Source organism: Nicotiana sylvestris, chromosome 2 (assembly GCF_000393655.2).
Source record: "Nicotiana sylvestris chromosome 2, ASM39365v2, whole genome shotgun sequence".
NCBI lineage: Eukaryota > Viridiplantae > Streptophyta > Magnoliopsida > Solanales > Solanaceae > Nicotiana > Nicotiana sylvestris.
In genome coordinates, this window is record NC_091058.1 from 100,394,405 (window position 1) to 100,466,493 (window position 72,089).

Genomic DNA, 72,089 nt, shown 5'->3' on the forward strand with positions numbered 1-72,089 from the left:
GGTCTGCTGGAAATAAACCAGCCTGAGTCATAGAATCTATGAACTGCAGCCCATGACCTCTTGAAATCCCGGTGCTGTCATAAAATCTAGGCAGGCTCTACTGCGGGCACCTCGCCCTACTCCTAAATAATGGGATCATCTAAGGGATCCGCTGGTGGTGCAACTAGGGCAGCTCTGGGATGCCCTCATCCCTTACCTCGAGCATGTGCCCTCCCCCAGCCTCTGCCTCGGCCTCTAGCAATGGGAGGAGCAACCCCTCCTAGGTCTGGAACGTCCTCCGTAGGCGTCCTCGCAATCTGTAAGAGAATAGAAGAAGAAAATTTAGTATACCATTAGTTGCATGATAGGAGATGAATAAAGAGTAGTTTCCTAACACCATATAGCCTCTCCAAGATAAGTGCAGATGTCTCTGTACTGATCCGCAAGACTCTACTAGGTCTACCCATAACTTATGAGACCTACGTTAACCTAGTTCTCTGATACCATGTTGTCACGACCCAAATTCTATCATAGGTCATGATGGTGCCCAACACCGTTGTTAGGCAAGCCAACACTGATCAACGAGTGAATTTCCATTTTAAATAAATTAGCAAGTGGTGACTTTTCCTATTTGTTAGGAAAATCTAGAAGGTTGCAATTTTTAACATAAATAAGTGGAAGCAACGAATACAAATTGAATTCATGTAAGCAAAACCAAAGTCATAAGCCTACTAGTGTGTACACCAAGACCTGGTGCCACAAGTATGTGGTCAATCTAGTAAATATACAAAATAAATGCTAGCCTACTGCCTGAAAGGAAATAGACAGAAAATAAAGCATAAGAGAGACTTCAGCTGCTGTAGAACAGCTCAAAAGGGAAGCTCACCGGGAAGTCTCGAGCTAGGGAATCGATCTACGCTTCGGACTGATGGCCAGATGCACCTGCCTCATATCCTGTACAATCAAGTACACTGCATGGGGCACCGCAAGGCGCGGCGCAGCAGTGTAAAATGCTGCCTGATGTGAAAAGTTAAGGCTGCTGATAAAATGCACTAACGCGCCACATGGTGCGGCGCAGCCTGCGGCGCGACTGTTCAACTTTTACAAAGCGAAGTCCTAGTTCGCGCAGGAAAGAGTTTTTTCGTCTTTGCCCGACCCTACTTGGTATAAATACATGTAAAAACGTTGTTTTGAGAGGTTGGACAGATTTGAGACACAGATTCGGCCTAAGGAGGCAGAGACACAATAGGAGCAAGGCGGGGAATTCTTCTACTAGTTTTTCCTTCCTCTTCCTATTTTTCATTGTTGGTTATGACTTTTAGTATTGTAGTTTTACATACTATTATGAATAGCTAATTTGTTATCTAGAGTTTTGATGAAACCTTTTGTAGGATAAATTCTTGTTATGTTTTTATATAATTGAGCCGTAGTATAATCTCTATTTGTTCAACTACGTTCTTGTTGTAGTTAATTGATAGGATCCTCAATTAGCTGTGCCTATTTAGTATATATTACTCGTGAGAGAGTGCATATTTAGGTAGTTGTTGAACAACATCACTCTCGACATATGTGAGGAATCAATAACCAAGGGTTTAAAGGTGGGATTAGGGATAACGTAACATTGGGTGCGATCTAAGTGAGCTGTAATTAAAGCCAGCTAGCGTAACTCGGGAGAGTATGTCTAGTAAATTGTCGTAGTTACTCTAGAGAGAATTACAACAAGTAGGGCGCTCATGATCGGTAGAGAATACTTAGGCAAAATTATAGAAGACATAGCGGGAAGGATTCCGACAATTGGGGAAATCATAACTCTAGACCTCCTTAATCTTTTCTCTAACCTGTAGTATCTTTAGTGTTAATTTATTATTTTAATTTGTTAGTTAATTAGTTAAACACAAGAATCTTAATATCTATAAGTTAGGAATTGTTCAAGCTTGTCTTCTAGGTAATAGTGAACAGCTGTAGCTAAACCTTAGTTGTGGGATTCGACTCCGGACTTGTAAACCGAATTATATTTGCAACGACCGCTTAGTCCTTTTTATAAGGCATAGTTGGGCATGACCAAAATTTGGCGCCTTTGTCGGGGAACTAATGGTGTAGTTGTAGGTGAACATATTGCTAGGTTTCAAGTTTGAACTTTTATTTTATTTTTTAGTATTTGATTTTTTTTTATTTTTTTATTTTAGTTTTATTTGAGAAATATGGCATCATGGAATTATAGGAATTTTGATGTTGGTAATTCTACTTTTAATCCTTCTTATGCATATTGTGAAGGAAACCTCCCAGGGCAAAATTATCAAAATATTCATGAGAACGAGTTTTGTGCACCAACTCAATTTTATGTGTGGAATGTGTGTGATATGTGTGGTGGTCAAGATGGTCACTTTCACGGTTGTGCTTATATTTCTTACCTTCCCCCAACCCCTTACTTTGATAGTTCTTCTTTTTCTGGGGAAGTTAATAGGAATAAAGAACCTAGGGAAGCTAACCTAAAGAAGATCGAAGATATGTTAAAGTGCATTTTGGAACAACATAGTAAATTACAACTGCAGATAGGAAGGCAGGAGGAAACTATTCACAACTTGAACGTTCACATGAGTCAACTGGTTGAAGATTTTAATGCTCAACAAGCCAATATTGTGAATAGTATCCAAGAAGAGCGTGAATTAGATACAAGGATTGAGGAGCTAGAGCAGAAGGCCAGAGTAAAACACCAACAATCAATCAAACTAGATTTTGAGGATGTCGATGTCGTAGAAGAGATACTAGAGTCAATCAAGGATATTGAGGATACATACTTAGTTGACTCTATTGTCATTAGTGTTGAGAATGTAGACAGTCTCAATGTTCATGTAGTTGAGCGCATTGGTTCACACTCCAAGCATTTTTTCACATTGTGTTTGGATGATGATATGGAAATAGAGTCGTCCAAGCCACTTGAGGAGTCAAGGAATGAGGAACAAGGTGCCTACATTCTGGAATGCTTCTTGTCAGAAAGTCAGGAATACACATCTCATCTAAACGCCAAGAAGTGCAGAATACTACATTGTTTTATTGGGCCAGTCAGATTCGTTCCACCACCCCAGGAGCATGATCATAGAGTAGAATCAAAACTTGGGGTACAATTCATAAGTTCAAAGTGGAGGTAGAAAATGATTCACGTCATGCCGCGACGTTAAATCAAGTGCTTGTTGGGAGGCAACCCAGCTTTACTGCTTTGTTTTATTTTTATTTTTAATTTTTTATTGTATTATTTTTGTTGTGTCGATTTTGAGTTTCTAGGAGCATGGAAAATAAAGCTATTGGAAAGATGCAACAGCAAACCAGATGGTTGGAACAAAGTGTGAGGTACCAGTACAAAGGACCAGGCCAGGGAGAAGTCTGAGTACCCCATGAGATGCTAGTACTTCGGCCTTTGGTCTACCAGGGATTTTCTCTTACCCTCTTATGGTTATGCTGTGGAATGGAGACAATGCACAATTTTAAGTGTGGGGTGAGGAGATTGTCTGGGTGACTTTCTGTGCTATTTTAGTTATGTTAGTTTAATTGAATATTTTTTTTAAATAGTAAAAATTGGACTTTTCCCGACGATGGATGTCCTAGACAATTGTCTTGGGGGATTTAAGTCTAAAAAAGACAAAATAATTTTCTTTTGTTAGGTAGTGTAGCAATTACCCCTTGGTTTTTCTTTAAACCACGGTTCTTTTCCAAGGGTTTTGTTTGAACCGGGTGTAGTTAGTTTTATTTTTGTAGTAGTAGGAGCCAGTGTGTGATGAATTGAATTGAAGCAATATCTCTTGACTTTGTTATGCCTTGAGAATAGTGAGTACTTTGGCTGTGACGCTTAGGCTCAGTTTTTGACTCTTGTAGAAGTACCTTAAATTGTATGATCTTAACTTTGCTTAACTGCTTTGACTAGAGTGTCTTGATGATCCAATCTTGAGTGAGTTATGTGCCATGTCTGTGTGAGGTTTGTATGTATATTCAGTGCATTGCATTTGATGTCTAGAACTTTCCCCGTGTGTTTGCAAAGCGAAATAGTAGTTTTGTTCAGTCTTGGAAGTGATATAGGCATTTCTTTGTTGAGCCAGATATGTATATTTTACTCGCCTAATTATTATGTATCGTAGTTAACCCCTTTGAGCCTGTAATCCTGTTTCTTTGGCAACCACATTACAAGTCTTACCCATTTGTTTGAATTAACCATCTTTTTGAACCTTTTCACCTCTCATGAGCACTTATGACCTTTGTAAAAGTTAAAGTGTGGTGTGGTTGGTTTGGCTTTTGAGTGAAATTAATGAAATAAGGAGAAAGTTGCACTATTTTAAAAAAGTAAGAGCCACTTGAATTGAAAAAGAAAGAAAAGGAAAAAAAAATAGTTGTATTGTTGTGAAGAATATTCCTTGTAGTGGTGGCTTTTGATGTAATTGTGCTTAAAGAAGTATGGAGTTAATATACATTGATTTGAAGGTGGAGTTTGTTTGACATAAGTGGGGTTTTAAATGTTAAATATATGTATTAAAGTGCTTAAGGAGGTGTAGTCACTCTTATATCTAAATGTATCATACCCGTCCCTCAGCCTACATTACAACTAAATAAAGTCCTACTAGATCCTAGACTGAATAAGCTCGATTAGTAGAGTAGTACACTACGGGCAAGCCTATGGTGCATCTTTTGTGTCATGTGAATGTTATTTCTGAGAGTGAGTGAATTCTTTTTATCTTGAGTTCCTAAGTGCTCTTAGATTTTATTATGTGGAACTACTCTCTTCTGTTGTGTGAGGGCACTTGATTCATGAAGGAAAGGTAATGTCAGTGATCTCTACATTAGAGTAAGTGAGTGAGTTACGAATAATGTGTGGTACTTTTGAGTCAAATATTGAGGTGAAGATGTTATGCTTTTGTGCTTAGTCTATTTTAAATATTCTTGGTGTGATAAGTTAGGACAATTGTTTAAAAAGGTCGTGTCTATATAAAGTGTAGTTTGATTGCTCGAGGACGAGCAATGGTTTAAGTGTGGGGTGTTGATGTTAGGTTAGAAACCCGTGTTTTAGCCGTAGTATTACATGCCAATGACTGCATTTTTTACGTGCGTTTGAGTTCAAATGATAGTGAATTGCACTTAATACGTGTTTTATGCCTTGCAGGAAATGATCTTGAGCTCAAAAGTTAATTTGGAGCTAAATGGATCAATTTGAGGCTTTAAAGTCTGAGTGAAAGCCCAATACATTAAGCCGGGATCATGTTCGGAGGTCGTGTACCAAGTTCGGATATTAAAAGAGGACGAAATAAGTTCACTCTGAGAAAATTACACTGACGCGCCGCATGGGGCGCCGCAAGGCACGGCGCAGCAGTGTAAAATGCTGCCTGATGCGAAAAGTTGAGGCTGCTGATAAAATGCACTAACGCGCCGCATGGTGAGGCGCAGCCTGCGGCGCGGCTGTTCAACTTGTATAGAGCGAAGTCCTAGTTCGCGCAGGAAAGAGTTTTTTCATCTTTGCCTGACCCTACTTGGTATAAATACATGTAAAAACGTTGTTTTGAGAGGTTGGACAGATTTGAGTCACATATTTGACCTAAGGAGGCAGAGACACAATAGGAGCAAGGCGGAGAATTCTTCTACGAGTTTTTCCTTCCTCTTCCTATTTTTCATTGTTGGTTATGACTTTTAGTATTGTAGTTTTACATACTATTATGAATAGTTAATTTGTTATCTAGGGTTTTGATGGAACCTTTTGTAGGGTAAATTCTTGTTATGTTTTAATATAATTGAGCCGTAGTATAATCTCTATTTGTTCAACTACGTTCTTGTTGTAGATAGTTGATAGGATCCTCAATTAGTTGTGCCTATTTAGTATGTATTACTCGGGAGAGAGTGCATATTTAGGTAGTTGTTTAACAATATCACTCCCGACGTATGTGAGGAATCAATAACCAAGGGTTTAAAGGTGAGATTAGGGATAACGAAACCTTGGGTGTGATATAAGGGAGCTGTAATTAAAGCTAGCTAGCATAACTCGGGAGAGTATGTGTAGTAAATTGTCGTAATTACTCGGGAGAGAATTACAACAAACAGAGCACTCATGATTGGTAGAGAATACTTAAGCGAAATTATAGAAGACATAGCGGAAATGATTCCGACAATTGGGGAAATCATAACTCTAGACCTCCTTAATCTTTTCTCTAACCTGTAGTATCTTTAGTGTTAATTTATTATTTTAATTTGTTAGTTAATTAGTTAAACACAATAATCTTAATATCTATAAGTTAGGAATTGTTCGAGCTTGTCTTCTTGGTAATAGTGAACAGTTGTAGCTAAACCTTAGTTCTCTGTGGGATTCGACTCCGGACTTGTAAACCAGATTATATTTTCAACGACTACTTAGTCCTTTTTATAAGGCATAGTTGGGGGTGACCAAGATCCATGGTTCTTCGCAATTGAGAAAAGAGTATTTTACCAGATCAACTTCCTACGTTTGTCTTCTACTTCACCTACTCTTTGATCTTTTCTTCTCTTAGGTTTTAATTTTTCTCAGATTTGTTTCTTTCTGCCAATTATTTGTCAAAATGATGCTTGATTCACCTCAAATTACACCTGGATCTTCACATGCAAGCAATTAACAGATCGATTGTAACGATCCTCTATATGTTCATCCCTCAGATACACCGGCTATGTCACTTGTTCCTCAATTGTTAATTGGAACTGAAAATTACTCGAAATGGAGGCGATCTATGGAGATGTCACTCCTTGTGAAAAATAAACTTGGATTTACTGATGGAATTTGTACTAGAGAGCAGTACAAGAAGAATGTCTTTCAATTAAGGCAGTGGGATCGTTGCAATGCCATAGTGCAGTCATGGATTCAAAGTTCTGTGGCTAAGGAACTCAGGAAGGGAATTGTGTACTCTTCAAATGCACAGAAGGTTTGGAAAGCACTTAAGGATCATTTTGACAAAATTAATGCTACTAAGGTATATCATATGAATAGGGAAATCAGCTGCCTAACAAAGGAAATTTCTAGTGTATCTGTCTATTTCTCTAACCTCTATGATCTCTGGGATACATTTAAGTCAATAATACATGAACCATGTGACTGTGAGAAATCTAAAACAATTATTGATTTTCTTCACCAATAGAAGCTTATGAAGTTCTTAATGGGATTAAATGATACTTGTGCACTTCAGAGGAGTCAAATACTAATGATGCAACCACCACATTCACTTGATAAAGCATATTCAATGATTGTTTAGGAAAAAGGTTAAAGGCTGAGTAGTGGATATGGTGTACAGAGTGGAATTCTGAGAAGTGGACCTATGAATACTGAAAGCAGCTCTTATGTATCGGCAAACAACTCAAATGTGAAGTTTAAAAGGAACACAAATCTATTTTGTGATTATTGTAAAATGAAAGGACACACAAGAGAAACTTGCTATAAGTTGGTAGGGTATCCACAAGGTTTTAAGTTCAATAACAAAAGAAGAGGACCTAATGACAACTACATACGTGTAGCACATAATGTAAGTGTAATGGAGGATAATAAACAAACATGAACTAATGGAATTGGTATGATAAATGGCACGATCAATGCAGCAACTCCAATATTTACACCTGAGTAGTACCGACAGATACTCAGAATGTTGAGCAAGGAAAAAGGAGTAGCATAAGAACAAATACCAGTAGATGTAGCCAATATGGCAGGTAATTCAATCACTGACCAAATTAAGTGGATCATTGACACTTGTGCTTCAAATCACATAGTTTCTTCCTTAGATCTGTTGTCTTGTCCTAAGCCTTTTTATCATTCCAAGTCTACTTCAGTCCATTTACCAAATGGACAAAGTACTCATATCAGTCATACAGGGTCATACGCTTTGTGTAACAATCAAACTCTGCATGATGTGTGTTATGTGCCTAAGTTCAAGTACAATCTATTATCTATGTCCAGATATACCAAGGAGCTAAATTATATAGTCTCTTTTTATCCTGGTTTTTGTCTCTTTTAGGTACTCTTTAGTTTCAAGGTGGGGGGGGGGTTGGTAGCCTCAAAGATGGACTCTACATCCTCAATCCTTCAAAGCCTGCTGCACCTCTCATTTCCACCTGTATGATCACTGGCCAGTCTGATTCCTCAACTATGTTGTGGCATCAAAGGCTTGGTCATGCTCCTTATTCAGTTCTTAAGAAGATACCTACAATAAAGACATTATTGTCTAATTCTAATTCTTGTAACTGTCATGTTTGTCCATTAGCTAAACAAACTAGATTGCCATTTCCTACTAGTGTTTCAATATCAAAATGTTCCTTTGAACTTGTTCATATGGATGTATGGGGTTCTTATAGAGTAAACACTTACAATGGTTATAGATATTTCCTACCTATTGTTGATGACTTTTCAAGAATGACTTGGACCTTTCTCTTAAGACTAAAGAGTGATGACTATGAGATTCTATCAAATTTTCTTTGTTTGGTGGAAAACCAATTTTCTTCTACTGACAAGACCTTCAGGTTTGATAATGGATATGAGTTCTTCAATTCTATTTGTTCTAATCTATTCCAAACCAAAGAAATTTTTCATCAAAGTAGTTGTGTCTATACTCCCCAACAAAATGGAGTTGTAGAAAGGAAGCGCAAACACCTACTTGAACTAAGAAGAGCCTTGAGATTTCAAGCTGCATTGCCTTTAAAACTATGGGGTGAATGTATTCTAGCAGCCACTTATCTCATTAATAGGGCTGCCTAGCACTGTTTTGCATGGAAAGACTCCTTATGAAATCTTTCATGGTTGCTCCCCTAAATTGGAACACCTAAGAACAATAAGATGCCTTTGTTTTGCTACCAGACTTGACTCTCATGATAATTCCATACAAAATCCATTCTTGTTGTTCTTCTGGGATATGCTTCTACACAGAAAGGCTACAAACTATATGATCTTAACTTTGGAAGGACCGTTGTCAGTCGAGATGTTGTCTTTAAAGAAAATATATTTCCTTTCAAACGTCCAACAGAGAAATATATGTCATCTCACCATGATTCCTCAATAGTCATACTTGAAACAAGTTTTGAGATTTTTTCTCCTTCTCCATCACTAGACCATGAGCTAGACTCATCTACTCATACATCATCCACTTCACTACCTTCATCTCCAATCACCAACTTGCCAGTTTCGCCTTCAGAACCTCACAGCCCTCTATTGATAGAAACTTCATTCCCTGATGCAGAGTCAATTCCATAAGACACCTTACTTTTTTCCTCTCCCACTGATCCTGCTACCTCTGCTGAACCTAGCACTTCTTCCTCATATGACTTACCTCCTCCTAGGAAGTCTGGGAGAACTAACAAGCCTCCAATTTGGTTGACTGAGAATGTTCATCCACCCTTACTATCTACTTCTTCTACTTCTCATCCTATTCAACATTTTGTTTCATATACGCACCTTTCTCCTTCTTTTAAAACCGTCCTTACTTGTTTTTTTTGTTGATGTTGAACTCTCATCTTTTCATCAAGCTAGTAAAGATGACAGATGGGTTGAAGCTATGAAACTTGAAATTGAAGCACTAGAGCATAATAACACTTGGTCTATAATTGACTTGTTGGTAAAATAAATATCGGATGCAAATGGGTGTATAAAATTAAGTATAATGCAGATGGTACTATAGAAAGATTCAAGGCTAGATTAGTTGCTAAAGGCTTTACACAACAGGAGGGGTTAGATTTCCATGATACTTTCTCTCCAGTTGCTAAGATGACTACTGTGAAGGTTGTCATTGCCACTGATGCTCTCAAGCACTGGCCTATCTTTCAAATGGATGTTCAGAATGCTTTTTTGAATAGAGATCTTGAAGAGGCAGTCTACATGACTTTGCCCCAAGGATTTAGTAGCCAGGGAGAGCATAAGGTTTGTAGGCTACTTAAATCCCTATATGGGCTTAAGCAAGCTTCTAGACAATGGAATGTGAAGCTGTCTCAAGTCTTGTCTTCATCTGGTTTTAAACAAAGCAAGCATGACTATTCTTTGTTTACTAGAAATGTGGATAACAAGTTTGTTTTGATTTTGGTCTATGTAGATGATCTACTTGTTACAGAAAATGATCTACAGGAAGTTAAAAATGCACTGGAGTCTCTACATCAATACGTCAAGATGAAAGAACTTGGAGAAGTCAGATACTTCTTAGGCATAGAATTTGCTAAAGCAAAGGAGGGCATTCATATGACTCAAAGAAAATATGCCTTAGAGATTATTTCTGATGCAGGCTTGGCAGGTTCTAAGCCCAAAGAGATACCAATGGAGCAGAACTTGAAGCTGACAAGCACTGAGTTTGACACTTGCACAAACACAAGCAAGGGAGATGAACTGCTGGAAGACAGGGGGAGCTATCAAAGGCTCATAGGAAAGCTTTTGTATCTTACAATAACAAGGCTAGATATCTCATATGCAGTGCAGTCACTAGCCAGTTTATGCATGCACCTAAGAAGTCTCACTATGAAGAAACACTTCATGTGGTAAGGTACATTAAGAAGCAACCAGGGTTGGGGCAGTTAATGTCAAGTGACAGCAATGAAGAAATAGAAGCATTCTGTGATTCAGATTGGGCATCATGTCCTATGTTAAGAAAATCTGTTACTAGATACTATGTTAAACTTGGGATCTCAACCATATCCTAGAAAGCTCAGAAGCAGCATACTATGTCTAGAAGCTCAACTGAAGTTGAGTATAGGAGCATGGCAAACACTGTAGCTGAACTTGTGTGGTTAAAAGGTCTATTGGAAGAGCTGAGTGTGAACCTAAAGCTGCCTATAAATATGTTCTGTGATAATAAGGCAGCATTGCAAATTGCTACAAATCCTATGTATCATGAAAGAACAAAACACATAGAAATAGACTGCATTTCATCCGAGAGAAAATTCAAGAAGGGCTGATCAAGACTTCTTACATTCCCAGTCAGGAATAACCAGCTGATGTGCTAACCAAGGCACTAGGACATCAGTAACATGCAGCATTAATCTCAAAGTTAGGAATTAAAGACATTTTTTCATTCTCAACTTGAGGGGGAGTGTTGAAAATAGAAGTTGTAAATAGTTGTACACTTCTGTATTTATATAGTACCATTTTAGAAGGTGATTAGTTAAGGAAGTTAGTAGGTGATTAGTTATATTAGTTAGTATAATAAAGGGTGTACAATTTATTTATAGCGAAGCAATTAACAGAAAAAATATGGCGAGATTACTCTACCACTCTATAAATGGAGGCTCGATAAGTGTCTTCACTTCATCAAATTCTTTTCAAAGAAATTGAGTAAGGAAGTGCGATGTATCTGGAAACTCGAGATCGTAAATGAATTCGAGTACCATTCTGACCACAAATGGTTTGAATAAGCATTCCTTAGAGAGGGAATGTCGGATGAGACACTATTTGGCCTTCTTTCAGGAGTTGTAGATAGTACCACCTTTAACTGGTAGCTAGCATACAAGAAGGAGGAGGAGCAGGAGCTAGCTTTAGGGGCGGAATCGAAGCGAATAAATTAGTTCATGCCACGACGATCTATATGGAAGGGAAGTTTTGGAAGATATGACACTTTAACTTTAGGTCAAATGCTTTTTTGGTTTTCTCATTTTTCTAGTTTCTTTCCTTCTCTCTAACGATCTCTCTGTTCATTCTCTTGCTCGAGCTCATTAATGGCGGAGCCTAGGGCTAGATTTCAACAGTTTCGAATGATAATTCTGCATATATTATTTAGTACAACTATGAATTTCTTGAAAGTCCGATCTTATTGTAATAATTATTACAGTAATATTTAATTGCATGCCTAAACCTACTTATACATGCTGTTGAAATGGTGGATAGCCTGCCACTTCTTCAGCAATTATCTTTACACCATTATTGCTTATTAGAGATAAGGGCATGCGCTTTTAGGCAACATACATGGCAAAGCAATATTGTCTATTAGCTAACAGAAAAATAAAAAAGAATCAAACGTATAATCAAACTAGTGAGTCTAGTGACAAGGTTTCCATAATTAGTACAATTAAAGTAAGATATATCCTAATAATGCTGCTTTGCATTGCGTAATTAGATGTTGATTAAGGGAATTAATGGGAGAGTTTCAACTTTCATGTCATTAAGCTTGCAACCAACTAATCAGTTGCTTTCACCCTGATTGATCAAACTATATATTTTAATACTAGTAACCAAAGCCAGCAATATTGGTTTATTAACAATTTAACATTACGTTACAAGGACTGGACAGGCCGACAATTTTGCCTACGTTTGACATCTGTCGACCTATTTTGTTTGTTTCTCTAATTTGTTTTCTTTTTTGTACAGTTGCGTGTGCCTATCTAGAAATACGAAATCTCTTATGTGTCTCAAAGTGGATATTATTAAACATAACTGCACACATGTTTAACCACTCCAAAAGAAACGATCATATGCTATTTTCACCCATCGCATTATATTGTTTCTTCTTCCTGTAAACATATTCATAACAATTCCAAAAGAAACTTTTCATGTGCTACTTCACACGTCGTTCTGTTTCATGTGACCTAAATTGGGGAGTGAAGTGATACTTAATTTCCCCGTTTGTATTTCTTTAATTGCTCAAATACATTAGCTACTCTCATCTTAATCTTTTCAGAATTTTGAACTTTTGAATATTAGAATTTATTTCATCACACTTTTCATGTATTTCGAATGTGAATGACAGTGTTAGATTGTGAAATTTTAAATACTCCTACGTTTTATAACATAGCATTTAGAAAATTATAATTTGGAACACATAAAGGGGACTGTGAGACTGTATAAAATAAATATGATCTCATGCAAAACTATTTTCATGGAGTAGTTCCCTGCATATTTGTTGTCACTTGAAAAAAATTATTTTCATGGATATAAATAAAATAAATTGGATATAAGAAAGTCAACTTTAACCAAATGCTAAAATATTGTGCATGGATTAATCAAATATAAGAAATATTACATGAAAAAACTGTGATATATCTTTTTCAAAGTCTAAAAGAGACAAAGAAAATTGACTATATCTAAACTCTTTGATATTTGTCATACATTTTACACTTGTAAATTCTATTTCAATCCGGCGCTGGTTGGCTGAGTTGATTGGTTTAGTGGTTTTTCATGTGGAAGATCTGAAATCGATTTCCCTCACCAACAATCTCCTCGGCCAGAGTTTGTTGCACCGGTTTATTTAGTGCGGTTTATATTTCTGGTGCAATTTTCGAGCTATTATACAATGAGCAAATTATCTGGTATGCAGTCGAAGGGTAACTGCTTCGGGTTTCCTATGGGAATTAACCCAAAAAAAGAAAATCTATTTCAAAATATAAAATGCGAAACACTTAAATTTGTGTTGTATTTTAATATTTAGACCTTCGAATTTAAAGGAGGAGTAAGCGACTCTAATATAATGGTGATTACGTTCATGATGAATGATTTAACCAACACCCTATTAAATATTAAGACCTTCTTAACTCTTTTTTTTTTCTTCCGTTAAATACGTTTTTCTCAAATAATGCACAAATTACCAACATGGACATTTCTAGACAGACCAATAATGAAATTCAAAGGTGGACCACAAAATAAGACCTATGATACATCCTCCCAATGATTCACCTTAGGACTTTGTCCATGACCAATCATGATTACGTGTCTCCTAATTTATACTTCCTCCACATGTTTTTGCTCCCTTGACCTTTCCCCAATAAAAACCTTGACCATCCCTCTCTATTTTTTCAATTTTCAACTTTTCTTTTTGGAAAAATCAACCCAATTTTCTTAAAGGCAAACGTTTTAACTTTAACCACTCCAATTTATCAGTTCTGTACAATTAGTTGCCGTTTGGTTTCTAGACACTTTTGAAAATTAAACTAAAAGAACGGTGAGTATCAAAACCAACCTAGCTAATTGATCTTGGAATTGAAATTGGTTTTGGTTTCTATTTTTTGAAAATTAATTTTGGTCTCCACAGTTCCGAACGAAATTTGTTTTCGCTCACCAATTGCCTGGAATTTATATTCGTACAATCACTCTCCCTCATAAATACTACTCCCTCCGTTTCAATTTATGTGAACCTGTTTGACTGGGTACGGAGTTTAAAAAAAAATAAAAAATTTTGGAATTTGTGGTCCTAAACAAGTCCAAATGGGCCCCAGAGTATTTGTGTGGTTATAAAAGTTTCTCATTAAGGGTAGAGTTGTAAGTTTAAGCTAAATTGTTACCAAATTTAGAAAGGGTTCATTCTTTTTGAAACGGACCAAAAAGGAAATAGGTTCACATAAATTACAACATAGGGGAGTATTTAAGTTTAGTAAACAATAAAAATGTGTAGCTAATAGTTCGTAATCTTTGACCATTGAAAGTATTTATGATGTTTTAAGGCTTCAGTGGTTTTTCTTTTTTTAAAATAAAGCTTACAACAACATCCAAGTTTAAAACAATTCTTTTCAAAAATAATTCAAAATAAAGTCTTAACGAATCCCACCAACAAACACACACACATAAATCAAACACGCGTACTTATTAAAAAAAAAGAGTCAAAACTAACATTAATTTTTCCCAAATCAATCCCTGAGACCGATCCTCCAAAATGGGGTAATTTACTTATGTACTATAAGTTGCAGTTTTACTTGTACTTCACGTTGTCATCAAAAGAGCATGTCTCATTTTATTACTAAGAATGGTGATTCTCTTATTAATTCCTGGAAATAGAGAAATACAATTTCATATATTCAACAAGAAAATATAACTATTTCATATGCACCAGGTAGGTTTTTTCTGGTTTCCTAGAATTTACGGCTGCAACATATTGGGGGTCGAACAATAAATAATTTAAGGAACGACTTCTGATTTTGTGAGTAGGGTAGTAGGTACAAAAAGAAAATAAATACTGTACTCCGTAGGAGGCAGCAAGTGATGGTTGGAAAAGACACATCAAAGAGGTTGGGGGGAGTAAGTCCACCTGAATGCTACATGGAAGTCTCGTTGTTCATAATTGTTAGAAACTTGGGCCAATGGGCGTGGATATCACATGATGTGTGACTCACTGGTCCCCTTAAAGTTAGGGCACCTCAGCTTCCATCACTTTTGCCTCCCTTCACTTCACACACACACGTTATCACAAAAGTGAATTAGGTCGAAATGACAGTCCAATAAGAAAGAGATCACACATCAAACATATCATCACAAATTTTAATTTTTTAGGTGCAGAAAATTCATTCCTCTGACCCAATTAAACTTAATGGGTTTAACTTTTAAAAAAATTACATTAAATTTATTATGCTTTTCAAATTTAATATTTATTAAAAAAAATTATAAATTCATACATCATGTCAAAAGTTATAAGTTCAATTAAACTCATAATCAAAAGGCTACAACCGCCCGTATCTAACCTGCCCTATTTTGACCAAAATTTCAAGATTACGTTTGGACTTGAGTTGGTTGAATGTTAAAAAAGCTATAATGAAAATTAAATTAAAAAGCGTATTTCTGTAGCATCTTTTCTTTTCTTGATTTATGTTAAATTATGCGAAAGATGAAGAATTGGAGTTTCTTTAATGTTTTAATTTTCCTTTATTTATCGCCATTCCTTTCTTTATCTACACGGCTGTAGCAGGCAGGCAGGCAGTGTCCCCTCTCCCCTTTATTCATGTTGACACTTTCTCTATCATTAACTAACAAAACTAGAGACAGATACACGTGAGCTGACCCCCACCTAGATACCAACCTTTTTTCTCTCTTTCCCCACCTTACACATCATCTCATCATCATTAAACACCTCCAACTGAATTATCATTATCTTTCTCTTTTTGTTTGCTAAAAAGATTTTAAAAGATTTGGTATGCTATCCTTTTCTAACTATTCCCTTCTTTCTTTTTAATTTTCTCTCTATACATGATGGATAATGCTTCAAGCATGCATCTGTCTAATCATTTATTATCAAGTGGTGCACAACATCATAATATATTCAAAGAATACATTATCATCTTCATCTTCTATGTCCAGAATTTTTCGGTCCGTCCAGATTTAATTCCTTTCTGATAATTATACGAATATGTAATTCACACAAATATCGTTTGCGATAACACCCGAATCATCTTCTCGTCACATTTTTTTTTCCTTTTCTTTTTTGGCCTTTTTGCCTTTTGGGAGCTCCTTTGCCCGAATCATGAGACACCAATAATTGAGAAGATTGTAGAGACACGAGAAAAAGAAGAAATGTACACGAGTTAAAATTAAAAATGTAGAAAGAAATAAAACGAAGAAAAGTTCAACAGATCTAATATAAATAATAATCCATCCATATGTATTATATTCCTTAACTATTTACAGACTTATAATATGATCATAAGAAACAAATTAAAATGATTGATTAGTGACCTTAATTCTAACTCTACACATACAACTGCACTAGTCAGTTGATTTCATACAAGCCCTTAACCAAAAAAAGTGGCGGCTTTGGGAGATATTCTAAAGATGATATTGTTTATATCATATACTAATAGAGAGTATATTATATTATTTATAAATGCCCTCTACTTAACAAGCTGCTGATGGATTGGTGAAGGAATTGTAGAAGTGAGGCTTCTGAGCCAAAGTGAAAGGATTCTTCGATGGATTTTCTCCGACGCCGCCGATCCTCTCGCAAGAAGGACACATGGTTAACGTGGCCGCCGGCAGCTGCATGTACAAAGGTTGCGCTATTTTTACAGCCTTCAGTTCTTGCAATTCCTTGTGAAGCCTCCTGTTTTCCTCTGTTAGCGTCGCGCAACATTTTTTCAGGAACTCACAGTCTACCTCTGTTTGCTTCAGCTTTGTTCTGTAAAAAAGAAACGATTCCATCAATTTTATGTTTCCTTATTTTCTAATAGAAAAATGTTTTTTCTTAAAAAATCGTTAGTCCTACCTGGCTCTTCTGTTCTGGAACCAGACTTCAACCTGACGAGGCCTTAGATTCAGATCCCTGGCCAAGTCCTGTTTTTGCTTCTGCATAATTAGAAATTAGTTGTGAGCTAGCGTACCAGTGTGTACAGAAATGGATCTATATTATATATTACGTGTGCGTATACCCATCAAAAGAAAGAAAATATATAGGGGTTTAATCAAGAAAAGTAGCAGGAGAGCTTACAGGATTGAGAGTGCTGTGTTGCTTGAAGCTTTCCTCTAAAAGAGCAGATTGTGCTTTAGTGAGCCTAAGTTTCTTCCTAGCGTTAGAACCATCATCATCTTCATCGCTAACTCTGGAGGAAACTCTCTCTACCTCAGTCGTCTCTTCACTACCAGCGTCTCTCTCCCTTTTCACGCTAGCATTAGAGTAGGAGGAAGCTGCACTGTCTTGTCGATACAAATCAGCCGATTGATGATCATTCTTAACCTTCTTAGCTGCCTGCTGCTGTTCATTATAGGTACGATCACCGGAAAGGCTTAACGTTAGTGACGGTTCAAAGCCAAGAGACGGCCCTTTGCCGGCCAGTAGTATTTTTGTTGATTTCTGATCAACCGTTGTGGAAAAGCCTAATCCTAAAACCAGGCCTGTGTTAGAAATATCATCAAAACTACCCATCTATGTGTGAAAAGAAGACCAGTGAGGAGGAATGTTGAATTGAAAAGAAAAAGAAACAAGTGTTAACTTTAGTTTTTCTTGTGAGGAATGGTGGAAAAGAGAGGAGGAGTTGTGGGATATATATTGTAAGAGACTTGGGGCTACCGAATTAGGCGTAGCGCTTGGGTTTGTTGAAAGGGAAACTGAGGAATAAGACTTTTGTGTCTGTGTTCTGGGTATGTGGTAAGTGCGTGGGTGGGTGGTCTATATATCTATCTATCTATGATTAATAATCAAAGGAGTGAAAGTAGAGTGTAGGAATTATTAAAAGTCCATTTTTTTCTCTCTTCATAGGTTGACCATTTAAAACCCCACTACGGTTAAGTGCTATCTCTCTCCACTATAATACTGACCAAAAAGCGAGGGAACTAACCCACCCTCCCCAACAATTTAACCAAACAAGGATACGCTCTCTCTCATTACTTGAACTTTTGGAATACCAAAAGAATAAATGCATAGAATGAATTACGTGGATTCACATGGAAATGGAGAATCATACGTCTTCCCTTTTGCCACCCATCACCGTACCAATATTTCACTGCTGTTTATCACAAACATTGGCTTTATTCTCTTTCTTACGATTCATTGGCGTTTTTATCATATTTATTTACTTTTTTGATAGGTTATATGTGTATTCCTATTATGTTTTGATGATCTAATAAATTTACTGTTAAGAACTAGATAAGGAACATGATATGCATTCTTAAGAACTTAAAGATCAGCAAGTCTCCAGTTGGGGATACAATTGAACTCTTCAGAGTCAAAGAAACAGCAGAGGGAATAGATAGCTACCGATTCCCGAGGAGACTGTACAAGTTAACTGCCTCAGCTGTAAAGTTGTTGTCTGCATACGCTACAGTACAGAAACAGTGCAGCAGTCAACTTTATGGAGGACGCCCTTTACCTAACTTGCTTACATCAATTAAAGTGATGACAAAAATGAATTATTAACATCAAGAAAGGTAAAAACATAGCACTTGCACATTCAAGAATTGATCAAGTATTCTCTCAAGTCATCTATCAATCTTGCAGGTGACTCTCAAGGGCATCAAGAACAAAGAAAAGCATAACAACGGACCAGTTCTATGTATCGTGTTATCATATGTCCTTACTTGTGTTGTACCTTTGTTAAAGCACCTTACTTGTAATTCCTATTTAGCTTAGTTAGAAGCATTGTGTAGGAAATCTTTGTAAATCATAAACCCTTGTGTTTGTGTCTTGGCTAGAGTTAGTCGAGTTGTAAAGTCTTTGTAATAGAGTTATTACAAAGTGGCTTGTAATAGTGTTGTTACAAGTTAGTGAAGGATTAATAGGTTAATTCCTAAGTTACAATAGTTTGTAATCTAAAGTTTGCTTAGTAGTGAAGTTGAAATCCTACAAGGGTAGGTCGTGATTTTTGATCCGGTGAGCTGGGAGTTTTCCATGTAAAACTCCATTGTGTCATTTACTTACTGCAGCGTGCGTGTGTTCAGTGTGAACTAATAGAGAACCTGGTTCTCTATATAGTTTGGTGGACCCTTAATTTCAATCAATTGGTATTAGAGTAGGTTCTTTATATTAGGCTAAAACCTAGAAAGGATCCTCATGGTTACTCCGCCAAACTTCAAAGAAGGCCAGTCTACCTACAGACTACCAAGGTTCAACAACCAATATTATGGATGATGAAAAATAAGGATGCACGACTTCATCATGGCTAAAGACTCAGAGCTTTGGGATATCCTCTGTGATGAACCCTTTGTACCTACTAAGACCGTTGGAGACCCCGCAGTGACTATTCCTAAAACTAAAAAGGAATATAATGATGCTAACCACAAGGCCATTGAGAAAAACTTTTGGGCTAAGAAAATTCTTGTATGCGGGATTGGTCTTGATGAATACAACAGGATTTCAACATGCCAATCTGCTAAGAAAATCTGGGAAGCTCTCCAAACAGCTCATGAAGGGACGACCCAAGTTAAGCAATCACAGATTGACATGCTGACCACATAATACGTGCTCTTTAAGATGAAGGATGATGAATCCATCTAGGATATGCATACTCGCTCCACCTCCATCATCAATGAGCTTCATTCTCTAAGAGAAATCTTTCCAAGAAGCAAACTTGTAAGGAAAACACTTAGTGTTTTGCCCAGTTCCTAGGAAAGCAAAGTGAATGCTATCATAGAGGCAAAGGACCTGCAGAAGCTAAATTTCAGATTGAAAGAAGAAGAAGAAGAAGAAGAAGAAGAAGAAGAAGAAGAAGAAGAAGAAGAAGAAGAAGAAGAAGAAGAAGAAGAAGAAGAAGAAGAAGAAGAAGAAGAAGAAGAAGAAAAAGAAGAAGAAGGAGGATAATGAGAGAAGAGAGCCCAAAAGGGAGAAAAACCTGGTCATCAAGACGGACAACAATGATTCAAGTGGTGAGGATACTGATATGGCTTACCTGACAAAACGTTCCCAGAAGATGGTTCGTAGGAAAGGAGGCATTCCAAAAAAGGGGAGCTCCAACAAGCCAAAAGGTTAAGAAGAAGAAGAAGAAGAAGAAGAAGAAGAAGAAGAAGAAGAAAGATAATGAGAGAAGAGAGCCCAAAAGGGAGAAAAACCCGGTCCTCAAGACGGACAACAATGATTCAAGTGGTGAGGATATTGATATGGCTTACCTGACAAAACGTTCCTAGAAGATGGTTTGTAGGAAGGGAGGCATTCCAAAAAAGGGGAGCTCCAACAAGCCAAAAGGTTATGGCCTATGTCATAAGTGCGGTAAGACAAGACACTTCATCAAGGATTGCCCTCTCCTAAAGCAAAATCAATACAAAAATAACATTGACAAAGCAATCAAGAGGAACTCGGTTCCTGATAAACGCTTCAAGAGGAAAAATATCGCTTACAATGTTGTGAAACAAGCTCTTGCTGTATGGGGAAACTCTTCAAGCGAGTCTGAAGAAGATGATGATCAATGTGACAACTCCATGATGGTAGTGGAAAGTGAAGCAGCTGAGTATGACTCCATTTTTGCCTTGATGGCGCAGTCTGATAATGATGGAGATGACGACAATAATGATGAAGTAAAACTTTCTTGATGTTCAAAGAAATCTAAAGTCTTATTCTCCGAAAAAACTTATGTCTTCGGCAAATATTTTAATTGATGCTTATCACAGTCTTATAAATGATAAAGATGCATTAACTATGGAACTAGGAGAAGCAGAACAGTCTAGAGATAATCTAGTAATCATTGTGGTTGATTTAAAGGAAATAATTGAGAGTCTAGAGAAAGAAAAAGATGCTCTAACTGAAAAAATGCAAACATAGAACATGATAGAGATGATCTAGTGATTGTTGTGGTCGATCTAAAAGAGACCATTGAGTGTGTTAAAAGGGAGAAAGAAGTTTTAACTGAAAGAGTTTCTAACATTGAGCATGAGAGAGATGACCTATTAGTAGTGGTGGTATACCTAAAGGAAACAATTGAGGAACTTAAAATGGAGAATAGGCCTGGGAACACTCAGAGTGGAAAGGAAGTTGCAAGTGAGGCACATCTTAAGCTTGAAAATGAGCTAAAGTCAGTGAAATCTAGTTTGTGTGCTGAGCTTGAGAAAAACAAACAACTTTAGGAAGAACTAGGAAAAGTCAAGAGTGATCTTGAAAAATCACTCAAGTGGACTTGGTCATCTGATGCTATCACTGCCATGTACACAAACAATGGGGAAAACAGGCAGAGAATCGGGTTTCAAAGGGAAAAGACTCCCTACAACCCTCATAGCAAGTATATCACTGTACCTGACAATTAGCTATGCACTCACTGTGGTAACACTAGGCACTTTAAGGAAACCTGTAAGGCCAGATTTCAATCTCAACAAAAAAACAAAGTTTTTGCTGAAAAAGTAACTACTGCTAGGGAACCTGGTCCTTCACTTAAAAAATGTATAATACCTGCTTGGACTAAAAGAGCCCTCATTCACCCCTTTCCTCATTACAACAAACCCAAACTTGTTTGGGTTCCTAAATCTAACCCTTGATTTCCTTGTGCAGGGAATAGTAAAAGGGAGCAACCAACAATAGTACATGGATATCAGCTACTCGAAGCACATGACTAGAAGTACAAATGATTTACTTTCACTAAAGGCCCTATAGGGAGGGTGTGTATCCTTTGGAAATGCAAGGAGGAATATATTCTAGGTGTTGGAAGGATCATGAAGTCTCTTTCTCACTCTATTGAAAATGTATACTACGTGAAGGGGTTGAAGTATAGCTTGCTGAGTGTTTCCTAAATCATTGACAAGGGAAACAAAGTGGAATTTGTATAAAAAAATATGCATAGTCACAAATCTTGTGACTGGTGAAATGGTGTTAGAGGTCAAAAGATACAAAAACATTTATGTTGCTAACTTTGAATCCTTGAAAATGGGGATCTTAGTTGTCAGAGTGATGTTGATGATAATGCTGAGCTATGGCACAAAAAGCTGGGTCATGCAAGTTTCACCTTGCTGAACAATTTGGTCAAAAAGGACCTGGTTTGTGGTATGCCCAAGTCAAACTTCAAGGATCACAGGGTGTGTGATGCATATGTAAAAGAAAAGCAAGTTAGATCCTCTTTCAAGCCCAAAAAGGAAGTTAGCACCTCAAGGCCACTTGATCTTCTCCATATGGATCTATGTGGACCTATGAGGGTGCCAAGTAGAGGAGGAAAGAGGTACATATTTGTCATAGTGGATGACTATTCCAGATTCACTTAGACTCTATTTCTCAGAACCAAGGATGAAACCTTTCAAGTGTTTGTGGTATTTGTGAAGAAGATCCAGGTGAAGATGAGCCTTAATGTAGTTTGTATTAGGTTTACCCATGGAACAGAATTTGACAATGCAAAATTCGAAAAATTCTGTGCTGAAAATGGTATCACTCACAATTTCTCAGCTCCAAGAACACCTCAACAAAATGGTGTTGTGGAAAGGAAGAACAAAATGCTTGAAGACATGGCAAGAACAATGTTGATTAACAGTGGCATTGTAAAAGGGTTCTGGGAAAACTACTTGGTGAACATGTGCATGATCAGGTCCCTTCTGAACAAGACGCCATATGAACTGTTGAATGGAAGGAAGCCTAAGCTAACACATTTGAGAACATTTGGATGCAAATATTTTGTCCTCAACAATGGCAAGGAAGCACTTGGAAAATTCGATGCCAAAAGCAATGAGGGAATCTTTCTAGGCTATTCATCACAAATCAAAGCCTACAAACTATATAACAAAAGAACTCAATGTGTTGAGGAAAGCATACATGTGATCTTCAATGAATCTCATGACCCATGTGGAAAGGATTTGAATGATAAAAATGATCAAGACGGAGAACAGTCAATTATTCCTGGTGAAGTCATTGACACGGTAAATGGAAAGGCTGATATGATGAGCCACGTTGAAGAATCAAATGAGGATGGTGCAACCATATCTCCAACTGATGGAGAGGAACCTGGTCCCTCAATCACAACAACTGAAGCTGAAAATAGAGTTATCGATGTTGTTCAAGGGACCCCATACGCTGAGATGAGAAGCAATCAACGTTCATAGTTAGAAATACCTGGACCTTCTCTCAACGAGGCTCAGGTGTCTAACTGGAAGCACAAAAGTTCACACCCCCTTGATAACATAATCACTCCTCTTGATTCAGGAATTCAAACCAGATCAAAGACCAGAAACTCATTTGCCTTCTCAGCCTTTCTCTCTTAAATATAGCCCAAAAATATTAAAGAAGCTTTGAAAGATGCAAACTGGATTACAGCCATACAGGAGGAACTCCATCAATTTGAGAGGAACAAGGTATGGCACCTGGTTCCTCGACCTGCTGATCGAGCTGTTCTAGGAACCAATTGGGTATCCAGGAACAAACTTGATGAGTTTGTAAACACAACAAGAAACAAGGCAAGACTTGTAGTTCAAGGCTATAATCAAGAAGAAGGGTTTGACTATGATGAAAATTTTGATACAGTCGCTCAAATAGAGGCTATCAGAATTCTTATTGCCTTTGCATCACATATGGAATTCACATTGTTCCAAATGGATGTCAAAAGTGCATTTCTAAATGGCTTTCTAAAAGAAGAAGTCTTCACCAAACATCCTCCTGGATTTGAGAATCATGACTATCCCGAGCACGTTTTTAAACTCGACAAGGCTTTGTATGGGTTAAAGCAGGCTCCTCGTGCTTTGTATGAAAGATTATCAAAATTCCTTCTAGAAAATGGCTTTACAAGAGGGAAAATCGACAATACTCTTTTTCTGAAGAAACGAGGAAGGAACCTGCTCATTGTGGAAGTCTATGTTGATGATATCATTTTTGGAGCAACAGTTGACTCCCTATGTGAAGAATTTGCAAAACTCATGGGAAGTGAGCTTGAAATGAGTATGATGGGGGAACTAAATTTCTTCCTGGGTCTACAAGTGAAGCAATCTCAAAAGGGGACAATGATAAGTCAGCAGAAGTACATCAAAGAGCTGCTGAAGAGATTTTACATGGAAACATCAAAAATCATTGACACTCCCATCGCCATAGCTACTCGTCTAGACATGGATGAACCTGGTTCCCCTGTAAATCAGACCATATATAGAGGCATCATAGGGTCACTTTTGTACCTCACAACAAGCAGACTAGATATTATTTTTAGTGTGGGTTTTTGTGCCAGGTTTCTATCCAATCCAAAGAAATCTCATCTGAAAGCTGCCAAGAGAATCTTAAGATATCTCAAATGAACACAGGACATGGTTCTCTACTATCCCTTAGGGGACAATTTTGATTTAATTGGGTATATGGATGCTGACTATGCTGGCTATCTGGTGGACAGGAAAAACACTTCTGCATGGAACATATTCTGGGTTCATGTCTGCTATCATGGGGTACAAGAAAATAAAACTCAGTGGCCCTCTCTACTGCAAAAGCTGAATATGTGGCTACATCATCTTGCTATGCTCAACTATTATGGATTAAGCAGTAGCTGGAAGATATTGGTATGTTCTCTGAGTGCGTTCCCTTACTATATGACAATACCAGTGCACTCAATATGACCAAGAATCCAGTTCAACATAAGATAACTAAGCGCATTGATGTGCGTCACCACTTCCTCAGAGACAATGTGGAAAAAGAGATCATCTGTATGAAATTTTGCAGCACGGAAGATCGGATTGCAGACATATTCACCAAAGCCTTGAGCAGAGAGCATTTTGAAAGAAATCACCTGGCACTGGGGTTGATAAAACCCAACTGAGAACCCGATCCCTCAATGATTGGCTATGAAAGAAATGTATAGGTAAAATTAGCTAAAAAGTATTTTTTGGCGACGTCTAAGTCATCTCTATACCGTTATAGGTAGACACACATGATGATTACAGAGCAAATAAGCAGCTAATGCATTGCATGTTGGTCAAAAGGGTGAAGCTTACACTTGTAAATTTCGTCAGGGAACCTAGTTCTCTTGACATAGGTTAGTAGTTTCTCTGTTCTCTCATGCACAATTTTGAAAGGTTGATATAGTGCCACATCATCATAGTGTTAGTTTTTTTCTTTTCGTCCTTTGAACGTAAGAGTCTCACCCATTAGGAAGCGATCCGACTCCCAAAACTGCCGTCTTTTCTTAACCGGTCCCCCATCCCTCTTAAATACATCCTTTCACCATCACTTTCACTACTATTCACATCAAAACTTCAAAATCTCCATTTTTTCTCTTTTCAAACCAATATTCTCTCTTCTCCAACTCACTGCTTCCTACCATGTCCAAATACCAGGAAACCCCAAATGTTCCAAGTATCACCCCCACTGAGTCTTCACCTGTTAAAACGCCAATCATAGAATCCTCACTCACCACCACAACCAGCCCAAACCCTAAGACAGAGTCACCACCTCCCTCTATCTTCTCTCCTACCCAATCGAGTACTGGTTCTCATCAGAGTCATAAAACTTTAACTCCAAAGAAGTTTGTGGCTACGAACTCTTCTCCTGCCTCGCCGAAAAAATGAGTGAAAAGGATATAGTTGAAGAAGAGGAAAATCAAGATATCTCTTGTCTTCCTATGGAAGAAGGCTCTAATGCAGAACAAGCTGTTCCTACTATCAATTCTGACTCAACAATGTCAGTCCCTAGTCTTGAATCGACAGGTAACACTCCTCCTTCTCCTGCGTTTTCCCTAGAGTTACAAGAAAAAGAAGCAATAGAAAATATGTTGTCTATAGCTGCTGAAGGGGTTGTTATCGAGGAAGGTGAGTATATGTCTGAGTCTCAAGTGGAAGAAACTAAGACCTTAGTGGAGAATAGGGAGCTTGTGACTGTTGAACCATCGGCACCAGACAGTGCTACCGGGGAACCTAATGAAGGACTTGATCCCTCCTCCTCGGATCCAACTCATGGGTCCTCTCAAGAACCCCAGGTTAGTACTGATCATGCTCTATCTCCTCATTTTTATGCTGAGCCTCTATTTCTAGTTGTGCCTGAGATGAGATCTGTATATGGAGAAGAAAATAGGGATAGTGAAGAGGATTCCGATGATATGCCGATTGCTAGCTTGGCTAGGCGTATACCAGTTGTTACTCAAGATCCAACTCCTAAAAGACCTGCTATAAGGTTGCAAAAGAAGTAGGCTATTGAGTCTGCTCTTAAGAAAATCCAAGACAATCAAAGGAGGAGGAAATTGGTGAAATATGGGACGGTTGTGAATGAGAAAGTAGTACATGTTGTCAATGTGGATGATGAAGTAGACAAGGAACCTGGTTCCTTGACTCGCAAGCGCTCACAGAAGCACTCTATCTCCAAGTCTAAAAGGGGGATCCTCTGTAATTGCTGAGAATCTGAACAAGTTTGAAGGTGATATCTCTAGTGAAAAGTTAGTGGAAGAATCTGGAGAAAAGGTGATGGGAGAAATAGTTGAAAAGTTATCTGAGAAGACAATGTCTGTGAAGTCTACTGAGAAGGGAAACAGTGCTCGCAATCAGTAAAAAGGAAGGTTGATACCGACAAGGAACCTGGTTCCTCCAAGAAGGCCAAAATTGATGATCCCCAAAGTGCTGGGAAAGAGCAATTGAAAAATCAGAAGGTTTTATGGGGCCGTACATTTTCCCATGACACTTTGGAGATGGCTAGAATGAGGCAATTGGTTGAAATTTGTGTATTTCAATAGTGGACACACTTGTTCACAGGTGATGCTCCCAAAGTGTTATGAGGAGGAAATGCATAGTTTCTATGCTGACTTCTTCACAATCGAGGATGATCATATCTACATGATGGTGAATGGGGTCGACTCTATGATGGACTCTGCTATGCTGGGATCTATTCTGAGTGTGCCTGCTGAGGGATTATCTTCGATTCAAGGCTCCTGCTCTTCAAACTTTAGAAATGTTATCATGAAAGATCAGGCAGCCAGCAGGGGGAACGGGTATACAAGAATGCCCTCCTTCCAGTGTACCAATTGCTCTTTGAGATGGTGAACAAAGTTTTGCTCCCTCGTGCTGAGAGAAGGCCAATTACATCTCGAGTCGACCCGGTTCTCATGGAAGCGCTGGATGGCTTCACAACCGTCAACCTGCCTAGCACTATGATAGAACACATGCAGAAGGTGGCAGAGTTTAAAGATGATAATCATGGGCTGCCTTATGGGTTCCTTCTCACCAAGATGTTTGAGTTCTTCAAAGTCCTTTTGGGAAAAGCTAAGGTGGGCACTCGTAAGCAAACCTTCTCCAAAACCACCCTAGAGGAATGTGAGTGCATCGATAATGTTGGAGGGGTTAGAAGCACTTCTACCATCTCCTAGTTGATCAATGCTCAAAATAGCGCTATTGATGAGATCAAGAAGCTGAAGGCAAGGAATTCCATTCTTGAGGGTCAGCTAAGTCAGCTCCAGGAGGCACCTAATTCTAGTAGCTCTCAAAGCACAAAGGTTGCCCATCTGACCAAGGAGAATGCCGATCTCAAGAAACCGGTTGAGGACCTGAAGGAGAAACTGCTGAATGAGCAGATGTCAGCAAATGCTCGAATGGGTATAGTCCTCAAAACCCTAGCCTCTTCCTCTAAGCCTTCCCCTTCCAGTGCTCCCTAGAAAGTGTCCCCTTCCAGTGTCAAGTCTTAGTGTATGTCTCATGTGTTCGTTTCTGATAATGTTTTAATTGGTACTTATGTTTTTTCTATTTTGAATCTGTGGATGTATTGGTAACATTGAAACTGTTCTCTTCTTAAGATCCAAAATATTAATGAAAGCTTCATCCTTTTGTTGTGTATACATTGCTCTTATGTTCTGTTTTTAGTCATGTTGTGTGCACACATGTTGCATGAGTTAACTAAGCTGGAATTCTTTTTGCTTAATGCTTGCTACTGATCTTTTTATGATGCCAAAAAGGGGGGAAATAATTGAGGGGGAATAGGATGAGGAAGAGATTCAAGGGGAATACAGGAAATGTGAATGTCATTCTGGTTCTTAGGGGGAACTTGAGTTATAAGTTTGTCATCATCAGAAATGGGGAAATTGATAGGTTATATGTGTATCCCTGTTATGTTTTGATGATCTAACAAACTTACTGTTAAGAACCAGATAAGGAACCTGATACACATCCTCAAGAACTTAAAGATCAACAATCTCCAATTGGGGACACAGTTCACTTTAGAGTCAAAGGAACAGCAAAGGGAACATATAACTACTAGTTCCCAAGGAGACTGTACAAGTCAACTGTCCCAGCTGTAAAGTTGCTGCCTGCACATGCTACAATACAGAAACAGTGCAACAGTCAACTTTATGGGCAATGCCCTTTACCTAACTTGCTTACATCATTAAAAGTAATGTCACAAATGAATTATTAACATCAAGAAAGGTAAAAACAAAGCACTTGCACATTCAAGAATTAATCAAGTATTCTCTCAAGTCATCTATCAATCTTGGAAGTGACTCTCAAGGGCATCAAGAACAAAGAACAACATAACAACGGACCAGTTCTTTGTATCGTGTTATCACATGTCCTTGGTTGTGTTGTACCTTTGTTAAAGCACCTTACTTGTAATTCCTACTTAGCTTAGTTAGAAGCATTGTGTAGGAAATCTTTGTAAATTATAAACCCGTATTTTTGTGTCTTGGCTAGAGTTAGTCAAGTTGTAAAGTCTTTGTAATAGAGTTATTACAAAGTGGCTTGTAATAGTGTTGTTACAAATTAGTGAGGGATTAATAGGTTAATTCCTAGGTTATAATAGTTTGTAATCTAAAGTTTGCTCAGTAGTGAAGTTGAAATCCTAAAGGGTAGGTCGTGGTTTTGACCCCGTGAGCTGGGAATTTTCCACATAAAACTCCATTGTGTCATTTACTTACTGCAATGTGCGTGTGTTTAGTGGAACTAATAGAGAACCTGGTTCTCTATATAGTTTTGTGGACCCTTAATTTCTATATTTTTTTTACTTTATCCACTATTTACTTATACCATCATATTTCTGATTAATAATACATGTATCAATCATGAACCAACTTGTGTGTCAGCAGCCATGAGGTACCCATCATTAATGTTACTAATTAGGTATAGCCCCATAACCGTGTTAATTATAATTCACCTAAGTAGTACTATTTTCTTAGAAATTTTCCAACTTGTATACCTGATATATAATTAAACTGGGGATACAGCTTCTCCAAGATATATATTTCCCTAGAAGTCCTTTAAGAACTCTTTATGTTATTTAATTACCAACATTAAAAAAAATCATATTTTCAGTACTAAACTACTCCTAATAATTATGCAAGAACTAGGTGTCGTCCTAGTACACAATGTAGTGTAGCTGGAAAAAAAAAATGCTCGTCTTTTTAATTAACCGACAAAACAACCCCTTAATGTGTTTAGTGGACCGAATCGATAAATCATATTTTTGCTTTGATATATTAATCAGGAAACTAATAAGAATAGAATATTTGCGTGTGTTTTGCAGGTGGATATATAGTGATGAGGTTGGTTTGAAGATGAGATAGAGAAGTTCACTGTGTGTAGTGTAGAGCATGATGTCTTCATTGTTATTGTTTGGTGTGAGAGGAAAGAGGCAAGGCGCAAGGGAAGAAAGTAGGTAGAAGACACTATGGGGAGTTTCATAAGTGTAATAATGCTGCCAGAATATGATTCATCAACTAGAATCCGGATCTTTGCTTAACTAGAAAGTTGACGTACTGTGTTAAAATATGTTTAATAGGTATATTTAGTGCGCGTTTGGACGTAAGAATCGTGAAATAAGAAAATGAACTTTTTTTTCAAGGGAAAATGGTATTTTAAAATTGGAGTTGTTGGGACATAATACAATTTGAAGCTATTTTTGAATTTATTTTAGTGATTTGAAGTGAAATTTTTGAAAAAATAACCTTTTTGAAATTTTTTAAATTTCCGAAAAAATTCGAAATTAAACTTTAATTGGGAGTTTGGACATAAGAATTGTAAAATTCAGAAAAAAGTGAAAACAAAATTCAAATGAAAATGGTATTTGAAAATTAGAGTTGTGTTTGGACATGAATATAATTTTGGGATGTTTTTGAATTTATTTGAGGGATCTAAAGTGAAAATTTTGAAAAATAAATTTTTGAAGGTTTTCAAATTTTCGAAAAAAAATTCAAAATTCACCTTCAAGTGAAAATTGAAAATTTTATGACCACACTAATTTAAAAAAAAAGTGAAATTTTTATAGCCAAACAGGCCTAAGTGAATTTGAATTTTTTATGGGCAAACACCAATTTCAGAAAAAAAGTAAAAAATAATTATAGCCAAACGGGCCCTTAATTGTTATGTAATTTTACTTTATTTTATAATCACTAAAGTTATTAATTTAGTTTAAACATCTTAGTACAGGTAAGTATTTAATTTGCTTAATATATGAGTGGCTGCGTGTGTATTCATGTAGTGGGACCCATACTAATTCAGCTGTATGCTTACAAACAGATATAATAATGCATTGTCGGCTAAGGTGATGAGAAGTTAGGTCACCCGTTAAACATGATTTGATCTTACTTTTATTACATCGATCTCCCATTCTTGGTTGTGTTTAGATTATTCATTTAACATGTTTGGTTTGGAATTATTCCCCAATAAGGCATGGGATGGTCCCTCAAAACCAGTCATCGGTCACCAAGGTGTGGTGCACCCAGTTTTTTTCCACAATCTACATTCTCTTGAGTTTATCTACTTAACTTCATTATTCTTTTTTCAATATTTGACAATAACAAAAAGTGACATGTCTCTTTTTTTCCATTTACACAATTCTAATGTGTTCGAGTTCTTTCCGCCACCTCTCTTGTTGTCCTAGTCAATTTGTTTTGTCAACTTTGCATTTTACATGCAGCAGCCAGCAGGTAGGCATGCCTTATTCTAATTAAACCAACCAATTTCGATCAAAACTAAAATAATTAATCAAATGGCCATTTTCGATACAAACTACAACTTCTTCATTAAGGAAAAGAAAGTGTATGCATGAAGTCAAGGAAAGACATCTGAAACTGGTCCTAGTTGTGTTTACTAATACAATTCTTTTGTTTCTTCACGAGCTGTATATTAGGTAACTGAAATTTACATGTGGAAATTAAAAGAGTAATACTCCCTCCATTTTATTTTGTTGACACTATTGACCCGTCACAGAAAATAAAAGTCAATTTGACCGTGTACCACACTGTTTGTGATTGAAGAATATATTAAAGTATTTGTTAAAATAGTTAATTTAATAACGAAAACATATCATCAAACTGTAAAACTCGACTGGTAAGTGAATTTAGACTCGAGAAAATTGTATGAAATACAGTCACACCGCATCTCTATATAACAGTCGTGTCAGTATATTGTATTTGTAAAATAATTTTGTAGAAAATAAAATAACATATAAACAGAAATATAAACGGAACAAAAGTTAATCTGAGCCCATTGAATTCACAGTGTTTCCTTAAGGAATTTAACCCCTCCTAGTGCCCAAGGTTGTGGATTATTTCCTCTTAGGATAGAACGAATTACACACTGGTATAGTGGTACTTCAAACCTCAGTGTTTCAGCGAACACAAAGTTCGGTAGCAAATCACACTTACTGTTGCTTTATTTGAAGTTAAAACAATGCAGAAGAAAGGAGGAGAACCCAGAAAATCGTATGAAAAATATGAGAGAATGGACTGGTATTTATAGCCAGAGGAGCAACTCTTGAGAATGACTGTTTATATAAAACGGCCATAACATAAATGGCTATTTACACAACAATAAACCGGGAATAGAAGAGAGAGGTTAATTTTCAGTTACAAAACCGAAAAACTGAAAATAGATAACGGAAAAAAATGTTTAATATTTCCTTTGGATTTAATATTAATATTCCGTTGGATTTCTGTTAATATTTGCTATTAACAAATAAATTTGATCCAAAAAATTAATCAATCAATCAATTGACCAAATCCGAAGCCGAAGCCTAGCAGAGCCGAGCCGAGCGAGCGACGACGACGGCGCGAGGCTTGCCTTCTTCTTAACTCTTTAAGAGCTAGAAAAAGTGCAATTGTATATATACCCATCAAAAACCTTTTCCTCTTCCAATATGGGACAATGTCCCTTTGTCAAGAAGGGAATCTCAAATGAAACTCAAATATTTCATTTTCCCTCCATTTCCCATTCACCCTCTTTTAAGCCTAATTTAGCGTAAAACCTCAACAATCCCTCACATGATTGGGGAATGGCTATATCACGGAAATATGCATGAAAAACTGTGTGATTCGCAAGCAAGGATTAATTGCATCTGGATAAGTAGGTTTCCCTTTGAACTTTCCGTAGTGAACTTATGTCGAATATACTCGGTCAATCGGTATATTTGATATCTTTGAACCGGTAAACTTTGGTGTATACCTAGACAACCATAAGTCACACAACCAACCCTTAACCGTCTTTGGTTCTCATTGTTGTGTTTGTTTCAGCCATGAATACCGCCTCGTTTCATAAGTGCGTAGAGAACTGGCCTTACAAAATTCTCCTTGAAGCTGCTAACACTTCACACTTACATAGGTAATTCCTAAACGTATCATCCCGTAGATACACTATTTGACATATCTCGTATCGAATTCAGAAATCATTAAAAAGCCTTAATGCTTTATCCTTGGTACTGAACATTGTCTCATTACGAGAATAGACCAAAATTTTAGTTGACAATGTTGCACTGTCATTAATGACTTTGTTTGATCTCTTTGAACCTAGATATCGGGATCTCCAGTCTTCTAGGTAGAGTTACCACCATAATGACTTGTTCTTGGCCATAGTCCCATTCCCCTTGATTATTTCTCAACTACCTCCCTAGTTAAGCCTTTTGTAAGTGGATCCGACACATTATCGCTTTACTTTACATAGTTAATCGTGATAATTCCTCTAGAGAGTAATTGCCTAACGGTTTTATGTCTTCGTCGTATATGATGAGATTTCCGTTATACATAACGCTCCTAGCCCTTCCAATTGCCGCTTGACTATCGCAATGTATGCATATTGGTGCCAACAGTTTGGTCCAAAATGGAATGTCTACCAAGAAATTCTGGAGCCATTCAGCTTCTTCACCTGCTTTATCTAAGGCTATGAATTCAGCCTCCATTGTAGAGCGGGCAATACAAGCTTGTTTGGACGACTTCCAAGATACCGCTCCTCCACCAATAGTGAATTCATATCCACTTATGGACTTACAATCAGTTGAATCGGTGATCCTATTTGCATCACAGTATCCCTCAATCACCGCAGGACATTTACTGTAGTGCAAAGCAAAGCCCCGAGTATGTTCTAAATATCCCAAACTCGTTTCATTGCCATCCAATGAGATTGACCTGGATTGCTCATGTCTCGACTCAATTTACTTATATAGCACAAGCTATATCTGGTCGTGTACAATTCATGATATACATTAAGTATCCCAACACACGAGCATAATCCAATTGTGATATGATTTGGCCTTTGTTCTTTACTAATGCAAGATTCACGTCAATTGGAGTCTTTGCAACTTTAAACTCTAAGTGCTTGAATTTTTCAAGTACTGTCTTAATATAATGAGATTATGACAATGTCAGACCTTGAGGAGTCTTATGGATCTTAATTCCCAGAATTAAATCAGCAACTCCCAAGTTGTGATGACCTTTCAGGTCATCACTTGTTTTAGAAATAAATTATGTATTCTGAGGCCTTAAAACCTCCTTTTTACCTTACCTAGATTTGCGTGCATGGTCTGGACATAAATCCGGAAAGCTTTTATGTGAAAATATGAGAAATAGAAATTTCTAGAGTTAAAATTTGATTATGGTTGACCTTGATTAACATTTTAGCAAATAGACTCGGATCTGTGTTCCGACAATCCCGGGAGGTCCGCAGTAAAATATAGGACTTCGGCGTATGCCCGAAAAGGAATTCTGAGGTCCCAAGCCTTAGAAATCAATTTTTGAAAGAAATTATTTTGCTAAATTATTTATGAAATAAAGAAAAAAATTAATGTTTGAAACCATTGGTATCGGGCCCGTATTTTGGTTTTGGAATCCGGTACAAATTTGTTAAAGTATTTAAATGATAACTATGAATTTGGTGAAAAATGGAGTTTACTTGACGTGATTTGGACCTCCGATCGAAGAGTTATGAACTTTAAGTGTTCTTGATGAAAATGACGAGTTTTGAGATTTAATTCATAGTTTTACATGTTATTTTCATGATTTAATTGCACGAGCAAGTCCGTATAATATTTTTGGGTTAGTGTACATGTTTGATTTGGAGCCCCGAGGGCTCGGGTGAGTTTTGGATAGGCCACGGAGTGAAATTTGGACTTAGGAAGTTGCAAGTTTTTAACTCGTATGTTGCAGGCCTGCAGGCTTCGCAAATGCGAGCCTGCAAATGCGAAATTTCATCGCAAATGCGAAGACGACCAGAGCTGCCTTGGGTCGCAAATGCGACGTGTTTATCGCAAAAGCGATGTCGCAAATACGAATTTTCCTTCGCAGATGCGAAAACCCCTGAAATCCCTAGTCGTCGCAAATGCGACAATTCCATTGCAAAAGCAAGTTCGCAATTGCGAACATTAATCGCAAATGCGATGATACCAGGCTTCTGAAGGGTTCTCAATTGCGAACCCTGGTCGCAATTGCGACATCTGCGACCTGCAAATTCATAACTTAGCCGAAAATCTTTCATTTCTCGAACCCTTTGAAAACCAAAACACTCTTGGGCGATTTTTTAAAGACAAGTACTCTTCCAAATCGATTGTAAGTCATTTCTAACTTGTTTTTATTAGTTTTTAACATCTTTTCTCAGGATTTCAACTCAAAATCAAAGGTTTTCATGGGGGAAATTGGGTGTTTTGGATAGAACTAGGTTTTTTAAATTTTGGGAATTTGAACCTTGATTTGAGGTTCGATTTCAAAACAAATTATATATTTGGGTTCGTAGGGGAATGAGTAATCAGATTTTGGTTCGAACCTCGGGTTTTGACCATGTGGGCCCAGGGGCGATTTTTGACTTTTTGGGAAAAACTTTAGAAAACCTATTTTCATGCATTGGAATTGATTCATTTAGCATTTATTGATATAGTTAAGTAACTTGTGGCTAGATACGACCAAATTGGTGGTGGAATCATGAGGTAAAGCGATAATTGAGGCTTGAATTGTGTTCGTGGCATCAAGGTAAGTGTTTGGTCTAACCTTAGCTTGAAGTATTAGGAGTTGTGTCTTATTTGCTATGTGTTAACTGTGGAGTACAACATATAGGCATGGTGACGAGTATCTATACGTCGGTATCAAGCATGCCCATGAGTCTTGTATGTTAATTTTTATGACTCCATTGTGGTTTATTTGTGCTTCATATGAGAATTATATTATTGTTCCCTTGCCGGGATGTTGTTGTGATATTATTGTTCCCTTGTCGGGATGTTGTTATAATATTATTGTTTCCTTGTCGGGATGTTGTATTATATTATTGTTCCCTTGCCGGGATATTGTTGTTACATTATTATTCCCTTGCCGGGATGTTGTTGTTATACTATTGTTCCCTTGCTGGGATTCTTTTATGATTGGTGTTGATATATGAAATGGGAGCGTGTTGCACGCCTGCAACGGTAATATATGAAATGGGAGCGGGTTGTACGCCTACAATGGTAATATATCAAATGGGAGCAGGTTGTACGCCTGCAATAGTACTATATGAAATGGGAGAATGTTGCACGCCTGCAATAGTACTATTTGAAATGGGATCGGGTTGCACACCTGCAACGGTATTACATGTGTACTTGTCTTTCTTATTTCCTTATCTTTTGCTGGTAGTTGATTATGGCGTTCCTTACATTTCTCTACTTTTATTCTATTGTTATCTGTTACTCCCCGCAACATGTTTCCCCTACCCAATGTTAGCTATAATTATCTGCTTTTGGTTCTGATGTATATGATTTAACTGCACAGTTTTATTTGGTAGTCTGGTCCTAGCCTCGTCACTACTTTGCCGAGGTTAGGCTAGGCACTTACCAGCACATGAGGTCTATAGTACTAATACTATACTCTGCACTGTGTGCATATACTGATACCGGAGCATTTGGACCGCAGTGAGGGTGTTGTCTTCAGTCCATTCAAGCGACCCGAGGTAGTTATGCAGACGTTTGTAGGCCTTGGCGTCCCCTCCTATCACTTCTCTTTCTGTTTTTTCATATTCAGAAACAGAATTGTGTAATTTCATTCAGACCTTATTTGTAGTATTCTTAGAGAGTCCGTGACTTGTGACACCAAATTCAGGGTAGTATTGTACTTCAAATTATGTAGCAGTGTTTGGTTGATTTATTAAGTTTTCGTCTTCCACATTTCTAGTTATTTAATTTATTCCGCTATTTAATCACTTATTATTTTAAATTGTTGAACATGTTTAATAAAATGGTAATGATTTTATAATATTCGACTTGCCTAGCTTCCATGAGTAGGTGCCATCACGACTCCCGAGGGTGGAATATCCGGGTCGTGACAAGTTAGAATCAGAGCTATAGGTTACATAAGTCTCACAATTCACGGACAAGCTTAGTAGAGTCTGAGGGATCGGTACGGATACGTCTGTATTTATCCTCAGAGGCTACAGAGTTAGGAAAAACTTCACATCTATTCTTTCCTGTCGTGCAGTTTGGTTTCTCAATGCTAATTGAATTTCTACTCTGTTCTTTCGCAAATGGAGAGAACACGTGCTTCCTCATCCATTGATCAGCAGCCCGAGCCCCCAGCAGTAGCTCCCACGAGGGGTAGAGGGCGAGGCCGAGGCCATGCTAGAGGTCGAGGTAAGGGCAGAGCTCAGCCTAGAGCAGAAACACCAGCGGCGGAGCCTCAAGTTGAGTTTGATGATGAGGTTCCGGCCCAGGCAGATCCAGTGGGCCTAGCTAGGTCCCAGAGGGGTTCATTGCTACCCCAGTACACCAGGATGCTCTGGTCCGTCTAGTGGGCCTTATGGAGAGTGTCACCCGGGCAGGCTTGCTTCCTGTATCACCAGCCGTCTCTCAGGCTGGAGGAGGAGCCCAGACTCCTGCTGCTTGCACTCTGGAGCAGATGGCTCCCCAGTTTCAAACTCCAGCAGCTCATCCAGTTGGAGCAGTTCAGCTGGGTGAGGTAGCTCAAACCGGTGATAGAGCAGCTATGTCTACCGATACCTAGTGGATATTGGACAGGTTCCCCCAAGCTCTTCACTACCACTTTTAGCGGTGCATCTTCTGAGGATCCCTAGGATTATTTGGACAGCTGTCATGAGGTTCTCAAGAACATGGGGATAGTGGAGACCAATGGGGTCGACTTTGCTACTTTTCGCTTATCTGGATCCACCAAGACTTGGTGGAGGGATTATTGTTTGGCTAGACTAGTTGGGTCACCAACTTTGACTTGGGATTAGTTTTCTCAGCTGTTTTTGGAGAAGTTTCTTCCTATCACTCAGAAGAAGAACTATCGGAGGCAGTTCGAGCGTCTTCAGCAGGGTTCTATGACTGTTAGTCTGTACGAGACCAAGTTTATTGATTTGTCCCGTCATGCCCTACTTATACTTACCACTAAGAGAGAGAGAGAGTGAGGAGGTTCATTGAGGGACTCATTCAGCCTATTTGACTTCAGATGGCTAAGGAGACGGGGAGCGAGATTTTTTTCCAGGAGGCGGTCAATGTGGCCAGGAGAGTTGAGATGGTTTTGTCGCAGGGAGGTAGTCAGGGGTCTGAGAAGAGGCCTCATCATTCAGGCAGATTCAGTAGTGCCTCGTCTGGAGGCAGGGATTCGTATATTAGAGGCCATCCTCCTAGGCCTTTTCAGTTAGCACTTCAGGTTTCTCACGGTGCTTCAGGTGGCCGTAGTTCTCATATGTAGTATTCTGATCAGCAGTCCTACAGTGCACCACCAGCTCTAATCAGTGCACTGCCGCTTGAGAGTTTTTAGGGTCGTCAGCTCCAGCAGCCGAGGGCTTGTTTTACTTGTGGCAACACGAGGCACATTGCTAGATATTACCCTCGAGCACCGAATAGTTCTCAGCACTAGGGTTCCCGTGTCATAGTTCAGGCACCGAGTGTTCCACCGTCTGCCCAGCCAACTAGAGATGGGGGTAAAGGTGCTAGAGGTAGAGGTAGAGGTATTAGAGGTGGAGTTCAGGCCGCTAGAGGTAGAGGCCAGCCAGCAACAGGCCATTCCAGAAATGTAGTTTAGAGTGGTGGGGCCCAGCCCCGATGTTATGCTCTTCCAGCCAGACCTGAGGCTGAGGCCTCCGATGCAGTTATCACAGGTACTGTTTTGGTTTGTAGTAGAGATGCTTCAGTTCTATTTGATCTAGGATCTACGTACTCCTATATGTCATCTTATTTTGCACCGTATCTAGTCATGCCTAGTGATTCCTGAATACTCCTATATATGTGTCTACACCACTGGGTGATTCTATTGTGGTAGATCGTGTCCATCGTTCATGTATAGTTGTGATTGGGGGTCTGTAGACTCGTGTAGATTTGTTACTTTTGGACATGGTCGATTTTGATGTCATATTGGGGATGGACTGGTTATCACCATACCACACTATCTTGGACTGTCATGCAAAAACTGTGACCTTAGCCTTGCCGAGATTACCCCGTTTAGAGTGGAGAGGGACTCCTAGTCATTCTACCCGTAGTGTTATCTCATATATGAAGGCTTGTGTATGGTCAAGAAGGGGTGTTTGGCTTCTTTGGCATATGTTCGTGACTCTAGTAACGAGGTTCCTTCTATTTATTTTGTGCCTGTTTTTCGTGAGTTTCTTGAGGTATTTCCTTCAGACCTGCCGGGTATGCCACCCAACAGGGATATTGACTTCTGCGTTGATTTGGCTTTGGGCACCTAGCCCATTTCTATTCCGTCATATCGTATGGCCCCGCCCGAGTTGAAAGAATTGAAGGAGCAGTTGCAAGAATTGCTTGAGAAGGGCTTCATTAGACCTAGTGTCTCGCCTTGGGGTGCGCCAGTGTTGTTTGTTAAGAAAAAGATGGATCGATGAGAATGTGTATAGATTACCGGCAGTTGAACAAGGTTACAATCAAGAATAAGTATCCATTACCGAGGATTGATGATTTGTTTGATCAGCTTCAGGGTGCTAAGGTATTTTCGAAGATTGACTTGAGATCTGGCTACCATCAGTAGAGGATTAGGGCATCTGATGTCCCTAAGACATCTTTCCGCACTCGGTACGGGCATTATGAGTTCTTGGTGATGTCATTCGGGTTGACAAATGCCCCAATAGTTTTTTTAGATTTGATGAACCGAGTATTCCGGCCTTACTTGGATTCGTTCGTGATAGTCTTCATTGATAATATTTTGATCTAGTCCCGCAGCCGGAGGAGTATGAGCAGCATATGAGAGTGGTCCTCCAGACTTTGAGAGATAGTCAGTTGTATGCAAAGTTTTCGAAGTGTGAGTTCTTGTTGAGTTCAGTTGCTTTCTTGGTCATGTTGTATCAGTAGAGGGTATTCAGGTAGATCCGAAGAAGATAGAGGCAGTCAAGAACTGGCCTAGACCAACATCAGCTACAGAGATCTGGAGTTTCTTGGGTTTGGCAGGCTATTATCATCGGTTTGTGGAGGGGTTTTCATCTATTGCATCCCTAATGACTAGGTTGACCCAGAAGGGTGCCCAGTTCAGGTGGTCGGACGAGTGTGAGGCGAGCTTTCAGAAGCTCAAGACAGCTTTGACTACGGCACCAGTGTTGGTTTTGCCCATAGGTTCAGGGCCATATACAGTTTATTGTGATGCATCTCGTATTGGACTTGGTGTGGTATTGATGCAGGATGGAAAGGTTATTGCATATGTTTCGCGTCAATTGAAGATTCATGAGAAGAACTATCCGGTCCATGATTTGGAGTTAGCATCCATTGTTTACACGTTGAGGATTTGGAGGCATTATCTGTATGGCGTGGCATGTGAGGTGTTCACGGATCACAAGAGCCTTCAGTATTTGTTCAAGCAGAAGGAGCTAAATTTGAGGCAGAGAAAGTGGTTGGAGCTATTAAAGGACTATGATATCACCATCTTATATCATCCGGGAAAGGCCAATGTGGTGGCCGATGCTTTGAGTAGGAAGTCATCTAGTATGGGCAGTCTTGCGTATATTCTAGTCGGTGAGAGACCGCTTGCTTTGGATGTTCATGCTTTGGCCAATCAGTTCATGAGGTTGGATGTTTTTGAGCCCAGCCGTGTGTTAGCTTGCACAGTCACTCGTTCTTCATTATTGGAGCGTATTCGAGATTAGCAGTATGATGATCCTCATTTGCGTGTCCTTAGAGACACGGTGCAGCACAGAGGTGCCAAGCAGGTGACATTAGGAGATGATGGAGTTTTGAGGCTGCAGGGTCGCGTTTGTGTGCCTAATGTGGATGGGCGCCGGGAGTTGATTTTAGAGGAGGCTCATAGTTCCCGGTACTCTATTCACCCGGGCGCCGCTAAGATGTATCAGGATTTGCGGTAGCATTATTGGTGGAGGAGAATGATGAAGGACATTGTTGCGTATGTGGCTCGGTGTTTGAATTTTCAGCAGGTTAAGTACGAGCATCAGAGGCCTGGTGGTTTGTTCCAGAAGATTGAGATTCCTGAGTGGAAGTGAGAGCGTATCACTAAGTATTTCGTTGTTGGACTCCCACAGACTCAGAGGAAGTTCGATGTAGTGTGGGTTATTATTGATAGGCTGACCAAGTCAACACATTTCATTCCGGTGGCAGTCTCCTATTCTTCCGAGAGGTTAGCTGAGATCTTTATCTAGGAGATTATTCGTCTTCATGGTGTGACCGTGTCTATCATTTCGGACCGAGGTACGCAGTTTACCTCACATTTCTGGAGAGCAGTTCAGCGGGAGTTGGGCACACGGGTTGAGTTGAGCACAACATTTCATCTTCAGACGGACAGGCAGTCCGAGCGCACTATTCAGATTTTGGAGGATATGCTCCGATCTTGTGTCATTGACTTTGGAGGCTCGTGGGATCAGTTTTTGCTTCTAACAGAGTTTGCCTACAACAACAGCTACCAGTCGAGTTTCCAGATGGATCCTTATGAGGCTTTATATGGTAGACGGTGTCGGTCACTGGTTGGATAGTTCGAGCCGAGAGAGGCTCGGTTGTTGGGTACGAATCTAGTACAGGATGCCTTGGACAAGGTCAGGATCATTTAGGATAGGCTTCGTACAGCTCAGTCCAGGCAAAAGAGTTATGCCGACCGTAAGGTTCATGATTTGGCATTCATGGTCGGTGAGCGGGTATTACTTCGGGTGTCTCCTATAAAGGGCGTGATGAGATTTAGAAATAAGGGCAAGCTTAGCCCTAGGTTCATTGGCCCGTTTGAGATTCTTGATCGAGTGGGAGAGGTGGCTTACAGACTTGCATTGCCACCGAGCTTATCAGTCGTGCATCCAGTGTTTTATGTGTCCATGCTTCGGAAGTATCACGACGATCCATCCCACGTGTTAGATTTTAGCACTATCCAGTTGGACAAGGACTTGTCCTATGAGGAAGAGCCGGTAGCTATTCTAGACCGGCAGGTTCGTCAGTTGAGATTGAAGAGTTTTCCTTCTGTTCGTGTTCAGTGGAGAGGTCAGCCTGTTGAGGCATCGACCTGGGAGTCCGAGTCCGATATACGGAGCCGTTATCCCCATCTTTTCCCCGACTCAGGTACTTCCCTCTTTTGTCCGTTCGAGGACGAACAGTTATTTTAGAGGTGGAGGATGTGATGACCTTTCCACTTGTTTTAGAAACAAATTCTATATTTTGAGGCCTTAAAACCTCCTTTTTACCTTACCTCGATTTGTGTGCGTGATCCGGACGTGAATCCAGGAAGCTTATATGTGAAAATATGAGAAATAGAAATTTCTAGAGTTAAAATTTGATTATGGTCGACCTTGGTCAACATTTTGAGCAAATGGACCCGGATCTATATTTTAACGATCCCTGGAGGTCCGCAGTAAAATATGGGACTTGGGCGTATGCGCCGAAAGGAATTCTGAGGTCCCAAGGCTTAGAAATCAATTTTTGAAAGAAATTGTTTTGCTGTATTATTTATGAAATAAAGAAGAGAATTAATGTTTGAAACCATTGGTATCGGGCCTGTATTTTGGTTCCGGAGCCCGGTACAAACTTGTTAAAGTATTTAAATGATAACAGTGAAATTTGGTGAAAAATGGAGTTTATTTGACGTGATTTGGACCTCCGGTCGAAGAGTTATGGACTTTAAGTGTTCTTGATGAAAATGATGAGTTTTGAGGTTTAATTCATAGGTTTACATGTTATTTTCATGATTTGATAGCACGAGCAAGTCCGTATGATATTTTTGGGTTAGTGTACATGTTTGGTTTGGAGCCCCGAGGGCTCGGGTGAGTTTTGGATAGGCCACAGAGTGAAATTTTGACTTAGGAAGTTGCAGGTTTCAACTGGTATGTTGCAGGTCTGCAGGCTTCGCAAATGCGAGCCCGCAAATGCGAAATTTCATCGCAAATGCAAAGACGACCTGGGCTACCTTGGGTCTCAAATGCGACGTGTTTATCGCAAAAGCGATGTCGCAAATGCAATTTTTCCTTCGCAAATGCGAAAACCCCTGAAATCCCCAGTCCTCGCAAATGCGACAATTCCATCGCAAAAGCGAGTTCGCAATTGCAAACATTAATCGCAAATGCGATGATAGCAGGTTTCTGAAGGGTTCTCAATTGCGTACCCTGGTCACAATTGCAACATCTTCGACTTGCAAATTCATAACTTAGCCGAAAATCTTTCATTTCTCAAACCCTTTGAAAACCAAAACACTCTGGAGCGATTTTTAAAAGACAAGTACTCTTACAAATCGATTGTAAGTCATTTCTAACTTGTTTTTATTAATCTTTAACATCATTTCTCATGATTTCAACTCAAAATCAAAGGTTTTCATGGGGGAAATTGGGTGTTTTGGGTAGAACCTAGGTTTTTCAAATTTTGGAGATTTGGACCTCGATTTGAGGTCCGATTTCAAAACAAACTGTATATTTGGGTTCATGGGGGAATAGGTAATCGGGTTTTGGTTCAAACCTTGGGTTTTGACCATGTGGGCCCGGGGGTCATTTTTGACTTTTTGGGAAAAACTTTAGAAAACCTATTTTCATGCATTGGAATTGATTCATTTAGCATTTATTGATATAGTTAAGTAAATTGTGGCTAGATACGAGCAAATTGGTGGTGGAATCATGAGGTAAAGTGATAGTTGAGGCTTGAATTCGTGGCATCGAGGTAAGTGTTTGGTCTAACCTTAGCTTGAGGGAATATGAGTTGTGTCTTATTTGCTATGTGTTAACTATGGAGTACGACGTATAGGCATGCTGACGAGTATCTATACGTCGGTGTTAAGCATGACCGTGAGTCTTGTATGGTAATTTTTATGAGTCCTTTGTGGTTTATTCGTGCTTCATATGAGAATTATATTATTGTTCCCTTGCCGGTATGTTGTTGTGATATTATTGTTCCCTTTCCGGGATATTATTGTAATATTATTGTTCCCTTGTCAGGATGTTATTATTATATTATTGTTCCCTTACTGGGATGTTGGTGTTACATTATTGTTCCCTTGCTGGGATTCTTTTATGATTGGTGTTGATATATAAAATGGGAGAGGGTTGCAAGCCTGCAACGGTAATATATGAAATGGGAGCAGGTTGCACTCCTGCAATGGTACTATATGAAATGGGAGCGGGTTGTACGCCTGCAACAGTACTATATGAAGTGGGATCGAGTTGCACGCCGGTATTACATATGTACTTGTCTTTCTTATTTCCTTATCTTTTGCTGGTAGTTGACTATGTCGTTCCTTACATTTCTCTACTGTTATTCTGTTGTTATCTGTTACTCCCCGCAGCATGTTTCCCCCTCCCAACTTTAGCTGTAATTATCTGCTTTTAGTTCTGTTGTATATGATTTAACTACACAGGTTTATTTGGTAGTCCGGTCCTAGCCTCATCACTACTTCGCCGAGGTTAGGCTAGGCACTTACTAGCACATGGGGTCAGTTGTGCTGATACTATACTCTGCACTGTGTGCAGATACTGATACCTGAGCATTTGGACTGCAGTGAAGGTGCTGTCTTCAGTCCACTCAGGCGACCCGAGGTAGTCTTGCAGACGTCCGCGGGCCTTGGCGTCCCCTCCTATCACTTCTCTTTCTGTTTTTTTCTTATTCAGAAACAGAATTGTGTAATTTCATTTAGAACTTATTTGTAGTATTCTTAGATAGTCCGTGACTTGTGACACCAAATTCTAGGTAGTATTGTACTTTAAATTATGTAAGTGTTTGGTTGAATTATTAAATTTTTGTCTTCCGCATTTCCGGTTATATAATTTATTCTTATTATTTCAAATTATTGAACATGTTTAATAAAAAGGGTAATGATTTTATAATATTCGGCTTGCCTAGCTTCCATGAGTAGGCGCTGTCACGACTCCCGAGGGTGGAAAATCCGGGTCGTGACACAAGTCCTTCATATCAAACTTGCTAGTTAGCATACGCTTAGTAGCATTTATGTTGGCAATTCAGTACTCATTATCAATATATCATCCACATATAAGCAAATAATGACTATGTGATTTGGAACATTTTTAATATACACACATTTATCACATTCATTTATCTTAAAACCATTTGACAATATTGTTTGGTCAAATTTCGCATGCCATTGTTTGGGTGCTTGTTTTAGTCCGTAAAGGCATACCTTCTTTTATTTACCTGGAACCACAAACCCTTCAAGTTGTTCCATGTAGATTTCTTCCTCCAAATCTCCATTCAAGAAGGTCGTCTTAACGTCCATTTGATGAATTTCAAGACCATACACTGTAGCTAATGCTACTAACATCCGTATGGACATAATTCTTGTAACTGGAGAGTATGTATCACAGTAGTTAAGACCTTCTCGTTATCCATACCCTTTGACTACAAGTCTTGCCTTAAATTTATCAATAGTGCCATCATTTTTCATTTTGCTCTTAAAAATCTATTTAGAACCCAAAGGTTTATTTTCAGGAGGAAGATCAACCAATTCCCATGTATGGTTGCTCAATATGGATTCTATTTTACTATTGACTACCTCTTTCCAAAACAATGATTCCGAAGAAGACATAGCTTCTTTAAATGTTCGAGGCTCATTTTCCAATAAGAAAGTCACAAAATCTGGTCCAAATGAAGTAGACGTTCTTTGACATTTACTACGTCTTGGATCCTCCTAAATTAATGTACTTTCTTTTATTTTTTCCCGAGGTCATTTAGATCCTTCACCAATCGACTCACATTCCTTTTTAGACGGATATATCTTTTCAAAGAACTCAGCATTATCTGTTTCTATAACCGTATTATTATGAATGTCGGGATTTTTGATTTATGAACCAGAAATCGATATGCTTTACTATTGGTCGCATATCCTATGAAAACACAATCAACAATTTTCGGTCCTATTTTTACCCTTTTGGGTTTAGGAATTTGCACTTTTGCCAAACACCCCCACACTTTAAAATAATTCAAGTTGGGCTTCCTTCCTTTCCATTTTTCATATGGAATGGATTGTGTTTTGCTATGGGGTACTCGATTTAGTATCCAGTTAGCCATAAGAACGACTTCCCCCACAAGTTCTGTGGCAAATCAGAACTTAACAACAAGGCGTTCATCATCTCCTTAATGAACGATTCTTTCTTTCCGCAATCCCATTGGATTGGGAAGTGTAAGGGGTCGTTGTTTGATGAATAATTCCATATTCTAAACATATTTCTTCAAAAAGATATTCATATTCACCACCCCTATCACTTCTTATTATTTTGATTTTCTTGTTAAGTTGCATTTCATCTTCATTTTTGTATTGCTTGAATGCGCCTATTGCTTCATCTTTACTATTAAGTAATTAAACATATCAATATCGAGTACTATCGTCAATAAAAGTTACGAAATACTTCTTTCCACTGAGGGATATTATTGACTTCATGTCAAAAATATTTGTGCGAATTAAGTCTAAAGGATTTGAATTCCTTTCAACTGACTTATAAGGATGTTTAACGTACTTAGATTCCACATATATTTGACATTTTGATTTTTCGCATTCAAACTTAGGCTATATTTCCAAGTTAATTATTTTCCACAAGGTTTTATAATTGACATGACCCAAACGTATATGCCATAATTTATTTGACTCAGGTAAGTAAGACGAAGCTGAAATTTTATTATTATTCTCAACAACCATTACATTCAGCTTGAAAAGGCCCTCGGTGAGATAACATTTTCCTACAAATATTTTTTTCTTACTTATTACAATCTTATCGGATACAAAGACACACTTAAAACTATTCTTAACAAGAAGTTTAGCAGAGACTAAGTTCTTCATAATCTCGAGAACATGAAGGACATTGTTCAAAGTCACCACCTTGCCAGAAGTCATTTTCAGAAATATCTTCCCACATCCTTCAATTTTGGCCGTCGCAGTTTCCCATAGAAAGCATCTCTTCGGGTCCAACATGAGCATATATAGCAAACGTTTCCCTAACAGCATAAACATGGCGAGTGGCTCCAGAACCAATCCATCACTCTTTAGGATTTTCCACCAGTTGCATTCAGAAAGCATAGCACACAAGCCATCAACGTCTTCGTGCTTTTCAACCATGTTTACTTGACCCTTCTTCTTGTCTTTCTTCGAAGCACGTCAATCTGTAGATTTGTGTCCAGCTTTCCCACAGTTGTAGCAATTTCCGTTGAGCCGCTTCTTGCTTGGGTTACTTTTCGGTCCAGAAGCTTGCTTCCTCTTTCTCTTATTTTGAGAAGTATCCTCAATAATGTTTTCTCCCATTATTGTTGAATTTCCACGGCCTCTATTTTCAGCAGCTTTGTTGTCCTCTTCGATTCTCAACCGAACTATGAAATCTTCAAGCGACATCTCCTTGTATTTGTGTTTCAAATAGTTTTTGAAGTCCTTCCACAAAAGAGGCATCTTCTAAATCATCGCTGCTACTTGGAATGCTTCATTGATGACAAGACCTTCAATAAAAATTCTGTTAGTAAAAATACTAAAATTACTACTTTCAACATCAATATTAATTCGACTTATACCTTCAGCAAGGAGATCATGAATAATCACTTGCAATTCCTGGACTTGGGTAATAACAGACTTGCTATCTACCATTTTTGTAGTCCAAAAACTTAGCGGCAACGAATTTCTTTAAACTGACATCTTCAGTTTTGTATTTCTTTTCAAGCGCATTCCACAATTCTTTTGATGTCTCCACACCATTGTAGACGTTATACAGATCGTCCTCCAGTCTGCTAAGAATATAATTCTTGCACAAAAAATCAGAATGCTTCCATGCCTCAATCATGAGAAAGTGTTAATTCTCTAGAGTTTCATCGGGTAGAACAGAAATATCTTCCTTAATGAACTTATGTAGACTTAAAGTTTTCAAGTAGAAGAATATCTTCTATTGCCACCGCTTGAAATCAATCCCGAAATGTTTTTAGGTTTTTCGCTGGTGCCAATGCCGCTTGTCGATGCATTGGCAGTCACCATCGGAACAGCTTGGTTCCCATTGTCATTAGTCATTTCTGTAAAAGAATGACACAAACAAATATTAAAATTACATAGATTTTAATCTCCAACGGAGTAGAAAACCACAAAGGTTTTAATACCCAGAACAGTGAATATAACACAAATAAAGAAAATAAATTAAATTTCTTAAGTTTGTTAGTATACTGTATTTATAAAATAATTCCAGAGAAAATAAAATGACATATAAACAGAAATATAAACAAAACAGAAGTTAATTTGAGCCCACTGAATTCACAGTGTTTCCTTAAGGAATTTAACCCCCTCCTAGTACCCAAGGTTATGGACTATTTTTCCCCCAGTATAAAACGAATTACACACTGGTGTAGGGCACTTCAAACCCCAGTGTTTCAGCGAACACAAAGTTCTGTAGCAAATCACACTTATTGTTGCTTTCTTTGAAGTTAAAACAATGCAGAAGAAAGAAGGGGAACTCAGAAAATCGTATGAAAAATCTGAGAGAATGGGCTGGTATTTATAGCCAATGTTGAGTTCAAAACTAAAGAAGTGCAACTCTTCAGAATCGTTGTTTATGTAAAACAGCCATAACATAAATGCCATAACATAAATGTCTATTTACGCAATAATAAACCGGGAATTGAAGAGGGAGGTTAATTTCAGTTACAAAACCGAAAAACTGAAAACGGATAACGGAAGAAAACGTTTAATATTTCCATTGGATTAATCCGAAGCCGAGCCGAGCGAGCGACGACGACAACGACGCAAGGCTTGCCTTCTTCTTAACTCTTTAAGAGCTAGAAGAAGTACAATTGTATATATACCCATCAAAAACCTTTTCCTCTTCCAATATGGGACAATGTCCCTTTGTCAAGGAGAGAATCTCAAATGAAACTCAAATATTTTATTTTTCCTCCATTTCCCATTCACCCTCTTTTAAGCCTAATTTAGCTTAAAACCTCAACAAGTTGTTCATTATAAAAGTCAAGTTTCCTTAGAATCGATTTTCTAATTATATGTTAACTCTCTATAATAGCTATATACTTATAACAACAACAACAACAACTATATTTATAGCATACCGTTCTTTGTAAAATTACCCATCTATAACATCCATATTATAGAATCTTTAAGATTACTAATAATAATTCCAAAAATATGCACACAGTCTTATCCATTAAACAAAATTTCTATCTGCATAAGATATATATAAGATTTGAAGATTTGCATATGATTTGTTTTTCCATAAAATATATTTAGATAGAAAATTTAACTATTAAGTTTTTAGATTGAGGGGCTCGCTCAGCCTATCAGATTGCAGATGGCTAAGGAGTCAGGGAGTGAGATTTCTTTCCAAGATGCAACCAATGTGGCCCGACGAGTTGAGGCAGTTCTATCTCAGGGGAGTGGTCAGGGGTCTGACAAGAGGCCTCATCATTCGGGTAGGTTCAGTGGTGCCTCGTCTGGAGGTAGGGGTTCTTTTGGTAGGGGCCATCATCCCAGGCCGTTTCACTCAGCACTTCAGGCATCTCATGGAGCTTCAAGGGGTCGTGGTCCTTATGTACCTTCTTCCGGACAGCCATCTCATAGTGCACCACTAGCTCCTATCAGAGCACCTCCTTTTCAGAGCTATTATCGTGTCAGCCAGCCCACCAAGGTAGTCTCAGTTTCCTCAGCCATAGTATTTAGGTGGATGTTTTGAGTGCAGTGAGTATGGTCATATCCGGAGGGTTTATCCGAGATTAGTGGGTGTTTAGTCGTATAAGCAAAGTTCTCGTGCCATGATTCTGACAACACCCGCCCAGCCAGCTAGAGGCAGGGGTCAGAGAGCCAAAGGTAGGGGTCAACCCGCTAGAGTTGGAGGTCAGGCCATTAGAGGTGGAGGCCAGCCAGCAAGAGGCCGTCCCAGAGATATAGTTCAGGGTGGTGGGGCCCAACCCCAATGTTATGCTTTCCTAGCTAGGCCTAAGGCTGAGTCCTTCGATGCTCTTATTACAGGTACTGTTTTGGTTTGTAGTAGAGATGCTTCAGTTCTATTTGATCCAGGGTTTACATACTCCTATGTGTCTTCTTATTTTGCTTCATATTTGGTTGTGCCTCGTGATTCTTTGAGTGCTCCCATATATGTGTCCACACCGGTGGGTGATTCTATTGTAGTAGATCGTGTCTATCATTCGTGTGTGGTTGTTATTGGGGGTCTTGAGACTAGAGTAAATCTCCTACTTCTAGACATGGTTCATTTTGATATCATATTGGGGATGGATTGGTTATCGCCTTATCATTCCATACTGGACTATCATGCCAAGACCGTGACTTTAGCCTTACCGGAGTTGCCTCGATTGGGGTGGAGAGGGACTTCTGGTCATTCTACCAGTAGGATTGTCTCTTATATGAAGGCTCGGCGTATGGTCGAGAAGGGGTGTTTGGCTTATTTGGCTTATATTCGTGATTCTAGTGTTGAGGTTCCTTCTATGGATTTTGTGCCAGTTGTTCGAGAGTTTCCAGAGGTGTTTTCTGCAGACTTGCCGGGATGCCATCCGACAGGGATATTGACTTTTGCATTGATTTGGCTCCGGGCACTCAACCCATTTCTATTCCGCCATATCGTATGGCCCCGCTAGAGTTGAAAGAATTGAAGGAACAGTTGTAAGACATTCTTGATAAGGGCTTTATCAGACCTAGTGTCTCGCCTTGGGGTGCGCCGGTGTTGTTTGTTAAGAAGAAGGATGGATCGATGAGGATGTGTATAGATTATCGGTAGTTGAACAAGGTCACTATCAAGAACAATTATCCATTACCGAGGATTGATGATTTGTTTGATAAGCTTTAGGGTCTAAAGGTATTTTCGAAGATTGATTTAAGGTCTGGCTACCATAAGTTGAGGATTAGGGCATCCGATGTCCCTAAGACAGCTTTTCGCACTCGGTACGGGCATTATGAGTGTTTAGTGATGTCATTCGGGTTAACAAATGCCCCAGTAGCTTTTATGGATTTGATGAACCGAGTGCTCAAGCCTTATTTGGATTCCTTCGTGATTGTTTTCATTGATGATATTTTAATCTATTTCCACAGCCGGGAGGAGCACGAGCAACATCTTCGAGTCATTCTTCAGACTCTGAGAGACAGTCAGTTATATGCAAAGTTTTTTAAATGTGAGTTTTGGTTGAGTTAGCATTCCTGGGTCACGTTGTATCAGCAGAAGGTATTCAAGTGGATCCTTAGAAGATTGCGACAGTCAAGGACTGGCCTAGACCCACATCAGCCACAGAGATCCGGAGCTTCTTGGGTCTGGCGGGCGATTACCGTCGGTTCGTGGAGGGGTTTTCATCTATAGCAGCCCCGATGACTAGGTTGACCCAGAAGGGTGCACAATTCAGGTGGTCGAACGAGTGTGAGGTGAGCTTTTAGAAGCTCAAGACAGCTTTGACTACGACGCCGGTGTTGGTATTGTCCACAGGTTCAAGGCCATATACAGTATATTGTGATGCATCTCGTATTGGACTTTGTGCGGTGTTGATGCAGAATGGCAAGGTTATTACATATGCTTCGCGTCAGTTGAAGATTCATGAGAAGAATTATCCAGTTCATGATTTGGAGCTAGCAGCCATTGTTCATGCGCTAAAACTTTAGAGGAATTATTTATATGGTGTGTCATGTGAGGTGTTCACAAATCACAAGAGTTTGCATTATTTGTTCAAGCAAAAGGAGCTCAATTTGAGGTAGAGAAGGTGGTTGGAGCTATTGAAAGATTATGATATCACCATCTTGTATCATCCGGGGAAGGCCAATGTAGTGGCCGATGCTTTGAGTAGGAAGTCAGCCAGTATAGGCAGCCTTGCGTATATTCCAGTTGTTGAGAGACCGCTTGCTTTGGATGTTCAGGCATTAGCCAATCAGTTTGTGAGGTTGGATGTTTCTAAGCCCAGTCGTGCTCTAGCTTGCACAGTCGCTCGTTCTTCATTATTTGAGCATATCCGAGATCGACAGTAAGATGATCCTCATTTGCTGGTCCTTAGAGACACAGTGCGGCACGGAGGTGCCAAGCAAGTTAGAGTCGGAGATGATGGAGTTTTGAGGATGTAGGGTCATGTTTGTGTGCCTAATGTGGATGGACTTCGTGAGTTGATTCTAGAGGAGGCCCATAGTTCCCGATATTCTATTCATCCGAGCGCCGCTAAGATGTATCAGGACTTGCGGCAACATTATTGGTGGAGGAGGATGAACAAGGATATTGTTGCGTATGTAGCTCGGTGTTTGAATTGTCAGCATGTAAAGTACGAGCATCAGAGACCTGGTGGTTTATTTCAGAAGATTGAGATCCCTGAGTGGAAGTGGGAGCGAATTACTATGGACTTCGTTGTTGGACTCCCACGGACTAAGAGGAAGTTCGATGCAGTGTGGGTGATTATGGATAGGCTAACTAAGTCAGTGCATTTCATTCCTGTGGCAGTCTCCTATTCTTCAAAGAGGTTAGCCGAGATCTATATCCGGGAGATTGTTTAGCGTGAGTTGGGTACACCGGTCGAGTTGAGTATAATATTTCATCCTTAGACGGACGGACAGTCCGAGCGTACTGTTCAGATTTTGGAGGATATGCTCCGAGCATGTGTTATTGACTTTGGAGGTTCGTGGGATCAGTTCTTGCCATTAGCGGAGTTTGCCTACAACAACAGCTATTAGTCGAGCATCCAGATGGCTCCCTATGAGGCAGTATATGGTAGATGGTGTCGATCACCAATTGGGTGGTTTGAGCCGGGGGAGGCTCGGTTGTTGGGTACAGATTTTGTCCAGGATTCCTTGGAAAAGGTTAAGATCATTCAGAATAAGCTTCGTGTAGCTTAGTCCAGGCAAAAGAGTTATGCCGACTGTAAAGTTCATGATGTGGCATTTATGGTCAGAGAGTGAGTGTTGCTTCAGGTGTCGCCCATGAAGGGCGTAATGAGATTTGGGAAGAAGGGCAAGTGTTGATACCCAATTTTTCCCTATACATTATATATATGCAAAATACTTTCAAAATAACATATATAAGTATGCCCAAGTGTTTTAGTATTTTTCGTAATTTTTAAAAGATTTTTTTAAATCAATTTATTGCACATTTTAGCAGTACAAAAATTAATATTTATTCCCAAAATCATCATTTTGGTGAATAACTTATTTTATTCTCACATTTATACCAAAATATAGCTAAGGTAATTTCTACGCATTTTTACAAATTTATTTTATATTTTAAAGCTAAATTGCATATGATTGCAATTTTAGCCTATCTTAATATTTAATTACGTTTATAATTACAAAATTGATTCTAGTATTTTTAATTTAATATTTATACATTATTAATTAATTTAATACTTTTAATTTGTTTTTAGAAATTATTTTACTATTTTTATGGGGGAATAGGTAATCGGGTTTTGGTTCAAACCTCGGGTTTTGACCATGTGGGCCCGGGGGTCATTTTTGACTTTTTGGGAAAAACTTTAGAAAACCTATTTTCATGCATTGGAATTGATTCATTTAGCATTTATTGATATAGTTAAGTAAATTGTGGCTAGATACGAGCAAATTGGTGGTGGAATCATGAGGTAAAGTGATAGTTGAGGCTTGAATTCGTGGCATCGAGGTAAGTGTTTGGTCTAACCTTAGCTTGAGGGAATATGAGTTGTGTCTTATTTGCTATGTGTTAACTATGGAGTACGACGTATAGGCATGCTGACGAGTATCTATACGTCGGTGTTAAGCATGACCGTGAGTCTTGTATGGTAATTTTTATGAGTCCTTTGTGGTTTATTCGTGCTTCATATGAGAATTATATTATTGTTCCCTTGCCGGTATGTTGTTGTGATATTATTGTTCCCTTTCCGGGATATTGTTGTAATATTACTGTTCCCTTGTCAGGATGTTATTATTATATTATTGTTCCCTTACTGGGATGTTGGTGTTACATTATTGTTCCCTTGCTGGGATTCTTTTATGATTGGTGTTGATATATAAAATGGGAGAGGGTTGCAAGCCTGCAACGGTAATATATGAAATGGGAGCAGGTTGCACTCCTGCAATGGTACTATATGAAATGGGAGCGGGTTGTACTCCTGCAACAGTACTATATGAAGTGGGATCGAGTTGCACGCCGGTATTACATATGTACTTGTCTTTCTTATTTCCTTATCTTTTGCTGGTAGTTGACTATGTCGTTCCTTACATTTCTCTACTGTTATTCTGTTGTTATCTGTTACTCCCCGCAGCATGTTTCCCCCTCCCAACTTTAGCTGTAATTATCTGCTTTTAGTTCTGTTGTATATGATTTAACTACACAGGTTTATTTGGTAGTCTGGTCCTAGCCTCATCACTACTTCGCCGAGGTTAGGCTAGGCACTTACTAGCACATGGGGTCAGTTGTGCTGATACTATACTCTGCACTGTGTGCAGATACTGATAGCTGAGCATTTGGACTGTAGTGAAGGTGCTGTCTTCAGTCCACTCAGGCGACCCGAGGTAGTCTTGCAGACGTCCGCGGGCCTTGGCGTCCCCTGCTATCACTTCTCTTTCTGTTTTTTTCTTATTCAGAAACAGAATTGTGTAATTTCATTCAGAACTTATTTGTAGTATTCTTAGATAGTCCGTGACTTGTGACACCAAATTCTAGGTAGTATTGTACTTTAAATTATGTAAGTGTTTGGTTGAATTATTAAATTTTTGTCTTCCGCATTTCCGGTTATATAATTTATTCTTATTATTTCAAATTATTGAACATGTTTAATAAAAAGGGTAATGATTTTATAATATTCGGCTTGCCTAGCTTCCATGAGTAGGCGCTGTCACGACTCCCGAGGGTGGAAAATCCGGGTCGTGACACAAGTCCTTCATATCAAACTTGCTAGTTAGCATACGCTTAGTAGCATTTATGTTGGCAATTCAGTACTCATTATCAATATATCATCCACATATAAGCAAATAATGACTATGTGATTTGGAACATTTTTAATATACACACATTTATCACATTCATTTATCTTAAAACCATTTGACAATATTGTTTGGTCAAATTTCGCATGCCATTGTTTGGGTGCTTGTTTTAGTCCGTAAAGGCATACCTTCTTTTATTTACCTGGAACCACAAACCCTTCAAGTTGTTCCATGTAGATTTCTTCCTCCAAATCTCCATTCAAGAAGGTCGTCTTAACGTCCATTTGATGAATTTCAAGACCATACACTGTAGCTAATTCTACTAACATCCGTATGGACATAATTCTTGTAACTGGAGAGTATGTATCACAGTAGTTAAGACCTTCTCGTTGTCCATACCCTTTGACTACAAGTCTTGCCTTAAATTTATCAATAGTGCCATCATTTTTCATTTTGCTCTTAAAAATCTATTTAGAACCCAAAGGTTTATTTTCAGGAGGAAGATCAACCAATTCCCATGTATGGTTGCTCAATATGGATTCTATTTTACTATTGACTACCTCTTTCCAAAACAATGATTCCGAAGAAGACATAGCTTCTTTAAATGTTCGAGGCTCATTTTCCAATAAGAAAGTCACAAAATCTGGTCCAAATGAAGTAGACGTTCTTTGACATTTACTACGTCTTGGATCCTCCTAAATTAATGTACTTTCTTTTATTTTTTCCCGAGGTCATTTAGATCCTTCACCAATCGACTCACATTCCTTTTTAGATGGATATATCTTTTCAAAGAACTCAGCATTATCTGTTTCTATAACCGTATTATTATGAATGTCGGGATTTTTGATTTATGAACCAGAAATCGATATGCTTTACTATTGGTCGCATATCCTATGAAAACACAATCAACAATTTTCGGTCCTATTTTTTTACCCTTTTGGGTTTAGGAATTTGCACTTTTGCCAAACACCCCCACACTTTAAAATAATTCAAGTTGGGCTTCCTTCCTTTCCATTTTTCATATGGAATGGATTGTGTTTTGCTATGGGGTACTCGATTTAGTATCCAGTTAGCCATAAGAACGACTTCCCCCATAAGTTCTGTGGCAAATCAGAACTTAACAACAAGGCGTTCATCATCTCCTTAATGAACGATTCTTTCTTTCCGCAATCCCATTGGATTGGGAAGTGTAAGGGGTCGTTGTTTGATGAATAATTCCATATTCTAAACATATTTCTTCAAAAAGATATTCATATTCACCACCCCGATCACTTCTTATTATTTTGATTTTCTTGTTAAGTTGCATTTCATCTTCATTTTTGTATTGCTTGAATGCGCCTATTGCTTCATCTTTACTATTAAGTAATTAAACATATCAATATCGAGTAGTATCGTCAATAAAAGTTACGAAATACTTCTTTCCACTGAGGGATATTATTGACTTCATGTCACAAATATTTGTGCGAATTAAGTCTAAAGGATTTGAATTCCTTTCAACTGACTTATAAGGATGTTTAACGTACTTAGATTCCACATATATTTGACATTTTGATTTTTCGCATTCAAACTTAGGCTATATTTCCAAGTTAATTATTTTCCACAAGGTTTTATAATTGACATGACCCAAACGTATATGCCATAATTTATTTGACTCAGGTAAGTAAGACGAAGCTGAAATTTTATTATTATTCTCAACAACCATTACATTCAGCTTGAAAAGGCCCTCGGTGAGATAACATTTTCCTACAAATATTTTTTTCTTACTTATTACAATCTTATCGGATACAAAGACACACTTAAAACTATTCTTAACAAGAAGTTTAGCAGAGACTAAGTTCTTCATAATCTCGAGAACATGAAGGACATTGTTCAAAGTCACCACCTTGCCAGAAGTCATTTTCAGAAATATCTTCCCACATCCTTCAATTTTGGCCGTCGCAGTATTTCCCATAGAAAGCATCTCTTCGGGTCCAACATGAGCATATATAGCAAACGTTTACCTAACAGCATAAACATGGCGAGTGGCTCCAGAACCAATCCATCACTCTTTAGGATTTTCCACCAGTTGCATTCAGAAAGCATAGCACACAAGCCATCAACATCTTCGTGCTTTTCAACCATGTTTACTTGACCCTTCTTCTTGTCTTTCTTCGGAGCACGTCAATCTGTAGTTTTGTGTCCAGCTTTCCCACAGTTGTAGCAATTTCCGTTGAGCCGCTTCTTGCTTGGGTTACTTTTCGGTCCAGAAGCTTGCTTCCTCTTTCTCTTATTTTGAGAAGTATCCTCAATAATGTTTTCTCCCATTATTGTTGAATTTCCACGGCCTCTATTTTCAGCAGCTTTGTTGTCCTCTTCGATTCTCAACCGAACTATGAAATCTTCAAGCGACATCTCCTTGTATTTGTGTTTCAAATAGTTTTTGAAGTCCTTCCACAAAAGAGGCATCTTCTAAATCATCGCTGCTACTTGGAATGCTTCATTGATGACAAGACCTTCAATAAAAATTCTGTTAGTAAAAATACTAAAATTACTACTTTCAACATCAATATTAATTCGACTTATACCTTCAGCAAGGAGATCATGAATAATCACTTGCAATTCCTGGACTTGGGTAATAACAGACTTGCTATCTACCATTTTTGTAGTCCAAAAACTTAGCGGCAACGAATTTCTTTAACCTGACATCTTCAGTTTTGTATTTCTTTTCAAGCGCATTCCACAATTCTTTTGATGTCTCCACACCATTGTAGACGTTATACAGATCGTCCTCCAGTCTGCTAAGAATATAATTCTTGCACAAAAAATCAGAATGCTTCCATGCCTCAATCATGAGAAAGTGTTAATTCTCTAGAGTTTCATCGGGTAGAACAGAAATATCTTCCTTAATGAACTTATGTAGACTTAAAGTTTTCAAGTAGAAGAATATCTTCTATTGCCACCGCTTGAAATCAATCCCGAAATTTTTTTAGGTTTTTCGCTGGTGCCAATGCCGCTTGTCGATGCATTGGCAGTCACCATCGGAACAGCTTGGTTCCCATTGTCATTAGTCATTTCTGTAAAAGAATGACACAAACAAATATTAAAATTACATAGATTTTAATCTCCAACGGAGTAGAAAACCACAAAGGTTTTAATACCCAGAACAGTGAATATAACACAAATAAAGAAAATAAATTAAATTTCTTAAGTTTGTTAGTATACTGTATTTATAAAATAATTCCAGAGAAAATAAAATGACATATAAACAGAAATATAAACAAAACAGAAGTTAATTTGAGCCCACTGAATTCACAGTGTTTCCTTAAGGAATTTAACCCCCTCCTAGTACCCAAGGTTATGGACTATTTTTCCCCCAGTATAAAACGAATTACACACTGGTGTAGGGCACTTCAAACCCCAGTGTTTCAGCGAACACAAAGTTCTGTAGCAAATCACACTTATTGTTGCTTTCTTTGAAGTTAAAACAATGCAGAAGAAAGAAGGGGAACTCAGAAAATCGTATGAAAAATCTGAGAGAATGGGCTGGTATTTATAGCCAATGTTGAGTTCAAAACTAAAGAAGTGCAACTCTTCAGAATCGTTGTTTATGTAAAACAGCCATAACATAAATGCCATAACATAAATGGCTATTTACGCAATAATAAACCGGGAATTGAAGAGGGAGGTTAATTTCAGTTACAAAACCGAAAAACTGAAAACGGATAACGGAAGAAAACATTTAATATTTCCGTTGGATTAATCCGAAGCCGAGTCGAGCGAGCGACGACGACAACGACGCAAGGCTTGCCTTCTTCTTAACTCTTTAAGAGCTAGAAGAAGTGCAATTGTATATATATCCATCAAAAACCTTTTCCTCTTCCAATATGGGACAATGTCCCTTTGTCAAGGAGAGAATCTCAAATGAAACTCAAATATTTTATTTTTCCTCCATTTCCCATTCACCCTCTTTTAAGCCTAATTTAGCTTAAAACCTCAACAAGTTGTTCATTATAAAAGTCAAGTTTCCTTAGAATCGATTTTTTAATTATATGTTAACTCTCTATAATAGCTATATACTTATAACAACAACAACAACAACTATATTTATAGCATACCGTTCTTTGTAAAATTACCCATCTATAACATCCATATTATAGAATCTTTAAGATTACTAATAATAATTCCAAAAATATGCACACAGTCTTATCCATTAAACAAAATTTCTATCTGCATAAGATATATATAAGATTTGAAGATTTGCATATGATTTGTTTTTCCATAAAATATATTTAGATAGAAAATTTAACTATTAAGTTTTTAGATTGTCTTCAAAGAAAAACTATTGGTTACTTTTTTGCTGAACAATTGGACGCGTATATTCATCAATTCAAGCATTATATCATTAGTAAGAGAATGAATTCTATGAAACAAGATACAATTACAATGTTCTTCCATCAATCTTGGAAAAAATAATTTTTTAGGTAGCTTTAAAATGTTTGCCTTAGAATTTTTTTTATACTTTTAATTATGTATTTATTTATAATGTATTAACTTTTTTCAATATTTAACTAGTGAAATATGCATATCTTTTGAGATATTAAATTTGAATAATTTTCTTATATTTATATGCCTTTCTGGGCCGAGGGTCTATTGGAAACAACCTCTCTATCCTCACAAGGTAGGGGTAAGGTCTGTGTACACACTATCCTCCCCAGACCCCACGGTGTGGGATAATATACTGGGTATTATGTTGTTGTTATATGTAACATTGAAAAGGGAAAAATAATTTTTTTTGGATAATATTTATCTATAACAACCAAAAAATATTTGAATGTCAAATATTGTTATAGTGTGTATAACAACTATTTACTGTCAACATAATACCCAGTATATTATCCCACACCGTGGGATCTGGGGAGGATAGTGTGTATTTACTGTCAACATAATACCCAGTATAACAAATATTGTTATAGTGTGTATAACAACTATTTACTGTCAAAATCAAAAAAATATCAAAACAAACGAGGTTATTATAAAGAGGATTGACTATAATATTTTGACTATTAGAACTTTCCGTGTAAAGAAAGTAGACAACATTTTAGTGAAACTCGAAAAAGACAATTGGACAAGTAATTTAAGAAATGAATAAGAGTAGTCGTAGTAGAAATATTTTTTTTTCTTCTTGTTCATTACAAAAAAAAAAAAAAAATGTTTTCATTGGACATCAACTAACAGGATAATTAATCATTATACATGTATGTTTTCCAGTGAAGATGCAAAGAATTTTACCAAGGGATATTATATTTTGTTCAAAAGATTGCAGATAATATTCTAAAACTGAAAGATTCGTACGCACTTACCATTAACGTGCGAAAGAGAGTGAGTGACTTGCTGTTTTGAGTTTATACTTGTGCCAGTGCAACCATGAATGCACCACTTAGTACAAAAACCTAATCTTGTGCGTGCGTAATAGGTTTAGCATTGATTTTATATGACTTGTTTAATGCGTGAAATTAAGGTATAGAAAAACAAACTTTTAAAATGAGTGTCATCCAAACTTTTTGTCTCTAGTGGATGAATACCAAAAACAACTTGCTAAACGTTTGACTTTGATATGATTGCAAAACTTTAAATATTTCTATAATACTGATTCTAATCTATTTGTGCGTGTGCGTGTGCGTATGTGTGCTGTCTGGCCTAACTTGAACGGTGAACCTTATCAAATATGATTGGGAATAATTGAGAATCCACCTAAATAATCAAGGAAATGAATGGGAACATTTTTTAAAAGAATAAGAGAAAGAAGAAATAAGAAATTAAATAAGAATGAAGTTGCTAATAAGCTAATGAAAGTACAGTCTTGAAATTTTGAGAGCTCGGATATAATGAAAGTTGGAGGAGAACGTTTTTTTTAATATAATCTTACTAAAAAAAGAATTAAATTCCTCATGTTTATTTTTTTTCCTTTCCTTTTATAATCAAAACAAATTACACGGGTATCAAAATTGGTGAAAATTAGGCACTAAGTGTACTTTGTTGAGTAATTTTATATGAATTTAACTTTTTTACACTATATAGTACTACTAATTAGTGTACAAATTTTTTACACTATTAATTTATTTTAGCTTATTGCATATATGAAGTTATTGGTCTTATGTTTATGTCACTAATTTCCTGATTACGGGTTGTTACTTGTAAATTCCTCTTGCATGACATTATAGTGTAGATAACATTTTACGATACCAATGTATAAAATTTAAAACTTTTTTCATATACAAACTGTCAAACCCTTCTACTTCTTTTTGAATTCCTTTCCTAACTTCTAGACAAAGCGTAAATAAACGACTGTTTTGGTTTGTAGAACTTGATCAATGGGCTCTAGAACATGTTGCAATAGCTTATAAATTAGGTACTATGATGAGCCAAAAGTTTATCTCTTGTTTTAGAAGTCAAACTTGTGTCCCGAGGCCTTAAAAATCTCCTTTTGTCTTACTTCGATTTGCGTGCGCAGTCCGAGCGCGTTTGCGGAAAGCTTTTATGTGAACTTTAAAAGAAATATAGAATTTAGTCTTTAAAATTGATTAAAGTTGACTTAGATCAAATTTTTTTGTAAACGAACTCAGACCCGTGATTTGACGGCCCCGTAGGGTCTGTAGTAAAATATGAGAGCCCGAAATCAAATTCCGAGGTCCCTAGCCTGAGAAATTTTTTTTAAAGAAAATTGTTTAACTGAAAAATATAAGAAGTTTGGAAATTGAATAATATTTGAATATGATGGTATCAGACTCGTATGTTGGTTTCGGAGCTCGGTACAGGTTTAAAATAATGTTTAAGTCGAACCTGTGAAATTTGGTAAGAATTGAAATTGATTTGATATAAATTGGACCCTCGGTTGTGACAATAGTAACTTTAGGTGTTCTTGAGAATTTTGATGCTAAATACATAGTTGTTGATGTTATTTTGATGATTTGATCGCACGAGCAAGTCCGTATGATATTTTTGGACTTGCGTGCATGTTTGGTTTGGAGCCCCGAGGGCTCGGGTGAGTTTTAGATAGGCCGCGGAGTGTTTTGAGACTTAAAGGAAATAGCTGTTGTGTTGCAGATTTGCAGACTTCGCATTTGCGAAGTTTGGCTCGCAAATGCGAGCATCACATTTGCGAAGATCCATCACAATTGCGATTAGAGGGCAGGGAGGGGTACCTTCACAATTGCGAAGTTCCGTGTCGCAATTGCGACCCCAGCAGTCACCGCATTTCCGAAAGGTAGTTCGCATTTGCGAAGTTAGCAGCCCAGACCAAGCTTCGCATTTGTGATGCCTTGGTCGCATTTGCCAACCTGTTATCGCAAATACGATAACTGCGACTGTGTAAATTATAACTTAGACGGGATTTCAACTCATTCTTTCAAATTTTCAAACCCTAAGCTCCCATAGGAGATTTTCCAAAGAAAAGTTTTCCCCAAATCATAGGCAAATAACTCTTAACTCATTTCTTTCAATCTACTTCATCTTTTTACAAGATTTCATCACAAAATCTAGAAATTTTCATGGGAAATTAGGTGTTTTTGGATGAAATTTGAGAATTTCGAAATTTGGGGATTTAGACCTCAATTGAGGTCGGATTTCAAAACCAATTGCATATCCGGGCTCGGAGGTGAATGGGTAATCAGGTTTCGGTCCGAACTTCGAGTTTGACCAAGCGGGCCCAGGGTCAATTTTTTGACATTTTGGGAAAAACATTGGAAATTCTATATTCATGCATTAGAATTGGTTTATTTAGCATTCATTGAAGTTATTAAGTAAATTGTGACTAGATACGAGCGGATTGGTGGTGGAGTCGAGGGGTAAAACGGTGATTGAGTGTTGAGTTGCCCGTTGGCTTGAGGCAAGTGTTTGGTCTAACCTTAACTTGAGGGAATATGAATCCCCGACTTATTTGCTATATGAAATTCCATGTGTGTGGCATATAGGTGTGGTGACGAGTACCTGTACGCCACCAAATTACCATGTTTAGCTGTTTCCCTTCCCCGTTTCCTATTATACTAATTCTTGTATTAATTGCTACCTGCTTATAATTGTTTCCATGCCTTAATTGCTAATTGCTCGTAAATGCTTCCATGTTTAACTGCTTCATATTAACAGTTGCCCTCTTTATTGAAGTATCTAACTATTCATGGTTTCGCTTTATTACACCATTGGTTTATATTGGCTTGTTGGTGCCTTATGGTACACCTTGGTTGGTTTCGCTAAGTAGTTTACACTGGTGAAGTTGCATAATTGCAGTGATACTCCGTTGTGGGGAATTGAGGCATAAGTACATTGGAGGATTCGACTTAGTCTGTGAAATACTTGTCTCTATTTTTTGTGATTGGTGTTGATTTATATTTTGGGATCGGGTTGCACGCTGCAACAGTATTTTCTGGTGGGATCGGAGTTGCACGCTGCAACAAGGAGTGATAAGGGTGGAGAGGTGGGATCGGTTTGCACGCCGCAATAGGAGGAATAAGGGTGATATTTATTGAGGAGTAATAAGGGTGGACATGTGGGATCAAGTTGCACGCCGCAACAAGGAGGAATAAGGGTGAGTAGTGATACTGTTGTTGTTGTTTATATGATGGGATCAGGATGCGTGCCGCATCAGTTGTTGTTATGTGTTCATATCTGTTGAGGTTCGTTATTGTGATGTTGGAACGCCATTAAGGATTGGTTATAGCTGAAAAGTAGTAGAACGGTGGGTTCCGGATTTATGTAATGCCAGTTATTGCTTTATTCCATTCTGTATTTTCTTTCTGTTCAAAATAAACTATTGCAGGTTGTATATGTTGTATGCCATGCCGTAGCCTCGTCACTACTTCGTCGAGGTTAGGCTTGGCACTTACCAACACATAGGGTCGGTTGTACTGATACTACACTCTGCACTTCCTATGCAGATTACGGAGCTAGTGGCTAACCAGAGTTCGAGGTTGCTGCCTTCAGTCCATAGGAGACCCGAGGTAGTCCTGGAGACGTCAGCAGGCCCTGTCGTCCCCTTCTATCCTAGTTTATTTCTGTTTTATCTATTTCCGAGACAGATGTGTATTCCTTCTTTTAGACTATTATTTGTAGTATTCGTAGACGGTCTGTGAGATTGTGACACCAGTTCTGGGTGGAGTTTTATTATAGTTTCGTAGTTGTATTGAGATGATCTTTTAAACTATGTACTTCCACATTTATTTCCGCTAAATTACTGTTGTTAAGTTTAAATTGCTAAAATATAAAATGAAAAGGTAATGTAATCTGAAACGTTGGCTTGCCTAGCGAGTACAATGTTAGGTGCTATCACGGTTCCAAAGGTGGAAAATTCGGGTCATGACAAGTTGGTATCAGAGATCTAGGTTTCTTAGGTCTCACAATTCACAGACAAGCTTGGTAGAGTCTGAGGGATCGGTACGGAGACGTCTATGCTTATCCCCTAGAGGCTACTGAGTTAGGAACAGTTTCACTTCTATTCATCCATGTCGTGCAGTTTGATCTCTCAATGCTAATTGAACACTCTACTCTGTTCTTTCGTAGATGGCGAGAACGCGTACCGCTTCATCAGTTGATCAGTAGCCTGAGCCCCCAGTAGCAGCTCCTAGAGGGGCAGAGGCCGAGGCCGTGCTAGAGGCCGAGGTAGAGGTAGGGCTCAACCCAGAGCTCGAGCAGCAGCACCAACGGCGGAGCCTCAAGTAGAGTTTGAGGATGAGGTTCCGGCCTAGACAGTTCCAGCAGGGCCTGCTCAGGTCCCCAAGGAGTTCATCGCCACCCCGGTACTCCAAGATGCTCTGGTCCGTCTAGTGGGACTTATGGAGAGTGTTACTCAGGAAAGAATACTTCCTGTAGCACAAGCCGTCTCTCAGGCTGGAGGAGGAGCACAAACTCCCGCTACTCACACTCCAGAGTAGATGGCTCCCCAGCTTCAAAATCTAGCTGCTCAGCTAGTTGAAATAGTCCCGCCGGGTATTGTAGCACAGACCGGTGATGAAGCAGCTATGTCTATAGATCTTTTGTGGAGGTTGGACAGGTTCACCAAGCTTTTCACTACTACCTATGGCGGTACATCTTCAGAGCATCCCTAGGACTATTTGGACAATTGCCATGAGGTTCTTCGAAACATGGGGATAATGGAGACCAATGGGGCCGACTTCGCTGCTTTTCTCTTATTAGGTTCCACCAAGAAATGGTGGAGAGATTATTGTTTGGCTAGACCAGTTGGGTCACCGGCTTTGACTTGGGGTCAGTTTTCTCAACTATTTCTGGAGAAGTTTCTCCCTATCACTCAAAGGGAGGACTATCGAAGGCAGTTTGAGCGTCTCCAACAGGGTTCTATGACCGTCACTCAGTACGAGAGGGGGTGAGAAGGTTTATTGAGGGGCTCGCTCAGCCTATCAGATTGCAGATGGCTAAGGAGTCAGGGAGTGAGATTTCTTTCCAAGATGCAACCAATGTGGCCCGACGAGTTGAGGCAGTTCTATCTCAGGGGAGTGGTCAGGGGTCTGACAAGAGGCCTCATCATTCGGGTAGGTTCAGTGGTGCCTCGTCTGGAGGTAGGGGTTCTTTTGGTAGGGGCCATCATCCCAGGCCGTTTCACTCAGCACTTCAGGCATCTCATGGAGCTTCAAGGGGTCGTGGTCCTTATGTACCTTCTTCCGGACAGCCATCTCATAGTGCACCACTAGCTCCTATCAGAGCACCTCCTTTTCAGAGCTATTATCGTGTCAGCCAGCCCACCAAGGTAGTCTCAGTTTCCTCAGCCATAGTATTTAGGTGGATGTTTTGAGTGCAGTGAGTATGGTCATATCCGGAGGGTTTATCCGAGATTAGTGGGTGTTTAGTCGTATAAGCAGAGTTCTCGTGCCATGATTCTGACAACACCCGCCCAGCTAGCTAGAGGCAGGGGTCAGAGAGCCAAAGGTAGGGGTCAACCCGCTAGAGTTGGAGGTCAGGCCATTAGAGGTTGAGGCCAGCCAGCAAGAGGCCGTCCCAGAGATATAGTTCAGGGTGGTGGGGCCCAACCCCAATGTTATGCTTTCCTAGCTAGGCCTAAGGCTGAGTCCTTCGATGCTCTTATTACAGGTACTGTTTTGGTTTGTAGTAGAGATGCTTCAGTTCTATTTGATCCAGGGTTTACATACTCCTATGTGTCTTCTTATTTTGCTTCATATTTGGTTGTGCCTCGTGATTCTTTGAGTGCTCCCATATATGTGTCCACACCGGTGGGTGATTCTATTGTAGTAGATCGTGTCTATCATTCGTGTGTGGTTGTTATTGGGGGTCTTGAGACTAGAGTAAATCTCCTACTTCTAGACATGGTTCATTTTGATATCATATTGGGGATGGATTGGTTATCGCCTTATCATTCCATACTGGACTATCATGCCAAGACCGTGACTTTAGCCTTACCGGAGTTTCCTCGATTGGGGTGGAGAGGGACTTCTGGTCATTCTACCAGTAGGATTGTCGATTATATGAAGGCTCGGCGTATGGTCGAGAAGGGGTGTTTGGCTTATTTGGCTTATATTCGTGATTCTAGTGTTGAGGTTCCTTCTATGGATTTTGTGCCAGTTGTTCGAGAGTTTCCAGAGGTGTTTTCTGCAGACTTGCCGGGATGCCATCCGACAGGGATATTGACTTTTGCATTGATTTGGCTCCGGGCACTCAACCCATTTCTATTCCGCCATATCGTATGGCCCCGCTAGAGTTGAAAGAATTGAAGGAACAGTTGTAAGACATTCTTGATAAGGGCTTTATCAGACCTAGTGTCTCGCCTTGGGGTGCGCCGGTGTTGTTTGTTAAGAAGAAGGATGGATCGATGAGGATGTGTATAGATTATCGGTAGTTGAACAAGGTCACTATCAAGAACAATTATCCATTACCGAGGATTGATGATTTGTTTGATAAGCTTTAGGGTCTAAAGGTATTTTCGAAGATTGATTTAAGGTCTGGCTACCATAAGTTGAGGATTAGGGCATCCGATGTCCCTAAGACAGCTTTTCGCACTCGGTACGGGCATTATGAGTGTTTAGTGATGTCATTCGGGTTAACAAATGCCCCAGTAGCTTTTATGGATTTGATGAACCGAGTGCTCAAGCCTTATTTGGATTCCTTCGTGATTGTTTTCATTGATGATATTTTAATCTATTTCCACAGCCGGGAGGAGCACGAGCAACATCTTCGAGTCATTCTTCAGACTCTGAGAGACAGTCAGTTATATGCAAAGTTTTTTAAATGTGAGTTTTGGTTGAGTTAGCATTCCTGGGTCACGTTGTATCAGCAGAAGGTATTCAAGTGGATCCTTAGAAGATTGCGACAGTCAAGGACTGGCCTAGACCCACATCAGCCACAGAGATCCGGAGCTTCTTGGGTCTGGCGGGCGATTACCGTCGGTTCGTGGAGGGGTTTTCATCTATAGCAGCCCCGATGACTAGGTTGACCCAGAAGGGTGCACAATTCAGGTGGTCGAACGAGTGTGAGGTGAGCTTTTAGAAGCTCAAGACTGCTTTGACTACGACGCCGGTGTTGGTATTGTCCACAGGTTCAAGGCCATATACAGTATATTGTGATGCATCTCGTATTGGACTTTGTGCAGTGTTGATGCAGAATGGCAAGGTTATTACATATGCTTCGCGTCAGTTGAAGATTCATGAGAAGAATTATCCAGTTCATGATTTGGAGCTAGCAGCCATTGTTCATGCGCTAAAACTTTAGAGGAATTATTTATATGGTGTGTCATGTGAGGTGTTCACAAATCACAAGAGTTTGCATTATTTGTTCAAGCAAAAGGAGCTCAATTTGAGGTAGAGAAGGTGGTTGGAGCTATTGAAAGATTATGATATCACCATCTTGTATCATCCGGGGAAGGCCAATGTAGTGGCCGATGCTTTGAGTAGGAAGTCAGCCAGTATAGGCAGCCTTGCGTATATTCCAGTTGTTGAGAGACCGCTTGCTTTGGATGTTCAGGCATTAGCCAATCAGTTTGTGAGGTTGGATGTTTCTAAGCCCAGTCGTGCTCTAGCTTGCACAGTCGCTCGTTCTTCATTATTTGAGCATATCCGAGATCGACAGTAAGATGATCCTCATTTGCTGGTCCTTAGAGACACAGTGCGGCACGGAGGTGCCAAGCAAGTTAGAGTCGGAGATGATGGAGTTTTGAGGATGTAGGGTCATGTTTGTGTGCCTAATGTGGATGGACTTCGTGAGTTGATTCTAGAGGAGGCCCATAGTTCCCGATATTCTATTCATCCGAGCGCCGCTAAGATGTATCAGGACTTGCGGCAACATTATTGGTGGAGGAGGATGAACAAGGATATTGTTGCGTATGTAGCTCGGTGTTTGAATTGTCAGCATGTAAAGTACGAGCATCAGAGACCTGGTGGTTTATTTCAGAAGATTGAGATCCCTGAGTGGAAGTGGGAGCGAATTACTATGGACTTCGTTGTTGGACTCCCACGGACTAAGAGGAAGTTCGATGCAGTGTGGGTGATTATGGATAGGCTAACTAAGTCAGTGCATTTCATTCCTGTGGCAGTCTCCTATTCTTCAAAGAGGTTAGCCGAGATCTATATCCGGGAGATTGTTTAGCGTGAGTTGGGTACACCGGTCGAGTTGAGTATAATATTTCATCCTTAGACGGACGGACAGTCCGAGCGTACTGTTCAGATTTTGGAGGATATGCTCCGAGCATGTGTTGTTGACTTTGGAGGTTCGTGGAATCAGTTCTTGCCATTAGCGGAGTTTGCCTACAACAACAGCTATTAGTCGAGCATCCAGATGGCTCCCTATGAGGCAGTATATGGTAGATGGTGTCGATCACCAATTGGGTGGTTTGAGCCGGGGGAGGCTCGGTTGTTGGGTACAGATTTTGTCCAGGATTCCTTGGAAAAGGTTAAGATCATTCAGAATAAGCTTCGTGTAGCTTAGTCCAGGCAAAAGAGTTATGCCGACTGTAAAGTTCATGATGTGGCATTTATGGTCGGAGAGTGAGTGTTGCTTCAGGTGTCGCCCATGAAGGGCGTAATGAGATTTGGGAAGAAGGGCAAGTGTTGATACCCAATTTTTCCCTATACATTATATATATGCAAAATACTTTCAAAATAACATATATAAGTATGCCCAAGTGTTTTAGTATTTTTCGTAATTTTTAAAAGATTTTTTTAAATCAATTTATTGCACATTTTAGCAGTACAAAAATTAATATTTATTCCCAAAATCATCATTTTGGTGAATAACTTATTTTATTATCACATTTATACCAAAATATAGCTAAGGTAATTTCTACGCATTTTTACAAATTTATTTTATATTTTAAAGCTAAATTGCATATGATTGCAATTTTAGCCTATCTTAAGATTTAATTACGTTTATAATTACAAAATTGATTATATTATTTTTAATTTAATATTTATACATTATTAATTAATTTAATACTTTTAATTTGTTTTCAGAAATTATTTTACTATTTTTATAAAAATAAAAGAGAAAAGTGGTTATTTAAATACTAGCCCTATTTCATTTCAATTATAGCCTAAAATCAGCCCCAATTAACCCAAATTTTAAATTCAAATAGGCTATCCCAATTCCTAAAATGACCCGCCCCTAACCCGCTTATCCAACCCGCTCGGTTTCCCCTTTTGATCCAGGCCGTTGATCATTTCGATCAACGGCCAGAATTTCCCCTTTCCTTTTTAATTCCCAAACACCCCAACCCTATCCCATTTCTCACCAACCGCCGCCTCTAAATCCTCTCATCTCTCAAACTCTCTCTCGAAGGTTCTTGAAACCCTAATCATCTCCTATTGTCTTCTCCCTTCAGCTCAACGGAATCCATGGCCTCTCAGGCCATGGATGGCTTAAACTCATCTCCCTCTGCTCTTAAACACTTGGTGTTCGAAGTTTTGAGGTCTTACCTCAATGGTGTCCGTTCATATCCTCTCCGATTCGAGATTCTATGGCCTCTTCGGCCTTGCTCCGGCATATCCAAGCGTTATGAGCCTATTTCTGACTTATCCGACTCAGATCGGACCTTTTCCAAGCCTTTCTCGCTTTAGGGTTCCTTTGAAACCCTAGCTATTCGAGATTTTCTCTGATTGTTTTCTTAAATCTGTTCTATATCTATGCTCTACTTGAGTTTTTAAACATTTTTCCTAATTTTTCTTTCAAAATCACTTCTTTCCGATTTAGGGTTTTTCTGAAAAGCTTAAAATGTTTCTCTCACTTTTCTTCTTCTTTTCTTTGTGTGTTTTTGTCTATACTATGTTGTGATGTTTTCTTTTCTACCACGCACATTCTTCTACTGTGTTCTTATGTTTTCCTTTATCATGCATGTTCTTTTGTGCTTTGTTTTTCTACTGTGTTTTGTACCATGCTCGCATGTTTATCTTGCTGTATCTTCCGATATGATCTTTTGCTATGCTTTTCCGGTATTTTTGTGTTCTTCTACTATATGTATTTCCTACTGAGTTCTTAAGTTTTGTTTACCTTCTACTGAACTCTGTTTAAGTCCCTTCTAAAAGGTTTTCTTAAACACGTTTCTTCTACTGTCGTGACTATTTTCTCATTATGCTCCTACGCTTTGTCTACTTCGAATATTATTTGTATTTGCTTTTCTTCTCATGAGATTCTGGAAGGAAATCTCTGAGCCTGTTGCCTCCTCATATCTGTATTTGACTCGAGTTGGAAACCCTAGAATTTGGGGGTTTCCTACGAGTTTGGTCATACGATCAAACTAGGGTTCTGTTTGAGGACCCTTGACTCTTTCAGACTTATTTCTGGGTCTATGAATTAAGTGTGAACTTCTTTTGTTTGCACACAATTCTGATTCTCCTACACTAGACTCTTCTGAATAGCATGATAAATTTATTCATGTTTAACATGTCTGTATGCTTTTATATATGAGGAATCTTTCTTCAGAATGGTTTTCCAACTTGTGATTGATTTAGAATTCCTTTTAATAAGTCTAATTGATTGGCACTGATTTTCCTTAAGTTGAAATCTTTCCCATCTTTCTGACTTGGGTCATTCATACAAAATCTTCAATTTTCGATTTTCTTGGCTGTTAACTGATTTCCTTTCCTTATTTGCACAAACCGTGTGCTGTCAAGCCCCTGTCTTTAAATAGACCTTTATGTATTTACCCCTTTTATGCTGATTTGAAAAAGTGTTTGATGAATCCATTTCCTTAATTAGTTTTGCCCGTTTGAAATCAGAATCCCTTAATTAGGGGGAAACCTTGTGTAATTGATTTTCAAACTATTTTCTTACTTATTTCTGCTTGCTTTCTACACTATAAAAGGGAACGACCCTTCTGCACTTTAACAGACCTTCATTTCAACACTTTTACACTTCATACTTCACCCTTACAACCTCACGATTCTTTTCTAAGATCATAGCATTCTGACTGCCTGTTTGCACTTTGGCTTTGCAAGACTACTGCTTTCTTTCACTTGTTTCTTTAAGACTGGTATGTTCTAGTTTTAGCTTCAGCATCATCCCAATGTGTTCATTTATAGCCTTTACATCCATGTCTACTTTACTGTCTATATAGAGTTGAATGCTTAATTAGCATGTTAATTTCTTTTACTTGTTTCTGCTATGAATCCCTTTACCCCTATTCCCCTCTATGTGATTTGAGTTGTAGTTCATGACATGACAATATGCAAGTTATTATTCATGTCTGGACTTGATCCCTTAGAGGATCCTGACTCCCAAAATAATGTGTTCTAACAGGCTTGTGGGGTGTTCCAGCACTTTCCATTGCTAGGTATGCCCACTAGCCTGTCCCTGTTTCTCTACCACTTCCCCTTTCCTCTTTTCAAACTCTACACTTACACTTACTCTTAGCTTTTAAGCTCTGCCCCCCTCCTGTAATCCTTGCCTTGGGACCTTGAGTTCCCTCTAAACTTAGATACTTGAGTGCTGGCCCTTTTACACTGCACTATGTTCTTAATCCTGTATGTGTTTGGGTGTGAGCACTGCCCGGAGTCCATTTGAGGCTCTTAGGGAACTCTGACACATCCAAATAAGAGAAAGGCTTGGGATCCTGATCTTTAGAGTTGGTTCATCTTATATTTCAGACCTGGATTCTGAATTAGGCTCCCCTTGGTTGTACTTTAATTTCTGATGTAATTTTGCTTTTCTTATTCATTCTGAGCAGTAATAATTTGTAATAACTATTGGGGCTGTAAGTGAAAAAGGGAGGGTTAATCGTGCATGCAAAGGGATAGATACCATGTTCATAGGGGATTACTATACTTCTGCATTCACGTATCCTGCTTTCAGCTTTTGCACTTCTACATTTCATATAGATACCATGTCTATAAGTTTTTTGCACTTCTGCATTTCATATAGATACCATGTCTATAAGTTTCTGCACTTCTGCATTACATAGAGACCATGTCTATAGGTTTCTGCACTTTTGCATTATATAGAGACCATGTCTATAGGTTTCTGCACTTCTGCATTATCATATAGATAATATGCCTATAGGACTTCCTGCATTTTGCACCTGCATCTCTCACTAGGCAAATGAGTTTATAGGCTTAGACAATCGACTACATATAGATGGCCTGCCTATAGGATTCCTGTACGCCAATGACAATGTTTTAAATTAACAACGCCTAGAAAATATGCCTATC

General features: G+C 38.7%; 1 protein-coding gene across 1 annotated transcript; it reads right to left on the reverse strand.

The window, feature by feature from the left end:
• Window positions 1–16,271: 16,271 nt before the first annotated feature.
• LOC104225160 (homeobox-leucine zipper protein HAT22-like) lies at window positions 16,272–17,765 on the reverse strand. Its single transcript, XM_009776929.2, has 3 exons — window positions 17,115–17,765; window positions 16,893–16,972; window positions 16,272–16,805 (listed from the first exon to the last, which is right to left on the reverse strand). Exons 1-3 carry the CDS (start codon window positions 17,547–17,549, stop codon window positions 16,526–16,528), a joined length of 795 nt encoding a protein of 264 aa, XP_009775231.1. The 5' UTR covers window positions 17,550–17,765; the 3' UTR covers window positions 16,272–16,525.
• Between the last annotated feature and the right edge of the window lie 54,324 nt (window positions 17,766–72,089).

What these genes read in the sequence shown, in the direction of transcription:
- LOC104225160 (XM_009776929.2), bottom strand. Translation starts at nt 17,549, where the DNA reads ATGGGTAGTTTTGATGATATTTCTAACACAGGCCTGGTTTTAGGATTA. An exon ending in AACACAGCACTCTCAATCCT is followed by an intron (nt 16,973 to 17,114) that starts GTAAGCTCTCCT and finishes CTAATTATGCAG; the next exon opens with AAGCAAAAACAGGACTTGGC. An exon ending in TTCCAGAACAGAAGAGCCAG is followed by an intron (nt 16,806 to 16,892) that starts GTAGGACTAACG and finishes TCTTTTTTACAG; the next exon opens with AACAAAGCTGAAGCAAACAG.